General features: G+C 41.7%; 2 protein-coding genes and 1 long non-coding RNA gene across 8 annotated transcripts; 2 read left to right on the plus strand and 1 right to left on the minus strand.

Annotated features, from left to right (window-relative positions):
* Positions 1 to 8,895: 8,895 nt before the first annotated feature.
* On the plus strand, positions 8,896 to 49,600 carry POU2AF2 (POU class 2 homeobox associating factor 2). Of its 2 annotated transcripts, none has more exons than XM_063710817.1 (5): positions 8,896 to 9,035; positions 19,175 to 19,284; positions 44,588 to 44,630; positions 47,274 to 47,575; positions 48,852 to 49,600. In XM_063710817.1, exons 1-5 carry the CDS (start codon positions 9,026 to 9,028, stop codon positions 49,251 to 49,253), a joined length of 867 nt encoding a protein of 288 aa, XP_063566887.1. In that variant the 5' UTR covers positions 8,896 to 9,025; the 3' UTR covers positions 49,254 to 49,600. The 2 variants fall into 2 exon arrangements, with proteins under 2 accessions (XP_063566887.1, XP_055211459.1); XM_055355484.2 differs by lacking the exon at positions 8,896 to 9,035 and adding an exon at positions 41,771 to 41,869 and having other exon boundaries at positions 19,108 to 19,284; positions 48,852 to 49,591.
* A 6,173-nt stretch (positions 49,601 to 55,773) lies between these two features.
* Positions 55,774 to 63,156, minus strand: LOC115936294 (uncharacterized). The gene is made up of 3 exons (XR_010129193.1): positions 62,732 to 63,156; positions 61,584 to 61,804; positions 55,774 to 59,190 (listed from the first exon to the last, which is right to left on the minus strand). It is a non-coding gene; the product is annotated as an uncharacterized lncRNA (long non-coding RNA).
* Positions 61,683 to 71,866, plus strand: POU2AF3 (POU class 2 homeobox associating factor 3). Of its 5 annotated transcripts, none has more exons than XM_055355486.2 (5): positions 61,683 to 61,726; positions 63,664 to 63,758; positions 68,070 to 68,124; positions 69,530 to 69,759; positions 71,201 to 71,866. In XM_055355486.2, exons 1-5 carry the CDS (start codon positions 61,720 to 61,722, stop codon positions 71,567 to 71,569), a joined length of 756 nt encoding a protein of 251 aa, XP_055211461.1. In that variant the 5' UTR covers positions 61,683 to 61,719; the 3' UTR covers positions 71,570 to 71,866. The 5 variants fall into 5 exon arrangements, with proteins under 5 accessions (XP_055211461.1, XP_055211462.1, XP_030872304.1 ...); XM_055355487.2 differs by having other exon boundaries at positions 61,705 to 61,726; positions 68,073 to 68,124; XM_031016444.3 differs by lacking the exon at positions 61,683 to 61,726 and adding an exon at positions 62,067 to 62,196 and having other exon boundaries at positions 68,073 to 68,124.
* The last annotated feature ends 26 nt before the right edge of the window (positions 71,867 to 71,892 follow it).

Below are 71,892 nucleotides of genomic sequence, written 5' to 3' on the forward strand. Positions count from 1 at the left end.
TCCCTTCTTCAATCTTCAAAGGCAGCAGCATTTCTCCTCTCTCTGTCTTTCTTCTATTATCACATCTTCCTGTGATTGACTCCTCTGCTGCCTCCCTCTTCCACATTGAAGGACGCTTGTGATTACACTGGGCCCATCTGGATAACGCAGAAAAAAGTCCTATCTTAAAGTCAGCTGATGATCAAACTTAATTCCTCTTTGCTGTGTTACCTAACATATTCACAGGTTCCAGGGGTTAGGATTTGGACATCTTTGGGGGCCACTGTTCTCCCTATCATGCATACTGTCAGTGAGGCTGTGGGAAACAGACACTCTCATCATTCCTAGCGGGAGGGAAAAACTCCTACAAGGACTATGTAGGGTAATTTGGCAATACCTATCAAGATTTAAAATCCACATAACCTTTGATCCAACATTCCATCCTGAGAATCTAGTCTACAGATACACTTACTTGCACTAGATGAAATGATGAATGTCCAAGATTATTTACTATAGCAATGTTTGCAATAGCAGAATAGTGTAGTAATGTTTGTAATAGCAATTTGAGTTGCAATAAACAACTCAAATGTTTATAAATAGGAAACCGATAAGATTAATGATCGTGCATCCATACAAAAGAATGCTATGCAGAAATTTAGAAGAATATTCTCCAAGGTAATTAAGTTAGGAAGAATAAAAGGAAGGGGGAAGAGAATAGTGTATAGTGTGCTAACTTGTTTGCAGAAGCTGGGAACCAGATAAGAATTTATATTTGTATTTACTAGTAAGTACGTAAAGAAACCCTTGAAAAAATACACAAGAAACTAATAATAATGACCATCTATGGCAGAAAGAATGAGTACGTAGGAGACTTTTAATTATATCTCAAAACGCGGGTGCACACATGTATGCACACGTATACACGCATCTTGCAAGACTCAGCTGAAATGCCAACTCCTCTAAAAGAACTTCCTCCTTTCTGAACCCCTTTTCTAGGCCATTTATAACTCCCTGGACATTTGTGCCATATTAGGGCTCCTGCACTCTTTGTATTGCCTTAATTTGTGCAGAACTAGAACAGTGATTTGAAGAAGGACAAAGAGAAGGAGGACAAGAAAACATGAAGAGGAAGAAGCCACTTTCTGAATCTTTAGGAGGAGGGGATTTTAATGTTTATCAAAAAGAAACATGAATTTTTAAATGATTGAGAAATACTACACTGATATAAACACTTAGGGGGCTGGGATAATAGTCTCCAAATGGCACTTCTCACACTGCATTCTAATCATTCATTTATGCCTGTCTTCCCCACTAAATCATCTGCCCCTTAAGAGAATGGATTTTGCAATTTCCTCACACACTGTAGGTGATCCATTTGAAAGACTGAATGAGAATTAACTTCTATTCCTTACTAGAGGAAAGGGATGGCAGCTTGAGAAAAATGAACACTCAGGCACATCAATTTTGGAAAAGTTCTTCCTTATCCTATGGACTGGAATATACCTATGTTTTTACATAGGTATCTTTTACTACATTCAGTGTCTCTGAAATGGAGTTGTACCCATAGTCGCTGTTGTTCAAGCAATGGTTGTGGTGCAGTTGTGACCGCCCACATCATGACAACTTAGACATAGCTGTTTATGCTGTCACCTCCATTGAGGTATGTGCAAGACGACCACATAATTTTATCCTCCAAAGCCACACTCTTTTGAGAATGAAAAGGGACACTAACCAGATGGGACGCCATGACAAGAGCAAACCTAGACTGTCGCAGGCAAATGTGGACAGATGAGGTGCCTTGTTAGTACTGCCTACGATGGATTTAAATGTCATTCCAAATGTCTTCAAAAAGAGTGCACTATGATAAGCATTTAAATTAGAAATGACCACATCCACAAAAAGCACAGAAACAGCTGTGAACATAAATTTGGGAATGGTAAAACAAATATTCATTTTTGGAGGAATGGTCACAATTCTGTGTTTTCTTACAAAACAAACACCTAGTATTCATGGAACCTTAAGTAAATACTTACAGGTATACAAAGGTGTGTTACATCATTTTGATAGGAAATATGCAAAAGGGTTGCCTTTTAAATGCCAGACAAGGCAACTGAAAGCAGGAGAAATTGCCAAGTCCCTCAAAATTGATTTACAAAAAAAAAAAACAAAAAACTCCAAAGTAAGGAGAGGCTCTGTGACTAATCTATGTTTCAGGGGTATTGCTAGGCATTATGGCATAGTCTAAAGCAGCTTTTTCCTTCATTCTCAGTGATACATAAAGTCACGGTGTGTCTAACAATCAGTGGCACCTTAACCTTCAATGAGATACCATATTTTGTCTAGATCAATGAGAAAGAACCCTTCTCATCAATGCATACCCGGCTGTATCTGGATAAAGACTATTTCTGAAGGTGGTTTTATCACATCCCCTCGGTTCTTCCTGGAGATGTGCTCAAGCCAGGCTTCAAGCCAAGCCTCCAGCCAGAAAGCAAGAATCCCTGAATGGACTTGGCTAGCTCTTTTACCCAGATATGTTTGCTAAAACTCTAGCAGAATTAAAAGATTGTAAAAGCTGTCTTTAGCAAGTCGTAACATCTGAATCTAACATCTGGACCTGGGTACTATTTCATGTTACACCACCAGTACCATTGTCCATAGGTTACATAATAATGACACCTACAAACACAGTCACTCTGCAATTATGGAGTTATGAGAAGTCTGTGGACACAAGGGGTCAGCTATTTACAATGTCACAATGTTGCAGAGTGGGTGAGAACAACACATCTAGCCAGGGCCTCCTACCCTTTGGCCAGCTGGCTGCCTTGCACCTCATAAATGTGAAAGAAACTCCCTACTTTGTTTTGTTGTTGTCATTGTTGTTGTTTTGTTGTTGTTGTTGTTTTTGCGACACAGTCTTGCTCTGTCACCCAGGCTGGAGTGCAGTGGTGTGATCTTGGCTCACTGCAACCTCCACCTCCTCAGTTCAAGCTATTCTCCTGCCTCAGCCTCCCAAGTAGCTGGGACTACAGGTGTGTGCCACCACGCCCAGCTAATTTTTGTATTTTTAGTAGAGACAGGGTTTCACCATGTTGGTCAGGCTGGTCTCAACTCCTGGCTCAAGTGACCCGCCCGTCTCGGCCTCTCAAAGTGCTGGGATTACAGGCATGAGCTACCATGCCCAGCCCAAAATCTCTATTTCAATAAAATTACTTAAATCTGTTTCTTGACTTACATAGTCAAAATCTTCAACTGTCATATTAAGTTATACATACATACACATATACATACATATACACATATACGTATGTGTATGTATGTATAATATACATATTATACATAGCTACACATATATACACATACACATATATACACATGTTATATACACATATATACACATGTTATACATATATACACATGTTATACATACATATATACCCATACACATATGTATATACACATTCCTGAATATATATATAGGAAACTTATTATTCTAAAATCCTGGCATTTTTGATAATCCAGGACTAACTCATAGTGGGGAAGAGGGTTTATTTATGTCCCTAGCATCTCTGCTTCTTTCCCTCATGACACCATAGTTAAAGGGTCCAGAGGCAGACTCTTTACCAAAGGAAGAAGTATTAGAGTCGACATAGAAATGAGCAGGCAGGCATTCACCTTCAAGACCACCAGCCCAGCTCACTCAGCTTTTTTACCAATCTCTAAAACTCCTTCTCTCCTGAATTCTGGGAATGGGCTTGGGAAACTGACTGATTTCTCTAAGTGTGAGGCTGATGGACCAAGGCCCTACACACTGCTTAGAAATAAATCCAGCCATCTTCCCTGCCCCAAAGAAATACTTTCAGCACTCTCATTGCTTTCTGGAGGGCACATTGGGTGTCACAAAATGGTGTACCCTAAGAAGTAAAATAACTGCATCCCAAAGGCTTCCCCAGCCCATTTCATCCATCCTCTCCCGTGGTTACGGGCCAGCCACTCCCTGGAGCATGTCTTACCACCAAAGCCATACCCTTCAGGTGGGGCCTCTAGACCCCCAAATGTCTGTAGCTCCAATGTAACCAAACAAAATGCCAGGGTCAATTTAACCATTTCCCCAGTGCTGGTGATTTACTCTGATCCAGCAGACCTAGGACTGGGTTTTCTCCCATGTAAACCAAGGAATGTAAGCTGTCGGATCTCAAGTGCCCCTCCCGGTGGAAACAGTCTCTCATCCACATTTTATTCTCCAACTGAGCTTCCATATGCCCAGATGCCATGGTATTTGCAAGACAGCTGTTTTCAGATTCAAGGGAAAGCTGGTGGCCACAAAACTGACCACATGTAGAAAGATCCAGACAGTAAGTGCCCAGCTCATCCCATTCCAAATCCCAGGGCAGGTCTCTTTAAGTAACAGTTTAGTTGGCCTGGAGTAGCCTCTCTGGTACCTTTCCTGCCCTTTGCTGTACCGCGGGTCAGCCACTGGCTCTGTTCTCAAGCCATCTTCACTTTTGCATGGAAACTGTGGTGGATAAGCCTCTTCCTTCTGCTCATCCTTCATCAGAGGTCACTGTGCACCCCTCAAAGAAGCATGTGGTCAACGGAGCAGACCCAGAAACTTGAGTCTGTGTCACTGGAGAAGACACAGCAACCTTTTCAGGGGTTCCTGAGTCAAACAGCTCTTCACATCTCTCCGGTGTAGGGAGGAGAGAAACTTGCATCTGCATGTGAGGATATACCATAGGCATATATGTATAAGAAAAAACATGGTGCATATGGGGTTTCGTACCATCTACGGCTTCAGGAATCCACTGGGGGTCTTGGAACATATCCCCTGTGGATAAAGTGGGACTACTGTACTCATGGTCATGTTTCTTTACCATGAAAAATAATGGACTCCCCCTTGATATACTTTATCATTTATATATTGCTGCTTGTTCATGCCCATTCTGTTCTCCATTTGAGGGCATCTCTTGTGTCACCAGCACATTTCTCCTCTGCCTCCTCATGGATCCTCTCTCACCTGCTCCTAGGCCCCCATGTACTGTGCCAATGGAGCATAGCGTCAGCCCACACCACTGAGCAGCCGTACCTACTCCTTCCACTGCCCATATAGATAGGCCTGGGAAATAGCAAAGCCTTAGAACAAAGGCAGGATAAGGGAAACAGAAGGTGCCTTAGTTCCCACCCTAGTGTGCCTGCTTCAGGGTCCCTCACACCTGCCCTCCACACCTTTACCTTCATTGTATCTACCTTTTAGCAAACTTGTCGACAAAACCCCTGCCAAGTCATCAGGAGCTACCCAACCCGAAGAGCAGGTGCCCAGTCCTGGAATGAATAAGGAGGCTGATATAAAAACGTTGTGGTTTGGAGTATCTGAGGGGTGTTCCCAATACCAGATAAAGGAAAAACTACCAATCATTTCTCTGCTCTATAGATGTGTGTTTATTCTACCCAAACTTACCCTTGTTTTCCCTCCTTGTTAACAGGGTGCCCCAGACCACCATCAGACCTTGCTATGACCCAGCAACCTGCCTGATAACACAGGTACCAGGTTTTTGAATCCCTCAGCAACTGAAGCAAACAGCCAAAGCCACATGCATCCAGCAGAAACCATCCCCCCAGTTCCATGGAAGACTTGTGTCCTTGGTATAAGAAAACAATCTTTTCTGAGATTTTAAGAAATATATTTAATCATGTGTAATCAATTTGGAGTAAGTAATTGCATCTAAGCAAATGCAGCACATGTACTAGAGGGTATTTTGAAGAACAGGCAAGTGTTTATTGCAAATCAGTTTCTCAGTTTCAAAGCACTTCAGCTCTTCCAATGACATCTCATATCTCAAATGCTTCTACAGGGCACTAAATATGTCTACATCAAACTTCATTACATCTTTGAATTTCAGACATAGTCCAGCCCACAGGGAGATGGGTAGAAACTCTTCGGTGCTCTGTTTGGTTTGTGGAAAGACAAATATTATGCAGTAATTCCCCCTTATCCACAGTTTGGCTTTCCAAGATTTCAGTTACCCATAGTCAACTGCAATCCAAAAATATTATATTTTGAAAGAGAGATGGAGACCACATTCACATAACTTTTATTACAGTACATTGCTATAATGAGTTATTATTGTTAATCTCTTACTGTGCCTAATTTGTCAATTCAACTTCACTATAGGCATATATGTATAAGAAAAAGCATAGCGTATATGGGGTTTGGTACCATCTATGGTTTCAGGAATCCACTGGGGGTCTTGGAACATATCCCCTGTGGATAAGCTGGGACTACAGTACTCACAGTCATGTTTCTTTACCATGAAAAATAATGGACTCCTCCTTGACATACCTTATCATTGATATATTGCTACTTACCCAGAAGCCATCATCTCTGATGCATTCGGCGGAGGGTTCAGCATGGCTGGCCCTCACTGGGGCCCTACTGTGTGCACAGCACCATAAACACAGTGCAGTGCTGTGGGACTATAGAGAAGAAAAGAGAGAAAGAGACAATACAGTTGGAGCTGGGGGATGGATATGCAAACCACTGACAAGAATGGAAAGCAGCATGAAATCAGTTCTATTACAGATTCATGCAAGGAGCACCATGAAATGGGCTATTAACTCAATCTTGGTGAATATACAAGCAAATTACAATCTACCTGGAGAAGGTAGCATTTGTGCTGAATCTTGAAAGATTTGTAGTACTTTACTCTTGCCACTAATCTGGCTTGCTTCAGACACAGGTTATCTGGCATGATAACCAGATATTCTGATTCAGTCAATCTGGGGTAAACTGAATTTTATAAGCATTGCAGGTGATTCTGAGGCAGGTGGCCCAAGACCACACTATGAAAAACCTACACCAGGGCACAGGCTGCCTGGAAGGAAGCAAGCACAGATGAGGTAGAAAGGTAGGATGGGACCAGGTCACGGGGAGCCTTAGGTGCCATGCTGTGAGGGTTCATCTTTATTCTATCAGCAATGGGGAGTCACGTCTGTTTTTAAATGGTTCCCTTTTCTGCTTGAAAGGTTTAAAAAGTTCTAGCCTCTTTTAAAAGCACAGTATTTAGAAGAATCCACATGCTTCTCAGGTATCTACAAAGAAATTGTGACTAGTTCACTTAATAATGTTATGTTTCATTTGAATATAGAGCTTTTGGTATGAAGAGTTAGCAAGAACAGATTGGGATGACTCCTAGGGCTCCCCTGCTTGGAAAAAAATACAAATCTTGGTGGCTGCCGGGTCAGCGTGACTATACTTTCCTTGTCTTCTCATTTGCCTAAAGGAGTGAAGGAAACGGTACAGGAAGCTGGGAAATTGAGTCAAATGTATTTTGGTATTCTTGTATAAATGTGGAAAGCACAAGTGCAAACACCTTCAGATTTGTGCATTAGAAAGAGAAGTGCAGACACCTTCAGATTTGTGCATTAGAATGCCCTAGAAGCTCATTTAAACTACAGATGTCCTTCTTGAGAAGCAGTTCCCAAACATTCCCGTTTCAGGACTCCTTTATTCTCCTATAAATTATTGAGGACCCCAAGAGCTTTTTTACTTAATATGAGTTATAGCCATATTATGTTAAAAATCAAAACTAAGAATTTTAAAACGATTCATTTAAAAACAATAATAAATCATTACGTTAACATAAACTCTTATTTAAAAAATATATTTCCCAAACCAAAACAAAAATTGAATGAGAAGAGTGGAACAGCTTTGCATTTTTGCAAACTTTCTTAATGACTAACTTCATAGAAAACAGCTGGATTTTCATATCTGCTTCTCCAATATCAGATATCACAATCTGTTGTGATATCACTGAGTTTTCTCTAGAAAACTGCCCTGTACCTTCGTGAGAGAATGGGAGAGTAGAAGGCAAATGACTGACTAGTTTTATTGTGAAAATAGTTTGGACTTTTGCAAAACCCCTCAACCAGTCTCCAGGACTCCAGAGTCTCTAGAACATATTTTGATTCTAGATTCCATTGGTCTGACATCGGGCAAGAGTACCAGAGGCACAGCTAAGCTTGAGAACCACTAGATGATACCCACTGGAAGTCCTGAAATGCCACGTGTTGTACAAATCTAGAATGCCTAGGAAGATGTCCATGAACTCTAACTCTGTTTAGAACTGGGAGGTAGAACCAAAATTAGGTTAAGCAGCAATCGTGAGTAGTTGAAGATGAATCAGAGGAATGTCAGAAAGTACCTAAAAATTGGTTTTTAAAAATTTTTTGCTCTAGAAGAGTTGACAACACTATGTATAAAAAGACTCTTTTTTAAAAAAATGAGAAAGCTTGTTTTAAAACATAACTATTCAGGCCCTACTTCAAAAGATTCTGAATTCCACAGCAGTGGGAGCTGGACAAAGATATTTTTAACCAGCTTCACAATTGATTCTGATGTACTAATAGGATTAGGGACCTCAGCTATACATAATATATTTATGTTTTAGACATAATAAAATGGCAAACCAATTGTATTAAAGTGACATTAATTGTGATTCCTATTCCTAATTGAAAACATTTTCTTAGAATTTTCATCTCCACCTGCAAGACGCCCATCTCTTAAAAATCATGTACCCATAACCTAAGTACTATAGGCATAGTACCTACTGGCAAATATGGGCTTTTGCATGCATACATATATACATACTTTTTTAAAATATAACTCTAAATTAAAGAGGATGGAAAATTCCACTGTTATTCATAAAAGAAATAAGAGATTCCTTGTTTTCATAATAAAGTTTTAAGAGAGTTTGTTCCTAATGGAAATTCATTCATGGGGAATAAAAGTCTTCATGGGGAGGGAAAAAGTACCTTCATATATCATCTACATTGAGGATGCAAATTGTAGAGAAACACACACCAAAGGATTTGCATTTAATCAAATCTAGAGCAAGTCATTTCAGAAGCATCACTACCGTGTGCAGAAGGCTTTCCCACCAGGGTCAGGCTGAGCTTTCTAGCAGACCAGGACCCCTTACCAAGGAGTGAACACCATTCACAAGAAATTCTGCACTGCTGTTAAGAAGGAACTCCACCAGAAACATCCAGAATGGAAAGTGGTAAGTCAACATCAATTACTATAATCTAAAAAAACTTTAATCCTAATTTTTATTTTGATAACACAAAGTCATAACATAAAACAAAGGTTAAGGAGAAATCTCCTAACTCTGGCATAGAACATATAAAAATATAAAACACAGATCAAGGACTAGCTACTTAGAACTCTTGGTAACATTTTCCTAATTCTAGTTACATTTAATTACTAATTGTTTGATTTTGTTTTGCTTCATAGAGTTTACAGAGATATTCTGAAAGATCAACTCAGTTGAACATTATTTTCATAAAATAAGGACTTGAATGTCAAAGCCTTCTTTTCCAATATATAGTGAAATTTTATTTTAACAATTTTCAGTAAGCTCTCAACTATAGAGAAAGTGCAGAAGAAGAATTCACATTCATATAGAACCTGAAACATCTTTTATTCATGCATCTTGCTTTAGGCTTTTAAGGCTAAGAAGTAAGGTCATTCTATTTACATATGATAAGGAAGAGTCTTGGCTGTTATTTCATGAATCTAACTAAATATAGATCTTTCCCCGGATGTTCATCCTGAGATACAAATGTGAATAGTCAACAGAGAGCAAAGCCCACCTGTTCGCGAACAAATTTAAGATTGAAAAAGTCAGCACTTTAAATGTTAACAAATGATGACAGAGGGAGCATTTCAAAAATACCTCGTAAAGTACCTTAAAAGAAAAATTAATATTTTTTAAATGCTACAATTCTTCAAAGTCTGATCTCAAAAGGTAAGAAGATAGAAAGAGCTCTAAGAGCATCTATCTTCTGTAGCATAAAATTGGTTATTAGCTGTGACAATTTTTAAAAAATAATAAATTGTATTGTGTATACTTGAGATTCACAGCATGTTATTATATAGATACAGATAGTAAAGATGGTTACTATAGTGAAACAGATTAATATATCTATCATGTCACTTCGTTACTTTTTTGTGACAAGAGCAGCTAAAATCTACTTATTTAACAAAAATCCCTAAAGCACTGCAATGTTATTAACTGTAGTCCTTATGTTGTACATTATATCTCTAGAGTTTCATCCTACACATTGGCTACTTTGTATTTTCTGATCTACATCTCATTTCCTCCCCCACCTCAATCCTACCTATGGTGACCAGTTTTATTCTTTATATACTTGACCTTTTTTTTTCCCTAGATTCCACATTCAAGTGAGATCATGCAATATTTTTCTTTCCATGTCTGGCTTGTTTCACTTAGCATAATGTCCTCCACTTCCAGCCAAGTTGTGACACATGGCAGGATCTCCTTCTTTTTAAGTCTGAATTTTATATATTCATACACACACACACAGACACACACACACACACACACACACAGAGATACCATATTTCTTTATTCATCCATCAACAGATGGCTGTTTAGGTTGTCTCTGTATCTTGGCTATTGTGAACAATGCTGCAATGAACATGGGAGTGCAGCTATTTTTACAAGGTGTTAATTACAGCTTCTTTGGGTATTGGATTCAGCTATGAAGGTACATTGGGAGGAGTTTGTGGATACCTACAGTGTGGGCAAATCAAACTTCAACAAAATCCTAATATGTTAACTGATTTGACCTAGCATCTTTAAAAGTTAGTCTTTATTTCAAGTTTAAGATTTCATAAATAGGCTGAGTGCGGTGGTTCATGCCTGTAATCCCAGCACTTTGGGAGGCTGAGGTGGGCGGATCATGAGGTCAAGAGATCGAAACCATCCTGGCCAACATGGTGAAACCCCATCTCTACTAAAAATTCAAAAATTAGCTTGGCGTGGTGGCGGGTGCCTATAGTCCCAGCTACTCGGGAGGCTGAGGCAGGAGAATCACTTGAACCCAGGAGGTGGAGGTTGCAGTGAGCTGAGATCGTGCCACTGCACTCCAGCCCGGTGATAGAGCAAGACTCCATCTAAAGAAAAAAAAAGATTTCATCGTGTGTAGTATTTTCTGCTTAATAATTAATATTTTGAATATTTCAAGATTAGTTTATGAGCTTGGAGACTATATGTGGCCTTTTTTTTTTTTTTTTTTTTTTTTTTTTTTAGACGGAGTCTCACTTTGTCGCTCAGGCTGGAGTGCAGTGGTGTGGCGCGATCTCCGCTCACTGCAAGCTCCGCCTCCCGAATTCACGCCATTCTCCTGCCTCAGCCTCCCGAGTAGTTGGGTCTACAGGCGCCCGCCACCACGCCCAGCTGATTTTTTTGTATTTTTTTAGTGGAGACAGGGTTTCACCGTGTTAGCCAGGATGGTCTTGATCTCCTGACCTCGTGATCCGTGTGGCCTTTTTCTTGTATTCTCCTGGAGGTTTTCCACAATATAACTAACATATCATCTCCCCAGATTAGAAGTGAAACCACTAACCCTAAGTTCCTAGTGGGCGTAAGGCTTACTATTCATTCCTAATGGGTATCTGCCTTCCCTTCTGTGAGAGGAGTCTGATCCTCAGTAATGTGGACTGAGCTGGGATAGTGGGGTGAGGGGAGGGATGCCCACAGCACCAGAGCTGGTACCTGAGCCAGACGCTGACCCAACACACTATATTGCCATTGCACTGTCCAGGACCTGATTCTTGGCATCTCCCTGACAGGCAGAGAATGGACCAAATATAGATCCATCCACCAATGACCCATTCTGGATTTTAATTCTACTCTGTCTTGAGTGACAGTGTAGCTACATTCTAGTGTCAAGAGGGACTGTAATTCGGAGAGACATTCTCTACCATCTTAATTGTGTCATTGTCCATCACATAACTCAGAATATAAATTCTTTATTTCTAAAGTTATGGGATGATTTTGCTTTTTCTTTCTTTTTCTTTGTTTGAACTATCTCTTTATTCCCTTACGTAAAGTCACAAAAACCTGCTTAAAAACATTAAATAATTTAAAAGCAGTAACAGGTACCTCAGAGAATGTCATCAAAAATAGTAAAAATAAGAAGGTGCTTTACGTGCCGTAAGTGTATTTGATATTTAATAACTAAAACAGTTTAAAAATCACCTGCATTTTAAATGACAAATTGATTTCAGAATACGTGTTTGATTTGATGGAGAAAACGTTTAATTTTGAAAAACAATCTTAAGGTAACATCACCATTAAGTCTACTATAGACTAAATTCTTCATCATTAAAGTAAATGAGAAGGAGATGACGTGACTGAGACAATTTGTTGCATGGACACAAACACAGTCCTACAGTGCAAAAAAACATCTTTTTCCAAATTCTAAAGGATGAGTCGATTCCTATTAAATTTGCTTGTGCTTTCTTTCCGGAAGCACATGTCTTTGTTTTCTCAACAACTGATCTGAATGCAAGTTTGTATCTAGAGTATTTGAATAAAAACTCTTAAGCTCTCCTGGTGTATGCAGGTGTGGATTCTTTAAATAGACACAATGCACAGGGGAAAAAATGTTTCGGAGTAGGAATCCTGGTAAAATTTTTAAACTCTAAATATCATTCCTCTCCAAAAAAAAGAAGGTGGGAGGTAGGATAGGTTACGAAACTTTCAGAATTCTTAAAAACATGAAGAATACTCAGCATGATATTTTAAAGAATTTGTACCAGTTTCCATTGCTTTGTTCAAATTTACTTTAATTCACCTTTTGTGCTGTTGCAAAATGTAAGCGTTCACTTACCTGTACCCCTGCTTCAGAGCTTGGTTATCCCATTAGTCCTGGTTTGTCACCACCCAAACTCCCATGAAACCCCAGAGAAAGATTTCACCCTCACATCTTAGGAAACTGCTCTTTCCCATTTTCTAAAGACTTCCACCTTTCCAAACTCGACTGTCTTTCTTACCTTCGTTTTCCTCAATTTCTCTAAGGCATTTCATTTATTTCATAAGCATTTATTGAGCAACTGCTAAATACCAGATACTTGACAACACTGATTGTTCCTTTTTCTCTCTAACCCTCTTTCTTTCATTTTCCTGATGCTACTACTCTGGTGTATTCCTACATTTCTGGCCTCTCCTCCGTGCACCCCTCCCTCTTGAAGTCCTTCTCCAGCCCCTCTCTTCCCCTGCGCATCAGAATGGTAGCATTTCCCAAGACTTCAGGCTTGAATTTCTACTCTTCTCTTGCTACAAAGTCTTCCTTGGAGAACTTTACTTTCTTAGCTTCAATTACCATAATTCTAAAGATGCTTCTTAGATGTACAGTTTTTACCAGGTCCAGGTTCTCATATCTCCAGAATATTTTTATTTTTTATTTTATCATGTCACCACAACCTCAAAGTCAACATATTAAAAACTGCATTCTTCTTCCCCATCAAAACCGACTCTTTCCCGACCTTCTTGACTTCTCTTATTAATCATAGCACTGTTTTAGGGGGGTGGGGGTGTGTGTGTGTCTTTTCCCTTGAAAGGTCTCTTAAATATGTCCTTTCCTTGTCATTTCCAGTATTTCTGGCTAGCCTCTGTTTTACCATTTCCCATCCTCTCAGTTTCCTCATCCCCAACCCATTCTAGAATCTATCCTCAGACTGAACTTCCACAAAATATAAGAGTCATAATACTCTTCTGTCCAAAAAATTTAGTGGTTTCCATACCTTACAACATAAACTGTAAATTTTTGCAGCCAAGTTTTTAAGACCTTTAACGTGTCCATTATTTTCAACCAAAAACAAATTGTTTTCAACAAATATTTACTGAAAGCTTCCTGTGTTCCAGGCACTAGCACTTGGGATGCATGCATGAGTAAAAACAGGCAAAGCCCCCACTTCGTGGAGCTTACATTCTAGCAAGAAGCAGACAGACAATAAACAATAAATGTACTCCATAAGGAAACGATATAGGACATAATAGAGTGGCAAGTGCTACACAGACAGAAAAACTAGAATAGAGAGTAAGGGGATCAGGAGTATTTTCTGGGGAGGGTGCAACTTGAAATATGTTCTCCTTGAGAAGACGACATTTGAGCCAAGACTTGAAGTAGACAAAATCATTTAGCCATGTGGATAACGGGGAAAAGAGTACTCCAGACAGCAGAGACAGCCAGCGCAAAAGTCTTAAGGCAGAAGTATGCTTGGGGCACTTCAGAAACGCTGGGGTACAGTAAGCAAGGAGATGAGTCTTAGGAGATGAAACCCTGTTTCAGGGAACAGGGTCATGTAAAGCCATTATGAGGACTTTGGTTCTTCCTGTGAGTGTCATGGTGGACCATTGTAGGGTTTAGAGCAGATCAGGGACACAATTGAACTTGCGTTTTCAAAGGATCATCCTGTCTACTGTGTTGAAAGTAGACTAGGGCAGGGTGGATGTGGAAGCAGGAAAAACAGTTGGAAGGCTGCCGCAGTAATCTACATTACTGTAGAAATTGCCCTGGATGGAGCCTGGATATTATCAGAAGAGTAAAGAAAAGTCAGCAGACTCTGGATGTATTTTGTAGGTAGCTCCATCAGGAATTGCTAAAGAATAGGCTGTGAAAGATGAGAGAGAGGAGCCTAGAATTACTCTACAGCTTCGGGACTCAGTCACTACAAAGACAGGCTGCCATCAACTGAGATAGGAAAAGTTTCAGATAAAACAAATGTGGAAAGGAAGAATGGAGTTCATATTTGGATGTGTGGAGTTTGAGATGTCTACTAGACATCCAATCATAAACGGATATCCAAGACTGAAGTCCACGTCTGGGCTGGAGATACCCATTTGAAACTCAATTACATCTATATGGCATTTAAATCTAGTATCTCCAATTGTACTCATTCCTTACCACTGCACACGTCTTTTCTGCTTCCTGTCTCTTTGTTCTTGCTCACAGATGCCTGCTGTCTACAAGGTCATTCTCCTTCCTCCTAACCTGTCCACATGCTTCTCATTCCAGCTTAAGTCCCATCCCTTCCCACAAAGCTTTCATCAACAATCCAAAGTGTACTCTTCCCCCTCCCCTGCTCTTTCACATGTGAATGTCTGATTTCTCTCACTAAAATAAGATCTCTTTGAGGACATCTGCTATATGTTCTAAAGTTATTTTGCATCCCCTGTGGCATATAGCCCCATGCTTTGCACTAAGTCGGTGCCAACTGGTACATAAGACTGATTGTTTTATGACAAAACTTCAGAAGTTTTGATCTGGATATTTGCCATCTCATGAACTTTATTCCTCTATTAATCACCATGTGGTTATTTGTCAAACTTATTTAGAATAGGTGTATTTCCCCTAGGCTTTTTGGCATACACATAAAGTATAGATTGCTAATTCAGATAAAAATCATCAATTAAAAAGCACTTTAAAAAGCAAAGTAGAGACAGTCTGCAAATATACAAAGGATCCAGCCTGGACCTCCTCAATTCCCAGGCCCTCCTCCTTCCCAGAGTTGTTTAAGTCCACATCGACCTCAGTCAGTCAGATACTCCCCCTCTTGCTCAGCCAGGACTGCACAGATTAGAGTTGACCACCCCACCTCCACAGGAACCTTCTAAAGTCCTTACTCATATGTATATCTGTGGTTCTCCAACGTCAGAGAGCATCAGAATCACCTGGAAGGCTAGGCCCCACCCTAGGGTTTCTGATTCGGTACATTTGGAGTAGGGTCTGAGAATTTGCATTTCTAGCAAGTTCCTAGACAATGCTGATGCTGCTGGTCCAGGGATCACATTTGAGAATCGCCGACGTATATTCTTTGACTTGTCTGTCTGGCTTTGACCGCTGCCTGGTTGTGCCCAGTTTTGAATTGGCCTCCTACGCCAGCCTGCTTGATGTGCACTAGAGCGGTCATAGTCACTGGCCATACCACCACCCCACCCACACCCTGACTTTCTGTATTTCAGTCTCAGAAGTTGAGGGTCAATTTGTGCCCTTGACCTTAATTTCTTTCTGCCTTTTCAAGACCTCTTTCCATCATTCTGTCCCTCTCTTCTAAGCCATTAGTCTTCCCTCTGTCCTCTTCAAATATTTTCAACTCTTTCCCACTCATAAATGCATAAATAGATATAAGAACATAAGCAAACCTCTCCTTGACACCATAATTCTAATTATCACTCAATCTCTTGTTTCCCTTTCTCATTCAAACTTCAAGAAGAAATAGTCTCCCCTTCCTGTGTCTACCTCCTCCATTGACATTATTGTCTGGCTTCCAGCCACCCCACACTTCTGAGTTATTCTTGGTAAGCTCAATGCCAACCACTGAATTGAAAGTAAGAGATGTTTTTCTGTCCTTATCTTCCTGAACTACTCTGTTGCCTCTGATTTTTTTTAATTTCTTTCTTGAAATCTCTTCCCCAGAATTCTAGGATGCTTTATTCCCCTGGTTTTTCCTGTTTCTTCTCCAATTAGTCTTCCCTTATCTTCTTCATAGGGTTCTCCTCTCCTCCTCTGACAACCATTCAAATGTCACTGTTCCCCAGGCTTCCATCTTTAATCATTTAGTCCACAGCTTCCAAACCTGTGTGTCAGAAATCAGTGTTATAGGCATTCCAAAGATACTGATCCTCTCAGCTCTTGGAAGTAGCCTGACCTGTTTACCCCAGTATGCCAGGTGCTCATTATTCTTTTCTATGTGTGCCACCATGTGACTTTATCTTTCAATCACTCCCCCAAGGGATTTCATCCTCTTTCTTGGTTTCATTACCATCCACATCACGATGGTTCTGAAACTTATGTACTGAGAGCAATTCCATGGTGGAAACTTGAGATTCACCCTTGAATCTTCTTCTCTCTCATGTTTAAATAATGTTCAAACCTGTCTGATCCTTGCCCTCCCATCCACCACTACTCAGTCCCCATCAGCTCTTGCCTGGATTATTCTAGAACCCTCCTGACTGATCTTCCCGCAGCTTTGTGATTCTCAAAACCACCTTCCTCTCAGCTGCCAGAAAAGTCTATATAAAATGCAAATCAAACCAACATCACTGTCTTTCTTAAAAGCCCCCAATGGCGTATGGCCTAGAGGATGCATTCCAAACTCTTCCCTATACCAGAAACATCATGATTGACCCCTACTCATTTCCCCAGCCTCACTTCCTGCCACTTCCTCTTTCTGTCCTTGCCTCCAGGACTTTGCCCGTGCTGTCTTCCTACCTATTTTGCCATCACCACACACACCCTACCTTGCTTTAAGCCCCAACTCAGGTATCATCTTGCCTTCCCTGAGTCTCTCTCTCCGCTACAAGGAAGTGATGCGTTCTGGGTTTCTCTGACTATCCTAGGTGTATTTCTGTTCTTGCACTTAGCACGTTTGCATCACAATTATTTTATTTTAAAGTATTTCTCTCCCCACTAGATAGCCATGTTCTTTTGTATCACCAGTTCTGACACACAGAAAACACTCAATCAATAATCGATAAATCAGTGTGGCCTTAGGCTTTTCCAAAAGTAGAGCATCACACACAATTCTAGAAGCAACATTTAGATTCCTTTGGAACAATCATAAGGTCAGTAAGCTTTAAATTTGAGGCTGATTTCAAAGAAGTATTTCAAGCTTCTTTAATTATAGCATATATGGACCAAATCCTGTCAAAATTAGACACAAATGATGATTCAAATAACTTTGTTTTGCTGAAATAAGGCTGCATGTGGCTTTACTTGAATTAAATAATACATTGTCTTGGAACCTGGATTTGTTTTTCTTCTACATTTTGTATTGGTATTTTGTATGAAGCTTGTTAGCTTTCAAGGAATTTTCACATGTATATCCTATTTTTGCCTTCTAATCCTCTGAAGACAGCTAAGAAGAGGTGATTATACCCATTTTACACATGAGGAAAATGGAACTGAGAGATTATTATTGTTCCAAGCCAGTGACTAATGTGTAACTGTGATTACCAGCAACCTCTTTTCTCCAATGCACCATACTACCTCTGGTTGTAGCTTTAATTTCTTCCTTTCTTCCTTCCTTTCATTCTTTTTACAATCCAATTTGACTCACAAATGAAATAAATTCTGGACTATCTACAAATTCAACCAGATTAGAGAATAATTTTGGTTAAGTTCCTCATACATACATTTGTTTTTATATTCTGCCATACACACTGATGCTGAATTCTGTACCAGCTGAATTTGCTGGTAAGCCAGCAACACCTCAACTATAATGTATTTAATTTTAATTAAATGGAAGTTGTCTAACCTACTACAGAACAACAATTATAACAATTATAGAGTTAGAAAACATCTTAGAATTCCTCTAGTGGAACCACTAATACAGTGTATAAATGCTTTCTAGAATAGGCCAAACAAAAGGTTCTCTTATTATTTCTTCACCATCCTCAGTAATAAGGTTCTCACTATCCCTAGAAGCAATGCTGTCAATTTTAGAACCCTGGGGAAACATTTTTCTCTATAGTCTGTTATCTCTCTGTAATTCCCTCATGGTGAAAACAGCATATTTTTCTGGTTGTTGATACTACAAACTGACCTAAGTCTGGATTCCAGCTCTATTGCTTATAAGCAGCTGCGAGACCTTGCAAATAATTTAGTCCCAGACCTCAGTTTCCTCATCTGTAAAACAGATCAAATGAAGCAATACATGTAAATTGCCAAGCACTACAACATCTTCAGTAAGTGAATATAGTAAGTGCTCAATAAATATTTGTTAAATGAATGAATGATTCCTTATTTATCCTCGGCCTTATTTCGAAGCAGTAACTCCTCATGTTGAATCACCGATTTTCAAAAACAAAACATTTATTTAGTGCAGTAAACCAGTAACAAACAACTTTCTTCTTAGGAACGTAATCTTCTTAAAACTCCTGCTGACCTGCTCACTCCCATCAGGTATAATAGGGCAGGAAAACTGTTATGCTGTAACCTGAATCATACAAATCTAACTTCTACTTCATGTATTTAGAAGCATCATTTCAAGTTGCATCCAATCCTTGGACTTGTGATTAAAGCATAATTTGTAAACCTTGCCAGAGTAAATCTTGACAAGTCAGAGTACAAGGAAGGGACTTTGAAGAGCTGTTCTGTAGATGATGGAACAGTGTTTCTGTCACTTAGTAGAGCTTAGATGAGTCTCTATCAAAGATCAGGAGACACGGCTCTATTGAAGCTACTCTATCAAAGCCACTTCAAATCCAGGAATTCTATCATTCTATCAAGAAAATGACATCACAATGATCAGCCCCTAAACATGTCCTTTGGGAGCTTAACCTAATGATTCCATCCACATTCGTTGTGACTATTCCATTTGCTTAAGTCCCAGGAGACTACAGCAAACGAGTGTATCAAGGAGTGAGAGTGAAGCATACAGTCAAAGATCTCCTGGCAGAAAAACGATCCGGGCAGACAAGTAACTCAAGACTTACTGTAAGTCCCAATTTAATATATTCTGAGGTGCTTGCAGGTTCTCTCTCCTCTCCCTTTATCCACACACCAATCCCCCACTTCCTGGGTCTGATATTCTCAAAACAAAGCCTTCCTTTAACTGGCATGCAGTATAGAATTATTCTGTGACAGACAATCTTTCTCTCACTTAGTGGTGCCAGCATTTACACCTTAACTTATACTCCCTCTACTTCAATCTCATCCTAGTCTATTTAATGCTGGTTTTCATGCCCTTTTTGAAAGAGTTTTCATGTCTTTGTTCATCTGCTATTGACTATATGCCCTTGGAAACAGAATTCCTATTCCCTCATAACTGGATGTCACGTAAATCACATAAATCACAGTCAATAAATGCTGGTGCTCCTCCTGACTGAGGAGCCTGGTGGAGTGGAGGAACACCAGTAGAGAGGGGCCCTGGCCCTTGCCAGGAACCAGTCATGTGGCCCTGGGAAAGTCATTTTACTCTTCTGGACCCAATATGAAATGAGTTAGGCAAAATGACCTCCGGGGTCCCTTCCAGCTATAAATATCTCTAATCATGGCACATCTGTTAGCAGCCAGCCGGCGCGCCAGGAGCTCTGTGATCTTACTGGCTGGCTACTGTAGTTCATGGCAATTAAAAGATGGTATGTCCTGACTTTTTCATTTCCCCAAGCCATGGATTACCAAGGGCTTGGTTGGTGGGAATAATACTCACCTTCATCCACATAATTGTTACTCTAAACCCAACAGAGATAACTTAAAAAAAACTTCTCTGTAACATGCAAAATCAGATTTTAAAATCCTAGTAGGAGACGTTCTGAGTCTAAAATCTTTATCTGCCATCCATGTCTTTATAAATAGTTCTACTGTATACCCCAAATGTTTAAGTAGTTGCACCAGATCTCCAGAAATGATTCTAAAATGGCAATATCATTTGGTTACCAAGATCAACATATATAAACACCTATTCTATCAAGTAAAATATAATCACATGAATGTCAGGCATCTGTTGGCACCTGCTGGGTGCAGAGCATGAGAGCAGATGACCAGAAATAAATGAGACAACCATGTCCAGTACCTAGTGCAGGGGCTGATACACAGCAGTTACTGGTTCTTCCAGCATGTATGCTGAGAATGTTGGCACCATGTTCAACTCTGCTCCAAAATCAAACTCCTGAGACATATTTCAAATGAACGTTCAATTTCCTCCCACCCAAGAACACCTTTAATTGCATGTTTTATGTTACCTTTTTTTTTTTTTTTTTTTTGAGACGGAGTCTCGCACTGTTGCCCAGGCTGGTGTGCAGTGGCGCGATCTCGGCTCACTGCAACTGCTGCCTCCCAGGTTCAAGCAATTCAAGCGCTTCTCCTGTCTCAGCCTCCCAAGTAGCTGGGATTACAGGCGCCTGCCACCACGCCCCACTAATTTTGTTTTTTTGTATTTTTAGTAGAGAAGGGGTTTCACTATGTTGGCCAGGCTGGTGTCAAACTCCTGACCTCATGATCCACCCGCCTCGGCCTCTCAGAGTGCTGGGATTACAGGCGTGACCCACCGCGCCCAGCCGTTATCCTTTCTTTTAAACCACCACCTCTCTTCTAGTTAAACAAATGGAGCTTATCTGCTACAGAGAAGTCTGAATAATTGGCTCCTTGTCTGCTCCTAGTTCAGTGCTTCTCACAGTGCCTGCTCAGAATCACCTGGGGTGTGTGATAAAAATTTCAATACAGCAGGGCACAGTATCTCATGCCTGTAATCCTAGCACTTTGGGAGACTGAGGCAGGCAGATCACTTGAGGGCAGGAGTTCCAGACCAGCCTGGCCAACATGGTGAAACCACATCTCTACTAAAAATACAGAAATTAGCCGGGTGTAGTGGCTCGTGCCTGTAATGTCAGCTACTCAGGAGGCTGAAGTGGGAGGATCATTTGAACCTGGGAGGCAGAGGTTGCAGTGAGCTGAGTTCGTGACACTGCACTCCAGCCTGGGCAACACAGTGAGACTCTGTCTCAAAAAATAGTAATAATAATAAAAATAAAATATCAATCCAAATCTAGTCTCTTGAGAGAGAGAGAGAGAGAGAAGGAATTCAGAATCTACTTAAAATGAACCACAGCTTCAAGTGGAAGTCACATGGGTTGCTTGACCACAGTAACTGCAACTAACATGAGACAGCAACTAAATTATGAATGTTGATGAAAGTTTCAGGCAAACTATCAATTGGAAAGGCAAGAGTTGCACATAAGGGTAATATCCATCGTCAGGGAATAAACATGGTGTCAGCCCAGGGTGAATGAGTGTGTAACTCACACCTTGTATCATTATCAATGCCTATATACAAATGATAAGGCACTAAACCAGAGTTATAGAAAAAGAAAAGTTACATTAAAGGGCATGAAGGCATATATCCAAATGGCGGACATACTTTTTTCTTTAAAATTTACCTAATATGACTTCTTGCTCAAGATCTGTGACTATCAAGTCACGGATTTTGTTTCTTTTCTTTATTTTTTGGTGAGTTTTTACTTTTTATAAAATGAGACAATGTAGACATAATTAATAATAAGCCATATTATTTTATTTCATTTTAAAATACAGATCCCTGGACCTGTCCCATGTCTGCTATTATTGGGTTGGAGCCAAGGCATGGTCATTGTGTCATTTTTTTAACAAGCTCCTTGGATGGTGCCTTTGCACATCATTGTTTGAGAACTTTGCCATAGAATAAAGAGCAAGTGTCTAAGCCTCACATGTCACAGCCAAGGTTTTTATCTCTCTTCAGATAAGAACTTGCTGAGCTCTTGCTATTGACCCAGTGACAGTGGGTCGCTTATGGAGAAAGTGGATGCAAGAAACACATGTAATATATAGTTTGTGCCATTGAACACCAAATAACCTGGTGAAAAGAAAAAATACTTACACATTTGAAAAATACAAGAACTTAGCAACCAAGCCCTAGACTGAATGCTGAAGACAAAAGACCAGGCAGCATAGTCATGTAATATGAAGACTATAATAACATTTATGTAAGGACAGTTTAAAGGGCACTTTCTCATGTGTTGTTTCATTTGATAGACACACTAACCCTGAGATTGATATTTACAGTTTCCCAGTTTACAGATGGGTGCATTGAGAACAAGAGAAGGGAAGTAATTGTTTCAAAGCTGCACAGTTTACAAGTAGCAGATGACTCCTAATTCCACATTCTTTTTTTTTTTTTTTTTTTGTCTGAGACAGAATCTGGTTCTGTCGGCCAGGCTGGAGTGCAGTGGCACAATCTCGGCTCACTGCAACCTCTGCCTCCCGGGCTCAAGTAATTCTCCTGCCTCGGCCTCCCGATTAGCTGGGATTACAGGTGTGTGCAACCATGCTTGGCTAATTTTTGTATTTTTAGTAGAGACGGGGTTTCACCATGTTGGCCAGGCTGGTCTTGAACTCCTGACCTCAGGTAATCCACCCACCTCGGCCCCCCAAAGTGCTGGGATTACAGGCGTGAGCCACCGTGCCCAGCCCACATTCCATATTTAAAGGGAATGGCCAAAGGGGACTAGAATAGAATAATCTCTGATACATGCAAACGAAGGGGTTTTTTAAAAAGAAATATACCACGTAGAGATAACTTCTAGAACAAAAAAAGTATGCACCGGTTCTAACCATGGTACCTATTCTCAGGCATCAAGTGCATAGATGATATGAACTCATCTTTAACTTCCTGTCCCCATCATATTACCCAGCATCTCAACACTAGTATCTTATGCTCATCCTCACTTCACTGACTTTTTGAATTCAGATAATTAAATGCATAAAGTCCCAAAATGCAGTTATTTGGACTTTAGACATTTGCATGAATTGCCGTTACTGTCCACCTACTGATGTTTCATCCTCCAACCACTACTCTAGAATATCTGTAAATCTCAAGGATATCATATGCATTAGTCATTGACTCTTGAGGACCTATTTCTGTCCCTGTTGCAAATGCAACCCAATAAGAAAGAATCGTGGACCATCATGTTATGGGAGACACCGTGGGGCTCTGATTTGATGGCTCATACTGAGACCACCTCCCCTTTTTCATACCAATGCACTAGGACACAATGATTCTCATATATCGAGTAAGTTCAGTTAGAGAAGTCATTCATTAGACATGCTCAACATTTGCAGCTGACAGCATGAGTAATGACCAGTCAGAGGCCCTACCATGTGGTTTACCATAAATGAATTGTAATAGGTTAAAAAAAAATGGAGCCCCAAAGATCCCATGCCAAATCCCTGGGACCGGTGAGTTCTGCTTTATACGGCAGAATTTGTGGTTAAGTGAAGTATCTTTAGAAGAGGCCCTTACCTGGCATTATTTAGGTGAGTTCTCAGTATAATCACATGTATCCACAAGTATCCTCCCTCACAAGGGGGAGTTTTGAGAGAGAAACACACACACCGGGGAGAAGATACACAAAAGAGGAGGAGGCAATGTGACCACTTAAGCAGAGATTGGAGTGATGAGGCCACAGTCAAGGAATATCTACCAGTAGCCACCAGAAGCTTGAAAAAGCAAAGGCAAATTCGCCCCTAGAGTCTGGAGGGCACACAGCCCTGCCAACACCTTGATTTTGGACTTCTGGCCTCCAGAATTATGAGAGAATCAATGTTGCTAGTTTTAACCACACTGTTTGTGGTAATTTGTTACAGCCATCCTAGAAAACTAATACTCACATATTCTGCATATTCTGAAAACTATGTCCCCCCGCTGGATAGGCATACTTCAGGAAGTATCTATTGGATGCCCAAATTGCTGCTCTTTTATTTGTGACGACACTGATAAATTTACACAAGACTCTGTTGATCCATCTTTACCGCAGCTTCCCTCATGAACATCTGTTTTTGATACCATGAAATGTTTTTCACATCTTTGCAGCAGGAACAAGAAAAAAATATCCCTTGCATCAAAAGAGACTTTTACCAAAGACTAGAAATTAAAACCACTTCTATACATTTTAGCTACAATTCTGTGGTTTCACAACTATTGCTATGTATGTCTATTTTTAAATAATGGTTTTTCTTTTTTCTTTCTTGAATTTTTCTGTTATTCTTTACCACACTACTAGATCTTCTACCAAGATATATAAATGTGAGCCATTCACCACCATCTGGTACCAAATACACACACACACACACACACACACACATAATTAAGTTCTGATTGCTGCATTTTTTCAACTACACTATTTCAATTGAGTTCTATAAAAGCTAAACATCGAATTATTTTCAAATAACATCATAAAATTCAATAACCTCTTTATTATATGTAGGAAAAAAAGCAATAAACCTAATAGTCACAATTTTTCAGTTTTGTTTTGAAAGTTGGTGAGTGATTTTTCAGACCATTGTTCCTTTTAATCAAGTTTTTCTTAAGCTATCTTATGGATTTATTTAAAATTGTTGAATATACATCAGCTGACATGAGGGGGAAAAAATGTAAAACTTGCTGTGTAGGAAAAGGAAATCAGCTTGGAATTGAAACTGTTGGGGAGATGGGGAAGTGTCGTGTAGTGTAGGGGAGGCTAAGATTGAGCCTAGGAATCAGGGTTTGATGTTCAATTTATTTGTTGATTTATGAACAAAGTAACAGCTCTTTTGCTCGGCTCATTCATCAAAATGCTATAGCCAGGAACAGTAAGAAAATAGACATGAAAATTCCTTCAAGTTAATATCCTACATAAACCTAAGGAAAAATAAATGAAGATTTCTGGCTCTGTTTTTAGAAGGTCTGAATTGAGTAAAATGTTAAAGAGAAATATCCCAAGTGAGAAATATATTTAGATAATAACAGCCTTGATTTTTACATGCTCTACATATAGAGACCAAAAGTGAACTATTTCCACACAGCGTGATTCTTGCATGCCAATCTCAAGTGTTTGCTTTTCAAATCAGTATTACTTACAGTTATTTTCTTTCTGTACATTATCCTAAATTCTTACATTTAAATTATTTCGCTGCTAAAATCTCTACATCAAGGGCATACAGGATAAGGCAATATTGTCAGCTGGGTTTCTTGGTTAATAATCTTTCCTAATTATTTTGGAGGGTTAATATTACAAGCAACGGATAGAAGTATGACAATAGTACGTATTTGATGGGAAATTTGGGGGGAACAGAAGGTGAATGGGCACCATTTGGTGTGTTTATGACATAGAGCAATTGCCATAAAGTTGGGCAGACTTTAACTGTAGAACAGATGTGCATTGTCTATCTTAGTCCCTAAAACCGCCTGTCCTTCCAGCAGGACTGCTAGTTGGACGTTTGTTTAGTTACACATTCAGCTGCTGCTTTGCTATACCAATCGTGCACAATTCAGTTACCACAAGTGTAAACATTGTGACGTCTAGATCTGTAATTTGCATTTGGATTTCTTGTGAAGTATTAGGAGGAAAAAATACATGCAATTGGAAGCCGTATATTCTATCATCTCAAAGTTTCTTTGATTTCCCTGAAACTTTGGGTAACACACATCTCTCCTCCACCAAAAGAGAAGCTGCTCCTTCTTTCGTCTGTTTGAACCCCTCCTTCTGGCTACAAATGGTCTTGGGTAATTCCCTTCTCTTCTCTGAGCCTCAGTGTCGCTGTCCATAAAAGCAGAGAGTTGGGCCATGCGTCTAAGATTTCTCTAGTTTCTGTGTTTATTTTTTTCAGATAAATTTTACTGTGTATAACTGATGTTTGCAACATGACCTTGTGGGATACATATATATGGTAAAATTTCCACTATAGTGAAACAAATTAATATATCCCCTATCTCATCAGCCTTGATTTATATATACTGTACAAGTACAGACCAAAATTTAACTATTCCAAGTGGTCTGTTTTTTTCCATTTCAACCTCAAGTGTTTGCTTTTCAAATCATTATTACTTACTGATACTTAGTTACTTTTTGTGGCAAAAGCTGCTAAAATCTACTTATTTAACAAAAATCCCTAACACAATTCAACCTTATTAACTATAGCCCTCATGTTGTATGTTGTATGTCTAGACTTGTTCATCCTACATATCAGCTACTTTGTAGATTCTGAGCTACATCCCAGTATTCACTTTTAAGACTTAAATTTTTTAATGTTTATTCCATTTATTTATCTTTGTTATTTTCATTATTTATACTTCAAATATTTCCATTTCTTTAAGTATTTAAATCCTAATCTCATTGTTTAGGATTTAAAATAGACCTGAGTCTCAGACAACTAGCTCTTACCCAATTTGAAGCACCACTGAGCTGATGTTTCAGATTACTCTGTTGTCTGGGAACCTACAACACTCAGGTTTACTGAAGTTCTCTCTTTTTTTTTTTTTTTTTTTTTTTTGAGACGGAGTCTTACTCTGTCATCCAGGCTGGAGTGCAGTGGCATGACCTTTGTTCACTGCAACCTCCACCTCCTGGGTTCAAGTGATTCTTCTGCCTCAGCCTCCTGAGTAGCTGGGAATACAGGCGAGTGCCACCATGCCCAGCTAATTTTTGTATTTTTAGTAGAGACAGGGTTTCACCATATTGGCCAGGCTGGTCTCGAACTCCTGACCTCGTGATCTGCCCACCTCGGCCTCCCAAAGTGCTGGGATTACAGGCGTGAGCCACTGTGCCCAGCCTGAAGTTCATATTCTAAGACATAGAAAACACAGCATAGTGAAGAGTTTGGGCTCTAGATCCAGATGACCTGAATTCAAATCCCAGCTCTGCCATTTGCCAACTGTGTGGTAACAGTAAAGTTACTTAACCTTGCTGCTAAAGGAAGATAATAACATCTACCTTGCAAGGTTATCATAAGGATTACATTTAATATTTGCCAAGGGCTTGGCACATGGTAGGTGCTCAATCAATGCCATTGCTATTAAACACTCAACTGCATGTGAGGAGTGATGTTTGTTAGAATTCAAAACAATATAAGAAATTCATTGCCCTTAAGAAATGTACTGCTCAGTTGTGGGGTAAGAAATTATAAGTGATTAAAAATTAAAAGATGGCTTTGCTCCAAGTGCCAAAAGAGTTGAGTGTGACCATCAGTAAACATGAGGGAGGTTCAGAGGAGGGAAAGCAAAGCATGAAGCAGGTAGGTAGAAAAAGACTTCTTGGGCCGGGTACAGTGGCTCACGTCTGTAATCCCAGCACTTTGGGAAGCCAAGGTGGGCAGATCTCTTGAGGTCAGGAGTTTGACACCAGCCTGGCCAACGTGGTGAAACCCCATCTCTACCAAAAATACAAAAAGTAGCCGGGCATGGTGGTGTGCACCTGTAATCCCAGCTACTCAGGAGGCTGAGGCACAAGAATCGCTTGCACCCGGGAGGCGGAGGTTGCAGTGAGGCGAGATTGCACCACTGCACTGCAGACTGGGTGACAGAGCAAGACTAAGAAAGAAAGAAAGAAAGAAAGAAAGAAAGAAAGAAAGAAAGAAAGAAAGAAAGAAAGAAAGAAAGAAAGAAAGAAAGAAAGGGAGAAAGGAAAGAAAGGAAGGAAGGAAGGAAGGAAGGAAGAAAGAAAGAAAGAAAGAAAGAAAGAAAGAAAGAAAGAAAGAAAGAAAGAAAGAAAGAAAGAAAGAAAAGAAAGGAAGAAAGAAAGGAAGGGAGAAAGAAAGAAGAAAGAAAGAGACGAAAGAAAGAGACCAAAGAAAGAAAGAGAAGAAAGAAAGAGAAAGAAAGAAAAAGAAAGAAAGAAAGAGGGAGGAAGGAAGGAGAGAGAAAGACAGAGAAAGAAAGAAGAAGAAGAGAAAGAAAGAAGAAGAGAAAGAAAGAGAAAGAAAGGAAGGAGGGAGGGAAGAGAGAAAGGAAGGAAGGGAGGGAAGGGAAAGAGAGAAAAAAAGGGAAAGAGAGGAAGGAAGGAAGGAAAAGAAAGAGAAAGAAAGAAGAAAGAAAGAGGGAGGGAGGGAGAGGAAGGAAGGAAGGAAGGAAGGAAGGAAGGAAGGAAGGAAGGAAGGAAGGAAGGAAGGAAGGAAGGAAGGGAGGGAAGGAAAGAGAAAAAGACTTCTTGGAGGAAAGCTTGCCACGAGCTAAGCTTTGAAGGAAGAAGATGACCCAGGTGAGCAGTGAGCAGGAGTAGAACCCAAGCAGAACACACGAAAGGGGCAAAGGCACAGGGGAAAGGAAGCAATTCCCTGTGACGTGCAGCGGATGAACCAATTTTGTCTGCAGCATAGAGAAGTGAAAGAGAAGGTTGGGAGGCCTGCACAGTCCTTCAAAATTCAGTTCTCATCTTGCCTGTTAAGGTTTCCCAGACACTCCCCTCTGCTCCCAAAGCCTCCAGCATATTTTTCTGCTAAAATATTCTTACATTGCACTGTCACTTCTTGTTTTCTTAAATCTGTCCCTCAACTGGCTAACATCTTGCTATTTCTGTTTGTTCCTTTCGGAGCCTCCAGCCCAGGAAGAATAACAGTGTGGTAAAGTGATTAAGTGCCTGAATATCAGAGTCAGACAGACCAAGGTTCTGACTCTTGTGTGTGAAATTGATCTCACTTCTCTGGGCCTCAGTTTCCTCCTATGTAAATGGGAATGGTGATAGCTACCATGGAAGGTGTTGTGAAAGTGAAATTTGATAATGTCTACAAAGCACCTGGTATAGCATATGGCATGCTGTAAATGCTCAGCAAATGGCAGCTTTTATGGTTTTTACAATATCTGGTACATAGCGGTACTTGATAAATGTCTCAGCAAAGGTGTGCCACACTAAGGTAGATAGGCACTGGATTATAGGGAGCTCTGGATAGCAGCCTTGAAAGTTAGATCCTCCTGTCATCACTACTATTAATTTTAATATAATATACATAAGTGAAACCATTAGAAAGGCTACTGGGTAACTTTTGTAGGTTTGAAAACTTTATTCCTAGGAATAAATTAAAAAAAAAAAAAAAACAGTGGAAGCTGTAGTTACCCACATGCTGATTGAGCTATACCACTGTCCTCCATTCTTCCAGTCGAGATGGCTAGAGTTGAAACTCCAACCTGGTGCATTTCATTAAGATAATTTCAACTGCTCCCCTTCTGTAGTACTAAATATCCAAAAACTCAATCAGTTTAGGATAACAAACCTATAATTATACTTATCCATCACGAACTGCCAATTTAAAAAAAAAAACAGCTTCAAATTACAAGAAGAAAGAAATAAAAGTCTGAATATTTTGATCAGGATTTGCCACCAATTTGCTGACCTAACAAGTGATGTGACTTTCTGAAGCCTGCATTTCCTGAATTTAAAAAATCTTCTGAGTGGTGCAGATGGGAGAGGGTCAGCATTCAGTGTTCTCCGTGTGTTTCCCCCGCTGGGTGCAGCTGTTTCTCCTCCTGACTCAGTAGATTTTCCCAGAGCTAAGAACGTGTCCCACCCACTGGCACCCCTACCCCCAACATCCAAGGCCAAGCTGAACCCCCTCTGTAATCTGAAAAAGATAAATTCCTTTTTATCTGGTTCAACTAGAGTTTTGCAATCTAAGTTAGCCAGGAATATAGGGAATAGAAAAGACACATAAAGCAGAAGAATGATTATGTAGCCTCCAAAAGTTCTGATGCTAACGTTAATATTGGGTCAAAGATGGGCATGGGGGTACAATTGAGTTGACGTTTAGACCTGAGTCCCCTTCCCACCTGTTCACTTCTCTCTGGGATAAATAGTAATGAATAATAACAATAATTATCACTTACCACTGGGCTCTGAAATAGGAAATTTACAAATAATTTCATTTATCTATTTTAAAATATATTTCATTTATCAATACAAGCACGACAGCTTTCAGAGGGTGGTACCCATATCTGTTTTTGAGATCAGAAAAATAAGAATCAGGTTGAAAGTAGTGAGGCTTAGATTTGGAACTAGGTTTGTGGGACTCCAGGTCTTCACTTCACCCACCCTATTGCCCTCTTACATTATGATTCCAGCCCAAGGATGGGTGAGCTTTGGAGTGGTCACTCTGCTTCAGGCCCTCCTGCTCAGCTCTCATGTCACTCTCCAGATTTCGTGTGTGATGGGTGGCCCCAATTATGACTTTTGCTCCCTCTTGGGAACACATTTGTCTCCCCAGTCAGCCCCACAGTGTGCCTGCAGACTGTTCAAGAGATGATGCCACACCCAGCCCAAACCAGTACCAGGACCTTCCTTTCCTATGATACTCAGACATCTTAGAAGACACTGGACCCAAGAAGTTTTCAATTTCCTTATAGAATTTATCTCCAGTTCTATCCCAGAACCTGCTTTCTATCCCAGAAACAGCTGCATCCAGTGGGGGGAATATATGGAGAACACTCAATAGAGTCCCTATTGGTCATTCTCCACCACTCCTGGACCCCCTGGCCTCGTGGGGCTCTATGTGGCACCTGGCCCTCTCTGTATGAGAGGAAATCACTTCCTGAACCGGAGTCAGAGTGTGCCATCCTGACCTTGCAGAAGCCTCTTTTCTGTTCTCTAGAGACCTCTGGGGCCTACTCACATGACCCATTTCTCTCTGAGCTTTTCTTCTTACCTGAAGCTTACTCCCCTGGCATGTCTTTGGATTTCTTTTCTGAATATTGGCAAGTTATTTGAGAGGCTGGCATCCATGGCTCACTCATGGGACTGGATGCAGAATGCCACTTCTTCCACTTTAGAAGGCAGAGGCAATATCAGCCCCCTTCTGAGGGCTGGAAGAGATTCCTGAGCCCAGTGAAACATAGAGTTTACCAGACCAATTGACCTGCTGTCTCTGGTGACCCACCCCTTCAATGCTCTCCCAGCCCCCGTGGTGTCTGGAATTCTCTCATAGTTGTACACACTATGGAGCCTTACATATATTCTCAATAAATATAACAGCTGATAAGGAAAGGGGAGAATACTTTCCTTAAGGCTTTACCTTCTTATGAAATATGAGAAAACCTGGGGAGAGGAATACCACCAATGCCCTCATCTCCTAGATACTAAGGCAATTTTTAGTATTCCATGCTAGAAACAGATAGAACCCTTTACTAATGTAGAAATCTAATACCATACTACTGTTCTTTGGCATTCTAATGGTGGTGCTAAACAACAATGAAAATGCCAAAAGAAGAAGAGGTCGAATACAAGTAAGAGCAAAAACTGGTACACAGGCCTTAAAATTAAGGAGTTGGTCATACATAAATCCAAGGAAGAAATCACAGCCTCCGCAACCATCAGCATATTGTCACACCTGAGAACATAACATGTGGATAGTATATTGAATCTGTGGTTGGAAAAAGGGTAAGCTTTGGACCGAGGCATCCCGAGCTTTGCAGGCATGAGGGCCAAACAGTTGGCACCACTGCAATTACAGGAAATACTCACGGTCTTCTCTGATTTCTTAAAATTTACTGTAAAAATTATTTTTCACCTCTTCAACTCATAACCTGAACCTACCCTACAACATGTTTTGATTTTAGTAAGATTGTTGTGTTTCCCTGGGCACAGCAAATGGGCATCAGGTGGCCCAGTGTGTGTTTTCTTGGTTATTGCTACATTTTTCTTTTTTTATTTTATTTTATTTTATTTTATTTTATTTTATTTTATTTTATTTTATTTTATTTTGAGATGGAGTCTCGCTCTGTTGCCCAGGCTGAAGTGCAATGGCATGATCTCGGCCCACTGCAACCTCTACCTCCTGGGTTCAAGTAATTCTCCTGTCTCAGGATCCCAAGTAGCTGGGACTACAGGCACACGCCACCACGCCTGGCTATGTTTATTTGTTTGTTTGTTGTATTTTTAGTAGAGACGGGGTTTCACGGTATTGGTCAGGCTGGTCTTGAACTCCTGACCTCAGGTGATCCACCTGCCTCAGCCTCCCGAAGTGCCGGGATTACAGGCATGAGCCACCGCACCCAGCCTCTTTATTTTTCTTATTTTCTCTTAGCTTTTTCTTTCCATATTATCTTTATTTTTCTTAAATTTTTAGAAATCCCTGTTGTTCTCTTTGTGTTTGACTGCTAAGGCTCTTAAGAAACCTGCAATTTTCCGTTAATAAATATATCTTATTTATCCTTGCTACTTTTTCATGAATGCCAGCAGAAGAATCTACTTCTCATTTGAAATTTTGCAAGGTTATTGATAAAGGGAATCAGTATTCACCCTGGGAACATCTCCCTATACCTTTTGCTCCATCTCATAGCACAGTGCTTTGCATATTGCTTGTTAACATGGCCAGCTAACCCCCTCCACGAGCCTACAAAGAATTTAAAAAGAAAAAAAAACATTTTCTGAGCAGGCAGTGTCTAGTAAACTCAAAACACCAATGTTTGAATACAGAGGTACACACTATATTCTTGGCATTCATTTGAATGAATGCTTTACTAAGGCTTTCTAAATGGCCTATTGTCTGACTTTAATTAGCCCACTGTCCTGCCCTGTTTAGAGATCTGAACCACATTCCCAGTGCTTTCCATGTTCCCCACCCAACCACCTGCTCCCTCACAATCACAGAAATTTTAAAAATAATAATAAAGGCAAACCTTTTGCAAGCAACTTATTTTTTCAGCTGCTCTATTGGTTCTGCAGGGTTTTTTTAATGTCATAAAATTTAAAATAATTCCTGGTGGTGAATTCTTTCATGCAGCTTGCAAAAATAATCAGTTTTTGCAGTGGAACAGCCGTGGCAAGTCCATCTGGCAGGGCTGTAGTTCTGCAGATTCTGTTCTGACCAAAGTGCATCTCAGTGACTCCTGTTGTTCTAACTTAGCTACATAAATACAAATAGCATTCCAAAGGCATGCCAAGATCCAGGGGTAAAAAATGTGTTTCATTTTGTAACTTAGGCAACAGAAATCACTTTCTCACAGAGACAGCCTGAACATTATTTTGTGCCAAGCAGGAGAGTTTTAACAGTAAAATTTTAAGAAATTATCTGAAAATGGGAATTCTGCAACCATCTGAGCTTTCCAAATGACATAAAATAGTTTATATCCCAGCAAGTGAAGACAGTTGACATCACAGTTTTCAAAAGGTTTGAGATTTGCAATAAATATATGACCTAAAGTCTATTTATTAATTTTTGTTAGTCGCTTTAATTACAAAAGAAATTCAGTGTAAAATTTCAGACAGAACAAGAGTTAAAGTGAAAAGCGAAGCTCACTAAAGTCTTCCCTGTCCCCAGTTCTCTTGTCCTACATCCCAAAGGCCACCCCAGTGAGTTTCATGTAAATTCTCCCAGAAAATTTGCTGTGGCATTTTATTAAAGAGAAATTAAGTTGTTGCACCAACAAGTTAATGAATATCAAAATGTGTTAGATAATTACATGCACTATTACAAAAATGCATAAATTAATGTTTTTGTGGCAAAATCCCTTCCTGAGAGAGAATTTAAACATGGCTCTTAGTTTTCATTTTACCCCTACACATTTGAAAGCCTTGAGCAAATCACTTAATCTTTTTATGTCAATAACATAGCCCTTACTGTCACCTAAGGCTGGTGATAATGAGACAGGGTGCACAAAACCAGATGAACTCTTTCTTTGTGAGATAAATCCCCTATAACCTAGGCTTTGTAGACACAGGTAAATGCTTTTGAGGATATATGTTTCAATATTCCCTCCTCAGTCAAAAATTCTTCTTGGCCTTAGAATTGGGCCTATACCATGCCCCATTAAATTAAGTCATATAAAAAGTAGGGTTTTTTTATTTGTAAATATGTCAGTATGAGGAAGACCTGCCAGCCGCCTCTCATACAGGTATCAGCAGTAAGGTTGGTGATAACAAAGAAAAGAGGAAGAGAGCCCTGGAAATTATACAGCATCCAGGACAGGTGGCCAGCAGTCCTCAGCACCTATGGGAGAGTATCAGCCCTTGTTGATAATCCTCTAAAAGGAGGCCAAATAGAAGTGAGTAGAAATGGCACCTGCTGGCCTTCTGAAATCCCAGCCCTACTGAGGGCCATCAGACCCTCATCACTGGGCTCTATTCACCTATAATAACCCATACACTCACCCCACCAGTCATTTCCAACCTGTTATTTTAGCACCAGATTAAATTTCCTCGAGCAATATTTTCACCATGTCTACACTGCTAAGAAAGTTCTGGGCGGGGTGCAGTGGCTCATGCCTGTAATCTCAGCACTTTGGGAGACCGAGGTGGGTGGATCACCTGAAGTCAGGAGTTTGAGACCAGCCTGGCCAACATGGTGAAACCCCGTCTCTACTAAAAATATGAAAATTAGCTGGATGTGGTGGCAGATGCCTGTAATTCGGGAGGCTAAGGCAGGAGAATCGCTTGAACCCAGGAGGCAGAGGTTGCAGTGAGCCGGGATCATGTCGCTGCACTGCAGCCTGGGTGACAAGAGCAAAACTCCATCTCAAAAAAAAAAAAGAAAGAGAGTTCTGAAGGATCACTGCCTGCTACCAAAGTCTAAGTTCCTTAGCATGGCTCAAAAAAACTCTTTTTTATTTCTTTTTTTTTTTCTTTTTTTTCTGAGACAAGCTCTCACTCTGTTACCCAGGCTGGAGTGCAGTGGCATGAATTTGGCTCACTGCAGCCTTGACCTTCTGGGCTTGGGAGATCTTCCTGCCTCAGCCTCCCAAGTAGCTGGGACTTCAGGCATGTGCCACCATGCTCAGTTAATTTATTTTATTTTTTGTGGAGATGGGGGTCTCACTGTCTTGCCCAGGCTAGTCTCAAACTGTTGAGCTCAAGGGATCCCCCTGCCTCTGCCTCCCAAAATGCTGGGATTACAGGCATAAACCACTGTACCTGGTACAAAAAAGGCTAGGCATGGTGGCTCACGCCTGTAATCCCAGCACTTTGGGAGGCCAACGTGGGTGGATCACCTGGGGTCAGGAGTTCGAGACCAGCCTGCCCAAAATGGTGAAACCCCATCTCTACTAAATACAAAAAAAAAATTAGCCGGGCATGGTGAAGGGTGCCTGTAATCCCAGCTACTTGGGAGGCTGAGGCAGGAGAATCACTTGAACCCAGGAGGTGGAGGTTGCAGTGAGCCAAGATTGTGTCATTGCACTCCAGCCTGGGCAACAAGAGTGAAACTCCATCTCAAAAAAAAGAACTTTATAACCTGGTTCCTGCATCTTCCTCCAGCTTCTCTTCAGCTTTCTTGTCTTCACACTTCCTGCCCTCATTTCCAGGTATGTGACATGCAGTTCCTCACATTTTGAGCCTTTGCTTCTCCCTCCAGCAACAATAGCCCTTAAACTGATTTCCTTTTATCTAGCCTTCAGAACCAGACTCAGATATCACCTGTTTTGATGTGCTAAATCACATTCTCCCAAGACAGTAAATCACCTCATCACCCCCCTAAACTTCATCCCTGCCCCCACCCCCATACCTGCACTAAATCACATTTAGAATTCAGGCTATGTCACTTAGCAGCTTTGTGACCTTGGACAAGTCCTTCAGAAGTATCTATTAGCTTTCCCATCAATAAACTAGGGATTATAACAATCTATGTCATTGGTTAATGGTGATGATCTAATGAAATAATGCATGTAAATCATCTCACACTCTACAGAGTACATAAAGAACCCAGACATTAGTTGTCACTAAAAATGATCACACAGACACACTAACATATGTAAAGTGCCAGACACAGAGTCTGGCGGGAAGTGGCACCAGGAAATGCTAGTCTTCTCAACCACAACCCTTATTTCTATTATTGCACCAATTACATATATATTTATGCACCTGTTTTTGCGATGAAACTGTGCGCTGTCGAGAATAGAATCTATGTCTTACTCCTCTTTGTATTTCTGGAAACTACCACAATCCTGGTGCAGAGTAGGCACAGAATACATTTTAATAGAATGAATGAAATGAAACTTCTGCTCTAGACAAGCCAACTTGCTTATTATTCCCTGAAGAAGAGCTGTGCTTTCCCACCTTGTGTTTGGTTCACAAAATTCCTCCTTCCTGGGAGCTTCCTTTCTCCTCTCTGTACCCTCTCAGCCTTCAGCACCCAATTCAAATCCTCCACACATTGACTTGCCCCTTTTCTGATGCATAGTAGATGCTTATAACGGTAGTTTATATTCATTATAAAGTATTTTTCTTATTTACAATCAAATATATAACTCAGATAAGTGGCCTATAAATCAAAACCTGTTTCAAACTTTGCAAAAGTAATAAGATTTATAAGATATGTTTGAGATAGTTTAGCCAACACACCAGATTTCACACCAACCAAAATGCCCCTGGTTCTACTATATGCTTCTCCTGTTAACTAAGGCATGTAAATCTCTATATCCATTTTTTTTTCCTGGGGAGATGCTACAACCTAACATCAGTGACCATTTAAAGACTAACTGTGTTAACATCCAGCATTAACCTTCCTTTAATTCCAAAGTTGGAGGAAAACCACATGACCTATGGTGGATCTAAATGTAGACATTAAAATGTGGTGTCAGATGTTTAATATGGTATCATCAGCTCCACCTGCCTCACAACCATAGAAATGATGACAATGAAAAATTAAAATACTATGAATGTCTCAAAGAGGGATATCACCTATTCACAAGTGGCTATGATTATTATTACTTAAGCATTAGTAGCAATATCTTTAAGTTTGAAGACTTATTTTCTAAACTAAATTTTATCTCAATTTGAATTAAGAAATAAAATTATACAGCAGTATGAAACATGTCATGCTAGTCAGACATCACTTCCTTAGTACATTTCAATATGTCCTTCAACTAGGTTGGCACCTAAAAATATTATTATAGGATAATAAAATGACTATAAATGTACTCAAGGGAAACTCCTAATCTTATCACTTTACTACCTTGGTGACCTATTAGTTCAAATTAACTCATTTTCATGGAGGGGCTTTGGGGGCAGCTGTGAGGCTGCCGTGTTAGCTGCAGGAAGTTGCAGGCTGGCAAATTTCATTCAAATATAAACCTCTAAATTTGGCTAGCTGGCATTGCAGGATCCTGTTGTTTGCAGTATGCAAAATAAAAATTATATACCATCTTGCTTGGTCAAAAGTTATGGGCTCTTCAATGTTAATTTCAATGTTATTTTTTGGAGGATTTGCAGGATAAGAGGCAACTGTGTGAATACAATATATTGAACCAAGAAAGAAATGTAAGATTTCCCTTCACGTAGGAAATGACAATTGAGTGCACATGCTGAAGGACCCTGGTTTAGGCTTTTCTCTCCTGACCCGTGAAATCTGGAAATGGGATGGAGAAGCAAGTGGTGGCTCTGAAATCTTACCAGTGGCATCCTTCCCAGCCCCATGCAGGCCCTTTAGGAGTCTTCTAGGGTCTGTGATACCAACTGAAGAGGTCCATTATCACTGACTTTTGTGTTTATCCATCAAAATATTTCCCAGGTCACCACAGAGGGGGCAGCATTAATTATAGCTATAAACTGACTAGTCTGATGAAAATGTTTTACATCATGATTGTGGTGATAGGTCACAAGTGTTCATCAAATTTTGCCAACATTCATCAAATTGTACCCTTAAATTTTGTGAATTTTATTATATGTAAATTACATCTCAATAAAGCTGAGCCCTTCAAAAGTAGAATGTCACTCAAAGGATTAAGGATGTGTGTGTGTGTGCATGTGTGTGTGTGTGTGTGTAAGAAAGAAAGAGAGAGAAAGAGACAGAGACAGATAGACAGACAGACAGACAGGAAAGCACCCCACCCGATCCTCTTTGTGAGCTTTTATATAATTATATGATCTCTCTGGATGTCCCTAAGTCTCCATTATACTAAATTTTTCAAACTAGGATGCTTTTCTATTTTTAATTGTTGAGTTATTAAAATGCTTCCAAAGCAGACTGGTGCGGTGGTTAAGAAACAGACTCTGATATCAGAAAGGCCCTTGTCTAATTCCACCGATTACCACCATCGCCACAACCAATCCTCTCCTAGAAGGGAAATCAGGTTATTCTCTCTATGCTTAGGTTCCCTCATTGGCAAAACGAGAATAATATTACTTATCTTCTGGGGTGGTCGTGAGAATTAAATGAGATGATACATATAACATAGTTGACCATAGCAATGGCCAACAGTGTGTTTATGAAATTACTATAAGTAAGTGCTTATGAATTACTTCTGTTATAATTTAAATCTCTGCTGGAAATTGTTGGGAGTCATGGAAAAATAAAAGCTTTGTGCTGTGTTAAAACCAGGAAGGTATCTACATCTAGGCTCAATATTTACAGATTCAACTCTGGTACTGGGGGATTGAGAAGAGCTCTCCCACAACAAAACTGGATCTTACATAATACAAATTTTAGTGAGTTGTTGAGCTAGCAGAAAGTAAGGGAAATCTCCAAAGCTGGGGGTAGGGGCAGGAGTTGGCATGGGAGATTGAAAAAGGGTTTGAGCAGAAAGCAAAGCACCAAATGATGAGAAGGTGATCATTCCAAAAAGACAGGTTTCCTGAGGACAGGTGTCCAATTGGCTTTACATGTGAAGACTGGTTCTTGACCTGTTGCCAGGGTTGGGAGGCTGAACCTTGGACTCCAGGATTAATGTGGGGAACCTGGAAGGCAGCTGGCTCCCCATAGATAGAAACATAAATCTTCTAGAGGAAAGCAGCCTCAATTCAGGACCCCAGATCTTCACAGATTAGGCCAACAAGATGTGAGTTTCAATCAAAGATCACCCATGCATAAGAAAACAAACCACTATGAATGAGTCCACATGAACAATAGACAATAAATTTAAATTCCCAGAACTTTCATATATTAGAATTACTGAATACAAAATACATAACACTTAATACATAATGAGCACTCAACAAGAGGCTGTCAAAATTTACCAAATAGATTCTAAAAATCAAATGGAATTTATAGAAATGAAAAAAATATAAAATCATGAATATAAAAATTCAATGTGTGAGTTAAATAACAAATTAACTACAGTTGAATAAAGAATTAGTGAACTGAAAACACATCTGAAGAAATCTATGCCAATCTCTACCAAAATATAGAAGAAAGAATCACAGACACAGAGAAAATAGAGAGGTTAAGGGATTTTGAGGATAATAGTAAAAGTTCTAACATGTATCTAAACAGAGTCCCTGGAGGAGAGAACAGTCATAATAAAGACAAGACAATATTTGAAGAGATGATGGCTGACATTTTTTCAGAATTTATGAACAACATGAATCCCTAGATTCATGAAGCCCATTCTATATCAAGCAAGATAAATAAAAAGAAATCTGCCTCTAGATAAAATGAGGTGAATTTGAAGAACTTCAAAGACCAAGGGAGTATATTGGAAACAGTCAGAAATAAAGAAAAGATTGTCACAGAGAATAACTGGAAGACCAATAGCAGATACTGGCCGGGCGCGGTGGCTCACGCCTGTAATCCCAACACTTTGGGAGGCCAAGGCAGGTGGATCACAAGGTCAAAAGATTGAGACCATCCTGGCCAACATGGTGAAACCTCATCTCTACTAAAAAAAAAAAAAAAAAAAAAATACAAAAATTAGCTGGACATGGTGGCACATGCCTGTAGTCCCAACTACTCGGGAGGCTGAGGGAGGAGAATCGCTTGAATCCGGGAGGCGGAGGTTGCCGTGAGCCGAGATTGTGCCACTGCACTCCAGCCTGGGTGACAGTGTGAGATTCCATCACAAAAAAAAAGAAAAAAAAGATAATGGTATAAAAGACCAATAGCAGACGCCTCAACAGCAATTGTGGAAGCCAAAAGACAGTGGAATGACGTCTTCAAAGTGCTAAGGAAAAAAAAAAAAACTATAAAGTTAAAATGGTGAATCCAGCGGTATTATCTTTCAAATACAAAGTCAAAACAAATAATATTTTCAGATAAATAGAAATTGAAAGAGTTTACTGTCAACACCACTGACACTTAAGGAATTTTCCAAAAAATTACTTCAGAAGAAGGAAATGAACCTAGAAAGAAAGTCTGGGAAAGGAATAAGCAAAGCAAATGGTAGACATTTGAACCTTAATTCAAATTAGTAAATCTAATACAGAATTACTGAGTTAAATGATGATATTGATGTCTAATTTGTGACAGCTTAATAACAAGAAACAAGCTAAAAGAAAAGAGAATAGCACACCCATAAATTAGAAGAGGGACAGTTCTTATCTGTCAATTGCAGGTTTAAGATATTGTTTGTAGGTTTTGTTAAATATACATGGTAAAATTGTAAGGGTAATCATAAAGAATGAAAATAGAGAGTACAATTTCCACAGCAGGTAGAGAACAAAATCACATAGGAGACAAGAGTACAAAAAGCTTCATCAAGTAATAAATAAAATCCACTAGACCTTTAATTGTGAAATCTTTGTAGAGTCTTCTGGTATAAAAATTGGGCTGGGGAGGAGTCGGTACTGTCAGTTCCACAGTAATAATTAAGTCTGGGCAGAAGATGGAGGAGGCATCGTAGAAGATGCTGGAGATTGCTGGCAGTGGAGGAGAAAGACAGAAAAACTTTTAGAGCAGAGATGTCAAAAGGTGAAGGGGCTGTGTCAGCCACAATCACATAGACTGGGCTCTCTCCCTGCCTGGGGCAGAGGCAGGAGACAGAGCCATTCCAGCTGATAAATAAATGGCTAACATGCTGAGGGCAAATAGGGTGCTGATGCTGATGCTCATCAGATTGGGCATGTGTGCTGTGTCTCACAGGGGCCTTGATCCTGGCCCCAGCCTTGGCCAGAGCAGTTTAAGTGAAGCAGGCAGGAAGAGAAGGTGGGAGAAGAACAATGGGACATCTCCCTGGGCAGCACCCAGGACAGCTACCACCCCCTGCCACATCCTACTTAACCTGGAAGGAGGCTGAGGCTGAAGCCAGAAGATATATGTGTTGGCACAGATCTTCAAGGAAAGACCCAGCCACATCACAGAGCTGAAAATGGGAGGGTAACACTGGATAACATGGGTGCCTGCAACATGGGAATATGTGCCCAAATACAAGTGCATCTGTGATTTAATCACTGCCCCTTTCCTTCTCATAGAAATATTAAGGGACCTACTTCTGACCATTACATGCCCAAGAGTTCCCTTCTGCCACTTAAAAGTGTTAAAATATTAAACAAGAAAACCCATAAATCAAAAGGTTTGCAGAAATATACCACAGATTTGAAGGAACCAACAAATGCATAATAGTAATAATAGCTAAGGCACATATGCTGTTTACCATGTGGCAGACACTATTCTAAGTGCTCGATGTAATAATCTCATTTAATCTTCATATACCCAAGATCCCACAGCTAATAAGAGGTAGAGCTGGGATTCAAATGTAGTCACTCTGGTTCCAGAGGCTTTACTCTTAATTATCATGCTGCTTCTGAGTTGTTGGAAGATATTTTGCCTGGAGAAGTTCGAATTCGAGGTTGATATTACAGATTGCAATTGCACGTTTGCATTCCCCTAAAATTCAAATGTTGAGGTGCTAATCCCCCGTGTGATGGCATTTGGAGAAGGGGCCTTTGGGAGGTAATTAGATCTTGCAGATGAATCCCTCTAATGGGATTAGTGTCCTTATAAGAAGAGACACCAGAGAGATGATCTCTCTCTCTGTCTCTCTCTCTCTCTCTCTCTCTCTCAGCCATGTGAACACACAGTGAGAAGCCAGCTTTCTGCAAACCGGAAAGAGGGCCCGCACTAAAAACCACACCTAGATCTCAGACTTCCAGTCTCCTGAACTGTGAGAAATAAATTTTTGTTATTTAAGCCGTGCAGTCTATGGTATTTTTCATAGGCTTGTCTTCAGATATTTGAAGGGCTGTGTATGCAAGAAGTGTTAAACTTATTCTATAAAGACCAAAGGGATTAGAACTAGAAAGTTATTCTTTCCAGCCAACTTTGTAATTGGTAAAAGTTCCTAAAGAAGAAATGGGTTTCCTCAGAGGGTGCTAAGTTCTCTGTGCCTGGATATTAGATGTACCTGGTGTTAGTAATATGGAAAGAATGTAATCATTGAATGAGACTCTATAAAATTTCTTCCAACTCTTGAGAGTCTATAGAATCATTAAAGAAGTCACTGCAAAAGAGCTCGGATTCAATGAACTGGATGTTGAGGATTCTTAACTTCCACAGAAGCTACACCCTCTCCACTTACTCTGCTCCAGGACATCTTGGAGCCATGATTTGCGTATTTTAAGACTCTACACACCTAGATACTCTTCCTTCAGAGGTCAGCTTAGGCACTGCATCCTGCAAGATGTGTCTCCCACCCCATTCTTGACACTAGTTTAGGTGCCCGCATCACCCCATCTTTCCCTGACCCTGCCACTTCTCATACTACACCAAATATTCTGTTTTGTCATCAATCACCCCTGTATTGGTGTCTTACGGCTTCAGTAACAAGTTACCACAAATGGGATGACTTACAGCAACAGAATTGTATCATCTCATAGCTCTGGAGGCTAGAAGTCCAAAATCAAGGTGTCAGCAGGGCCATGCTCCCTCTGGAGCCTCTGGGGAGAATCCTTCCTTGCCTCTTCCTAGCTGGCAGTTGTCGCTGGTGATCCTCGATGTTCCTTGGCTTGAGGTGGTATCACTCAAACTGCTGCCTTTGTCTTCACATGACCTTGTCCCATCTGCATCTGTGTCTTTGTGCGTCCCTCTCCTCTTCCTATTAGGACATCAGTCACATGAGATTTAGGACCCACCGTAATTTAGTATGACCTCATCTTAATTTAAGTAGTTACATCTTTAACAGCCCTATTAGCAAATACCGTCACATTTACAGGTATCAGGGATTAAGATATCAATATATCTTTGGGTGGCTCATGCCTGAAATTCCAGCAATTTGGGAGGCTGAAACAGGTAGATCACCTGAGGTCAGGAGTTCGAGACCAGCCTGGCCAACATAGTGAAACCCATCTCTACTAAAAATGCAAAAAGTAGCCAGGTGTGGTGGTGCGTGCCTGTAATCCCAGCTACTCAGGAGACTGAGGCAGGAGAATCACTTGAATCCGGGAGGTGGAAGTTGCAGTGAGCCGAGATCGTGCCTTTGCACTATAGCCTGGGTGAGAGAGTGAGACTCCATCTCAAAAAAAAAAAAAAAAATATATATATATATATATATATATATATATATATATCTTTTGGAGGGGGCACATAATGCAACCCACCACATTCCCCAACCTCTCCCTGCTCTCTAGCCTGTGGGTTCTTTGAAGATTGTGTCTTCATTCCACATATTTTTCTTATGTCTATTATGAACTACACCCTGTTCTAGGCACTGAGGGCACATCACAGTCGAGGTCCCTACAGTTGGTGGAGCTTCTTCCTCCACATGGATTCAGACAGTAAACATTGAAGTGGCCCTTCAGTGCTGAAGCCAAACACTAAGTGCATGTATGCACATACACACATACAGTAGGTGCCCCTTAGCCATGGTTTCCCTTTCTGAGGTTTCAGCTACTCATGGTTAACTGCAGTCTGAACATGCTAAATGCGAAATTCCAGAAATAAAGAATTTCTAGATCTTAAATGGCATGCCTTTCTCAGTGGTGTGATGAAATTTCATTCAGTCCCACTCTGTGCTGCCCAGGACTTGAATCTTACCTTTGTCCAGCCAATCCACACTGTCTACACCACCTGCCCGTTAGTGTCTCAGTAGCCGACTCGGTGACTGGATCACCTGTCTCTGTATGGCAGTGCTTGTGTTCAAGTCACCCTTATTGTATTTCACAATGGCCCGAAAGCACAAGAGTAGTGACGCTGGCAATTTAGATATGCCAAAGAGAAGTCGGGATGTGCTTCCTTTAAATGAAAAAGTAAACATTCTCAACTTAATAAGGAAAGAAAAAAAATGTATGCTGAGGTCAGACATTGGTATGGTAAGAACAAATCTTTTGTCTGTGAAATTGTGAAGAAGGAGAAAGAAATTCATGCGAGTTTCGCTGTTGCACCTCGAACTGCAAAACTGTGGCCACAGTGCATGATAAATTCTTAGCTAAGATGGAAAAGGCATTGAGTTTGTGGGTGGAGGACATGATGGCAATCAGGTGTGGTGCTATCCTCAGTTTTAGGAACCCACTGGGGAGTCTTGGAACATATCCCTCGTGGGTGAGGGGAGGCTACTGGATATGCGTATATATAGTCACTTAATATATATTGGATGAGGGAATGTTAACTGGAACAGTAGAAAATGAAGGATAAATTACTACATTTCATCCAGCCAGTGCTTTCTGGCATGTTTATCAAAATGTAAAAGTGTGGTTGCTCTCTGTCCCTTGTAAAACTTTGTTCTATGGTACTTGAATTCTTATTCTCAGTTGACCTGAGGGTCAACCCAACTCCCCAGATAATACTTCTGAATATCATAAAACCAAGCTTATAAGGTTTATTCCTAATTTTTATTAAACTCAAACTTACAACTAAAGAACACACTTGCATTCTGTTTACCTTCCAGGGCAGCGTCAGTTCCTGTCAGTCTCCATTTGTGCAGATGCCAGGTGAGTACTTTAATTCAATAAGCAATTATTCCCTTTTGAATTTAAATCAAGCAACTGGGCTTCCATTCTTTCATAACGACCTTACAACACTTCCAAAACTCTGCTCCTTTAAAATAGTTTTGTCTAAAATACAAAATCAGCGAAGGACAGAACTCATGCAGTAATTTCTGAATTTAAAATTCATTTTGTCTTGAAAGCAGCCCTTTTATCCCAAGCTTTTGGGGCAAAGGCAATATAAATTATGCCCTTGATACAGTTTTAAATTGTCTAAAGTTCTGACACCATGATCTGATAGATGAGGCACCTGCTTTCAAACAGAAAGAGGAAAGAGGTCTGCGAGCAGAGGGAGTCAGGCATTTGGTTCAGTATTTTGAATTCATTTCAATGCCTATGTCTCATTAAATACTCCTGTTGGGATGTAAAAGGGGAATTCCTAATAATACTGTTGGACATTCTTGTATAAACACACACCACACAGGCAAAGACAATCTCATTTAGTTCAACTCAGAAGCGGCACATTCCCTAATAGTTTTATCACCTTCAGAGCTGGATAAGGGAAAGGAATAAGAGCAATTGAGGATCCAGAATATTTAAATGTCTGTATGTTGTTTCCCAATCATATATACTGCCATTGAAATTTGGTGGCATCTCCTGCCTTCTACAGAAAAAAAAAAGAAAAATTTCCATAGCTTCTCTTTATCTAGAAATTATCCTTTCTCTTTGTACAGAGAAAATCCATGCTAAGAGAGCAGAGGCTTTTTTCTTCATGGTTGTTTTGATTTGGAAATTGGGAGTATAGATGAGAGCCTGGAAACCTTGTTTTCATATTCTCAACCTTAACCGTTCTCATAAATATAATTTCATTGTATGAAACAGAACCTTATTTATTTATATTAAGGTTCAGCTGCACAGATTTTTTCCCAAGGAAGTATGCTTATAATGAAAACCCTAACTTCAGCTTTCAAATGCATGAGCAAGTTAGAAGTTATAGAATGTAAGATGAAAGTGAAGTGAGTGGAATCGTGCTACAGGTTTTGATGGGGAATTTTGATTTCTTCTTCTGGATGAATAAATTCACATGCCATTCTTGAACACAATGTTATACTACTAGGTTTAAAGAAAATGTATAAGGCATGAGATCTGCCCCCTTGGGCTCGCAGGTTGACTGGAAAGATCATTGTGACTCAGGTGAAAGAGGAATGAGCATAATATAAAGTGCCACATCCTGTGGAACGGGCTGGAATTCTGTGTCTATAGAATCAGAAGCTCAGAAGTGGTCTGCTGCTGTGGTTGGGGTAAGGTAAGGAAGACAGGCACTTATATCTTCTCCCCAGTTCAGCCTTTTTGTGACCTATGACCTAAGGGTGTTGGTGTTAGCATTAGATCACACCCAAGGCCAGCTGGAACAATTAAACCATCAGTTTTATAGACCTCAAGTCTATGCCCTCAAACATGTTCTGAATGATCAGTGTTTTCTGCTACAACTGAGCTACGGGGTCAGAAAGTGTTGAGCAAACACACCTTTTTCCTTGGAAACCATTTCACTGCTGGGCTTACCTTAAATGAAACTCTTATCAGTTTCTGTCCCTCCCTCTCTCCATCCACCAAGGGAAACTTTTTACTTTTTTTTTTTTTTTTTTTTTTGAGACGGACTCTTGCTCTGGGCGAGATCTCAGCTCACTGCAACCTCCACCTCCCGGGTTCAAGTAATTCTCCTGCCTCAGCCTCCTGAGTAACTGGGACTACAGCAGCTGGGATTACAGGCATGGTGGCCCAGCTGATTTTTGTATTGTTTTTAGTAGAGATGGGGTTTCACCATGTTGGCCAGGATGGTCTCAATCTCTTGACCTCGTGATCCGCCAGCCTGGGCCTCCCAAAGTGCTGGGATTACAGGTGTGAGCCACCGAGCCTGCCCCACCAAGGGAAACTTTATGTAGCCGGCACTGTCTTCCTAAACGTGCTGGGCCCTGGTGAGTTGAGTGAAGGATTCCAAGAGGCCACAAGAGGGCAGCAAATAATATAAAACTCATCAAAACCCTAAAACTACAGGCCTCTAAAATTAGCTTCCGTGTAGCCATCTAATCCTAAAGAGTCATTTATTGATGTCTGCCAGGCGTGCGACCCAGTGTAAGATCAATGTGTGAAGAATTAGAAGACAGAGTACAGCCTGCCTCTGATTTGAGGTGGGGTTATATGTGTTACCTTATCCAGACATAGTGATCTCAGATAACAGGCCAGGAGCACCTCTTGTTAACAGTTCTATGTATATGGAGAGGTAGCTCCGATGTTGTGAAAAAGATGCTTCCTTGGTTAAAATATGAATGCCAAGAGATTATTTCATTTATCTCTTCCTAGCACAGCGCCGGTCACCGGGAAGGTACTCAGTAAATGTGAATGAATGAACAGACACGGTACTGTCTAAAATGAGCTCACCCCTAAAGGCGACAATGTTTTCAAACATTAGTTATTTGGGCTAATGCAGGACTATTTCACGCTTTTCAAGACATTTCTCTATTTCCATGTTAGCGTTGGAGTCAGGCACGCGTTAGTAACATCGTTTCCCAGGCAGAGACCCAGCTGCAACCGAGGCCTTGACCGCCCTGGGAGGAATTTTCTGCCCATGTGTTTTTCATTTGGCAACAGGTTCGCCGGTCACGTCAGGTTACTACGGTGTCAGAAGATCTTTCTTATCTGACTCAGACTTCCACAACAGTAAACAGTTTTCAAATGACGTCTACACCTCCAGCGTGGGGAAGCCGTTTCCCTGTGAGTCCTCCGCAGGGCAGAGCCATGCGGCTCTCCTGGAGCCCTACTTCCCCCAGGAGCCCTACGGAGACTACCGGCCTCCGGCGCTGACGCCCAACGCGGGCTCTCTGTTCAGCGCCTCGCCCCTGCCGCCGCTCCTGCCACCGCCCTTCCCCGGAGACCCAGCTCACTTCCTATTTGTGAGTATGCGGAGACCTCGTGTGAGGGAGTAAAAGAGGGGCGAGGCTCGCCCTCTGGCCCAGCCGCTGTGCTTGGCATCCGGGTTGAAGCCAGGTCTGGCTCACCCTGGAGACTCCAGAGGCTGCTTTGCAGCTGCCTGGAGATGCCAGGACACCCTCCGAGGGAGCCTTGTTCAAGGATCCCTGTCAGCCATGACAGCCAGGAGCGTCTACGCAGGGCTTGGAACCGGGAGGAATGTGCAGCAGGATTTATATCCATTTTGTTAATGCTCTACTGATATTGCCTGATATTCCCCCACCCTGTTAGTGCCAGTCGTCATCATTCCTGCAGCCCCTAAGGAAGGAACACTGAAGCTGCATCTCAGACATGCTAGGCAGTAATGAGATGGATCATAATCTCCCAAGGAGGGTACATAGGGCTCCTCTTTCTTTCCAAGTCCCCTGCCTCCCCTTCCCCACATTTTGAGCCTAAAAATCCTTGTTCTCTCTCAATCCTTCCAAACAGGTGAGTTCATAAAGGTCTGAAGGTTGCTAATGCTCATAGAGAATAGTAAAGGCTTCTACCGCAAAGTAATGAATCTCTAAAGACAGGAGTTTAGACAAAAGGGAGAGGATGAGAAATCACATTATTAAGTATACTCTGTGCCAGGAAATGTGATGTGTTCATTCAATACTTGCAACAACTCAGGATATAGTTATGAAAGTCCCATTTTACAGATGAGCAATGTCGGGCTCAGAGTCAGGAGGAGCCATGAATGAATCCAAATCTTTCTAGCTCCAAACTTACAGGATTCCTACCTCTTTCCTCCTGCCTTAATGAGGACAGAGTGGGCTTCTTAGTCCCCTCAAAAATTCACCATGGAGTTGAAGGCCTACTCTGAGGAGTGGGCCAAGCGCTGACCTTCCCCACTGTGTAAATGGCATTCTAGGACCCAGACTAATGGGAGACTCAAAAAGAATCCAAGACAGAGTGCATTGCACACAGTAAAATGTTGCATAGATGTGCATTTTATTAGTCTCACATTTCACTCATTTAATGTTGTCTTCTGGGAAAAGGAATCTCAATATCTATAGCAAATCTAATTCTAGAGTAGGAAGGGAGGAAAACTTTCACTGCTGGTGTCAAAAGCCAGAGAGAAGAGCAGCCTGAGAGCCAGGCTTCAGGCAGCAGAGAGAGGGGACGAAGGCTGCCCTGAAGCCACAGTCTGGCAGCACACAATGTATCATCAGAGTGTCACCTAGTGAATAACCTCCGTGGCCTTTCCATTCTCCTCAGAGGGACTCATGGGAGCAGACGTTGCCCGACGGTCTCAGCCAGCCTGACCCTGTGTCTGCCGATGCCCTGCTGACCTTGCCACCCAGCACGAGTTGCCTCTCCCAGCTTGAGTCCGGGAGCATCGCCCAGCACAGGGGCTCAAGCTGGGGGTCATCCCTGGCTGGGGCTCAGTCCTACTCGCTGCATGCTCTGGAAGATCTGCACCACACTCCGGGGTACCCTACCCCGCCTCCTTACCCCTTCACCCCTTTCATGACGGTGTCAAATGACCTACCGCCCAAGATGGGGCCGCTCTCCCCAGACGAGGAAGCAGACACCGGTTCCCTCCATGACCCTTCCCCTTGGGTGAAAGAAGATGGGAGTATTGCCTGGGGGTCATATGAATGCCGCAGAGCGTATTGAGGGGAGGGCCAAATGACTTCTGGGTTTTTCTTTAACTTGAGGTGTATTCCAAAGATCATTTTAGGAGTGTCAGCTCATTCAGGACTGGATTTTCAGAATAAGCCTCAATGCCACTCTTTGTTAGTGGACAAGGGCATTTATTTGTAATCCTCTCCACTGTAGCCCCACTGAAATAAAACAGAATGTTAATTAAATGTATCAGAGACCGTATTCTAGTAAGATAACCCTACAATGTGGTCTTTTTGGAACTGTTGTAACCCATTACGTTCTGAATCTTCTGTTATCTTTGAAGTATCATTTTTGGCACTGATTTTTCTTAAATTACATTAAAAAGTTTATGCAGATCATAAAAGATACTGATTTTCCTGTCAGATGTTTCTTAGTTTTAAACTATGTGTATTCTGCAGTAAAAGACACTGGATAGGATATAATATAGATATGACCACATAAAACAAAACTCATTTTATAGCATGTGACTTGAAAGAGTGAAGTGTTTCATATACATATATTTATGGCTTATTATAGTGACTTGTAAAACCCCAGTTAAAAAAAAAGATACAATCTATAAATATGTTATTGTCCGTAAAATAGGATGAGATCAGGAAACTATGGCTTTGTACATAACAAAGTTATTTTTTGACTCTATCCTAAAGCCCAGAATGTCCTCAGATTAGTTCAATCCAAAAAAGTCCAAAAATTTTCTTTGATCAGTGATGGCCTTAATTAAACCAGACATTGTATCTCTGATGGAATAAACCTACAGTTATCAGCATGAATGAGTAAAATAGGCATTCTGTAATCAAATGGAAATTTTTTTTTTTTTTGAGACAGGGTCTCACTCTGTCACCCAGGCTGGAGTATAGTGGTGTAATCATGGCTCACTGCAGCCTCAATCTCCTGGGCTCAAGGAATCCTCCTACTTCTGCCTCTCAAGTAGCTGGGACCCAGGTGTATGCCACCATGCCCAGCTAGTGTTTTTATTTTTTACTTTTTTTTTAAAAGTTTTTGTAGAGACAATGTCTTACTATTTGCCCAGGCTGGTCTCGAATTATTGACCTCAATCTATCCATCCACCATGGCCTTCCAAAGTGTTAGGATTACAGGCGTGAGCCACCACACCCAACCAAATTCATACCCTTTAAAGAAAATACAGAAAATAGGACTAAGCTGTTGGCAAGAAACAGACCACAAAACACCAAGAAGCAAAAGGACTTTGGAGAAGGACATATTGCCATGTGTGAGCCGATGGCTTGACAAACAGCACCTCCTATTTGGTGGCTTACTAGTCAGAAAAGTGCAGCTCTTACTATGTGTCAATGAAGATATTGACATCTGAAGTATGAATCTGTCCACATTGGATTGGTGTGGGTTCCTTTGCTAATTGGGTTCCCAGCATAATTCCAGCATGCCTGTCTGCGGCCAAGCTCATCATACATGCCTGGTATACACTGAGACTTTGCAGATGCATGAGTGGAGGCCCCCAGGTTGTACCTGCACCCTTCTTCTTAGCTTCCTACCACCTGTCTTTCTGCACTTCATTCTCACATCATTTCCACCCTCTGGTCCCTCCTGATCCAATGCCATTTCTCTCCACCTTCTAGAGGCCAAGGCCTTCATTTTCCCTCTAGTTGCCCAAAGACCCTCAACACAATCTCCATCACATCGTCTGTGACTGTCCCATACTCTACCTCAGCAAGGTAGAAGCCCAGAAATTCCAATAAGGGGATTAATTCACACTTACAAGCAAATAATTGATATTCCTTTTTTTTCCAGGCCTTCAAGGTATTTTCTGGTTAAGCAAACACACTTCTAGTTTATGGAGTGCCACCAGAAATGCTTGGGTAGTGAGCTTTCCTTCACTTCATCCTTTTGGCTCCCTCCAGGCAGAGCATTCTTCAGGGAGTAGATCAAGAGTGAACACGTGGGGCTCTCTGCTCCTGGGCAGCACTGCCAGGCCCCCTGCCCCACTTCCTCCCCCTCCACCAGCTCCTTTGGCCAGCCTGAACTTTGCTTTGCTTAGTGCTTGCTCTTCAGTGAAAAGTGGCAACGTTCACAGTGCAAGAAAGGAGCTGTTCTTTCCTAAATCCAGCATGACTTGCAACCTCAGTCTTGGTTCCCAATATGGCTGGTAGAACCATCTGTCATTCAGCAGTTACTCATACCTGAAGAGCAGGCCTGTGCATCAGAAAGAAGAGATCTGGCCCTCTCTGCAGATATAGAGGTCTTCACAAGGGTCTCAGGGTCATTTTCCTAGATTGGTGTTGTAAAGTTTGAAATGATTTGTCCTCTACTGCTTACCATTTTACTGGGTATCAATAACACAGTAGTGGCTGTGTAAATCATAAATATGTGTCCACGTAACTTTAACTTTCATGTCATTATGACTCTGAATTTTTGTTTGTTTGTTTTTTGTTTTTTTAATTATTATTATACTTTAAGTTCTAGGGTACATGTGCACAACGTGCAGGTTTGTTACATATGTATACATGCGCCATGTTGGTGTGCTGCACCCATTAACTCGTCATTTACATTAGGTATATCTCCTAATGCTATCCCTCCCCCTCCTACCCCATGACAGGCCCCGGTGTGTTATGTCCCCCTTCCTGTGTCCAAGTGTTCGCATTGTTCAATTCCCACCTATGAGTGAGAACATGCGGTGTTTGGTTTTTTGTCCTTGCAATAGTTTGCTGAGAAAGATGGTGTCCAGCTTCATCCACGTCCCTATAAAGGACATGAACTCATCCTTTTTTATGGCTGCATAGTATTCCATGGTGCATATGTGCCACATTTTCTTAATCCAGTCTATCGTTGTTGGACATTTGGGTTGGTTCCAAGTCTTTGCTATTGTGAGTAGTGCCACAATAAACATACTTGTGCATGTGTCTTTATAGCAGCATGATTTATAATCCTTTGGGTGTATACCCAGTAATGGGATGGCTGGGTCAAATGGTATTTCTAGTTCTAGATCCTTGAGGAATCGCCACACTGTCTTCTACAATGGTTGAACCAGTTTACAGTCCCACCAATAGTGTAAAAGTGTTCCTATTTCTCCACATCCTCTCCAGCACCTGTTGTTTCCTGAATTTTAATGATCGGCATTCTAACTGGTGTGAGATGGTATCCCATTGTGGTTTTGATTTGCATTTCTCTGATGGCCAGTGATGATGAGCATTTTTTCATGTGTCTGTTGGCTGCATAAATGTCTCCTTTTGAGAGGTGACACTGAGTATTATGCATGTTCACGCGTTCCTTCATCTCCTAACAACTTGAAGATGCACTGGCTCTCAGACAAAGAGAGCTCAACAACCAGACCTTGGAACAGAGGTAAATACAGGGAGCACGACAATGTTTACATTCTTCTTAAAGCATCCAATCCCTTTCATAGCATTTGACTAAATTAACTTATAAAAAAGAGACACACTCAGGCCCACATATGCCTGCTAGTGTCCACTTCAGTTATCTAGTCTAAAAGGGGTTTGGGGAGTAGGGCTGGTGCTAATAATTCCAAATAATAAGTGATCTTCAAGAATTCTGTTTAGTTTGGGCCGGGCGCAGTGGCTCATGCTTGTAATCCTAGCACTTTGGGAGGCTGAGGAGGGTGGATCACAAGGTCAGGAGATCGAGACCATCCTGGCTAACATGGTGAAACCCCGTCTCTACTAAAAAATACAAAAAATTAGCTGGGCATGGTGGCAGGCGCCTGTAGTCCCAGCTACTCGGGAGGCTGAGGCAGAAGAATTGCTTGAACCTGGGAGGCGGAGGTTGCAGTGACCGAGATCGCGCCACTGCACTCCAGCCTAGCGACAGAGCGAAACTCTGTCTCAAAAAAAAAAAAAAAGAATTCTGTTTAGTTTGACAATGTGTCTCTGTTTTACATATATTTTAATTTGATTCTGTTTTATTGTTCAGGGAATACTTTGTTAAAAGGTGAAATCAAACTACAAAATTATGACAGGAAAATTAATTCTATTTCCTTATCCAATCCCATTTTTCTTTCAAGTACTCTCTGTTTTCTTTCCTTTCTTTTTTTTTTTTTTTTTTTTTTGAGACAGTCACCCAGGCTGGAGGGTGGAGGGCAGTGACACAATCTCGGCTCACTGCAACCTCCGCCTCCCAGGTCCAAGCAATTCTCCTTCTTCAGCCACCTGAATAGCTGGGATTACAGGCATGGACGACCACACCCAGCTAATTTTTGTATTTTTAGTAGAGATGGGGTTTCGCCACGTTGGCCAGGCTGGTCTGGAACTCCTGGCCTCAAGTGATCCACCTATGTTGGCCTCCCAAAGTGCTGGGATTACAGGCGTGAGCCACCGCGCCCAGCCAATTTTCTACAACACGTGGGGACTAATCGCACCTTTTCATAACAATGTACCATGCCAACATACAAAAATAGGTGCATTCTTCTCTCCCTCATCTTCCTTAAACCTGCTATTCACTGACTTACAACTTTCCCGAGAAAGTCAGAGAAAATTAAAGAGCTCCGTTTCAACACTCCATCTCTTTCAGGTCTTGTAAGGACACAGGATATATTTAAGACTTAAAGTAATCAGAGATGGTATGTCAAGTTCAAGCCACTAAAGAAAGCTGACTAGATGATAATGCCAAAAAGAAATTGAGCACAATTTGCCCATGCAAAAGCTGCAATATAGACAATCATTCCATGAAACACATGCAGTATGTAGTTGAAGGCATTTTCATTCCTCTTACAATATTACACAAACCCCCAAAAAAGGAGAGAAGAAAACTACATCTTTACCTCATTTATTTAATAAATGATTTCAAATGATCATTATGACTTGCTATAGCTCAGTTAATAATACAATTTCATGGTACTATTGGGTAGGAGGAGAAGACAGAAGCACTCTAAAAGAAATTGCATAAAGGGAAAATAATTACTAATGCCAATAGTAAAACATACATTGACATACATACATACATATATACATATGTACACACATATATAAAAGTATTATAGTATCTTTGTGATCAGTTTTTCGATATTTAATGTAAATATCTAAATAGTGTAGTCACAAGGAATAAAACATCAGTTATATTTAAAGTACCAAAATAATGATTGATGTCTAAGGTTTAAGTCACATTACATTATAGTGATTCTACCAACCACACACCAAAATTATACTCTTTACTTAAGGCTCCATCATTGGGTTCTGTCTACAGTATCCTGTCTATGCAAAACAATATTACACTGTTCATCTCACACACCATAGACTCTAGAGATTTTAAGTGCAAAATCACACACTCTAGACAAAGTGGTTCTCCAGCTAAAGAGACTCATGGGGAGGACTCATGAATGGCTCACCTCTGTGTCCCAGCACCTGGCTCAAGGCCCAGAATATTGTAGATGCTCAGTAAATTTTTGTTAGATTGAAGTAAAATTATAAGATAAAGATGAGTAACTTTTTAGCCCTTGGTCCTATGGGTGACAGCTCTCTGAAACCAGTATCTGAGAGGATTCTCACCATGTTTAGTATCTAACATCAGCCATACTCTCTCCAAATTCAGACAGTTGGTGGATATTGGGCTTTAGTGGTAATATATTTAAGATGACTGGTTTAGTCTTTTTAGATACCTTTATGAAATAAAATTACTGAACCTTTGAAATAGCACAGAAAAATGTTGATATATTCATTTAGTATGCACATGTACTATGATCTGTTGCTAAGAAATCTTATAAATAAAAGTTATTTAATGTTTGATCGTTATCTCTGGTGTGACTAAAACAAGTATGATAAATAAATCGGGAACAAGAATCCTCAAAGGTCAAGCTAAATAAACATTAAAATATTCTATAGTTATTTGCAAATGATGACATTATATTATATTTGATTTTTGATATGGAAGTATGCTCTGACCAGGTGTGGCAGTTCACGACGCCTGTAATCCCAGCACTTTGGGAGGCCGAAGCGGGAGGACTGCTCAAGCCCAGGAGGTCAAGGCTGCAGTGAACCATCATTGCACCACTGCACTCCAGCCTGGGAGACAGAATGAGACCCTGTCTCAAAAAAGAAAAAAAAAGTATCCTCTAATTATAATCTCTGATAAATAACATACGCGCATTTGTAATATGCAATGTCATTGTTAGTACAATTAAAAAAAAGAACAGTAAAAAATGTTAGAAGTTCCAAGAGGAATGAAATGTGGACCAAACATACAGTATCTAGGAATTAGCTCTTTTGGATTAGGAAAATTGGTAGATATACCTGCTAAACTTCCCCCTAAGAAAATATCTTAACAGGAATAAGCATGGGCAAGGACTTCATGTCTAAAACACCAAAAGCAATGGCAACAAAAGCCAAAATTGACAAATGGGATCTAATTAAACTAAACAGCTTCTGCACAGCAAAAGAAACTACCATCAGAGTGAACAGGCAACCTACAGAATGGGAGAACATTTTTGCAATCTACTCATCTGACAAAGGGATAATATCCAGAATCTACAAAGAACTCAAACAAATTTACAAGAAAAAAAACAAAACAACCCCATCAACAAGTGGGCAAAGGATATGAACAGACACTTCTCAAAAGAAGACATTTATGCAGCCAACAGACACATGAAAAAATGCTCATCATCACTGGCCGTCAGAGAAATGCAAATCAAAACCACAACAAGATACCATCTCACACCAGTTAGAATGCCGATCATTAAAAAGTCAGGAAACAACAGGTGCTGGAGAGGATGTGGAGAAATAGGAACACTTTTACACTGTTAGTGGGACTGTAAACTAGTTCAACCATTGTGGAAGACAGTGTGGCGATTCCTCAGGGATCTAGAACTAGAAATACCATTTGACCCAGCCATCCCATTACTGGGTATATACCCAAGGATTATAAATCATGCTGCTATAAAGACACATGCACATATATGTTTATTGAGGCACTATTCACAATAGCAAAGACTTGGAACCAACCCAAATGTCCAACAATGATAGACTGGATTAAGAAAATGTGGCACATATACACCATGGAATACTATGCAGCCATAAAAAGGATGAGTTCATGTCCTTTGCAGGGACATGGATGAAGCTGGACACCATCTTTCTCAGCAAACTATTGCAAGGACAAAAAACCAAACACCGCATGTTCTCACTCATAGGTGGGAATTGAACAATGAGAACACTTGGACACAGAGTGGGGAACATCACACACCGGGACCTGTCATGGGGTGGGGGGAGGGGGGAGGGATAGCATTAGGAGATATACCTAATGTAAATGACGAGTTAATGGGTGCAGCACACCAACATGGTGCATGTATACATATGTAACAAACCTGCACATTGTGCACATGTACCCAAGAACTTAAAGCATAATAATAAAAAAAGAAAATATCTTAACAGGAATAATCCAAAAGTTTTAATGGTTTTAATAAGTTAATTTAGTCATAAATGAGAGATCACTCAACTGTTTTATTTCTTAAGCTTGGTAATACAGTCATAGATTTTCATCATGGTATTCTTTATATGTTTTTGTATGCCTCAAATGTTGCACAATAAAAACGTTTTAAGTAATAGAAGAGGAACTCTTCAAGCAGTGTACGGTGGTGTTTTTCTTAGTTAAAGGATGAATTATCAAATGCTTGCTCCCCATGGAAGCCTCTTAAGGAAAAGTTAAAACTTTGAATATGTCTTATGGGAAGAGACTGACGTAGCACAAATCGTTAAAAAACCTTCACCTAATTGTCTTCCTGGTCATTTTCATATGGACCAAATGTTCACTCTAGGGCCCAAAAAACATTTGTTTCCTGCATGTATTCAATCTTCTGGAACTTGATATTTCCCACAAGGTTTGGTAACAGTGTCCCAAAGTCAAGGTGACAAAAGAACTTTGCATTAATAAAGACAATTTTGAGCTGTAGTCAAATTTGGAGGGAATAAACTACCCCTTTTCCTTATACTGAAAGTCTTTTAATATGCCTGTGCCTAAGTTGAATAAAATCTCCTACGTGGGGGGGAGAAAACAATGCTCTGCAGTGTCATTTGCATACAAGACTGCCAAAATTTTTCAGTCAAAATATTCAGTTTAAAACTTTAAAAAGAAATCTATTCCATTTCCATCACTTTGGGTACGGACTGGGTATAAGAAGGTTAAGGTCAAATACAGGATTTCTGAGGTCAATGGCAAGGATAGCCAGAGATCTGAAAAACAGTGATATATGAAGAACTAGAGAAACTGGATGAGGAGTCTCAAAAGGAGAAGGCTTGGGGTGAAGATGGGATGGGCATAACTTCTTTAGAGTTAGTACTGGACCTGGTCACAGTAGCTAATCAGTATATGATTATTGAATGAATGAATGAACCAATTAATGAACTAAACAAACTCACAATAGAAAAGCAGTAGTACAGAAGTAGGAGAAGAGAGTAATTGATAGCAGAAATCAAGGTTTACTTATTTTTGTACTCCTGGTACTTGATACCATGCCTAGTGCATAGTTGGTGCCCAATTAATACATGATTGGATTATAGCATAATCACTGATCACTACATTTAAAGCAGTCCAATAGTGGAACAGGCTGCCTCACAAATAGTGAGCTCTCGTTTCCTCTACACAGATTCTACTATGGGCCAGGATCTCAGCCAAGCAGTGGAGCCAGAGGCTGGACAGACACAAGCAGAGATTTTGGAAAAAGACTGAGTCCCTCTCAGCACTTCAAAGATCCCTTCCAACACCCAAACATCAAAAGCCATGTTATATTGCCAAGCAAGGGTGCCTATGAACGCCTGTTGAAACCCCACAACAATTTTTTCAGCCATTTATTAAAACCCCAAAGAGACTATCAGGACTTCAGGGCAAACATCCTAGAGGTAGCAATGCCCCCAGCAAGAAGAAAAGAGTTCTCAGTCTGAGAGGCACAAACTGTAATCAGCGTAATTAACAGCTCACCCTCACCTCTAGCCAGGCATTTCTTCAAGGTTCTAGTGTTTCCAGTCCTTACAGAACATTCTCAAGTCAGCAGGCTACACTGTCTTAGTGTCCTTGTACAAACTGATGGTAAAACAGATAGCACCCCAAAATATTTCCACATGCACAAACAACCTTGAAACGTGTGTTTGCATATCTTACAAGCAGGTATTTTTCCAGTGCCACTCACAGCCTATTAGTGGGTCATTAAATTAGTGACTCCCAACCAACATATATTTCCCATAAATAGAATGAAATGGAAAAGGTGGACTAGAATAGAAAATACCAGAGTGCCTGACATACGTAGGTATATGTTGTTTCATGAAAAGTTTGTTTTAGAAATATAAATGTTGTTATAGATACATGTGAACATGTAAAACGGATTTCTTATTGTAGGTTAAAGTCCAAAAAGTTTAAAAGCTTCTTGTAGAAAAGATCAGGAAGACAACATCAGTAGTTAAGAGCAAAGGCCGGGCATGATGGCTCATGCCTATAATCCCAGTACTTTGGGAGGCCGAGGCAGGCAGATCACAAGGTCAAGAGATCGAGACCATCCTGGCCAACACGGCGAAACCTCCTCTCTACTAAAAATACAAAAATTAGCTGGGCGTGGTGGTGCATGCCTGTAGTCCCAGCTACTCAGGAGGCTAAGGCAGGGGAATCACTTGAACCCAGGAGGCAGAGGTTGCAGTGAGCTGAGATCATGCCACTGCACTCCAGCCTGGTGACAGAGTAAGATTCCATCTCAAAAAAAAAAAAGGCAGGGCTTTGGAGTTAGGCCTATCAAAGTCTGAATCCTAATTCTGCTACTGATATACTCAATGATCTTGGTATGCCACTTATTCCTCTGAGCCTGTTTCCTCACCTGTGGAATGTGAATGCTATACAATATAGCACCTGATGTCCAGTAAACAATAATGAGTCTCCTATGAAGTCTTCTCTGAGTCTCCTATGAAGAACAGCCAATGCTGTGGGTACCTGGGGTCTCAGGGTTGCTCTGGGCCTGATCATCCACTCAGATCTGTAAGGAGGATTTGCAGGATCCATTTAGAAAGATTCTCCCTTACTTCCACAAGCATAGCCTTTTGCTCTTAAATACCTATGCTGGGGTTTTGTAATTATAGAAACAACAGGAACCAAAACTCATTAATGTCGGGCTACAAACCAGAGGGAAGCTTCTTTCTCAAAACAGGGCTCAGGCCTAGACAAATCTAGTTTTCTGAAATCGCTAGCCAGCAACAGCACTGAGATGGCCATCCCAGAAACAAGGCCAACACAGAAGCACCCACAAAGGCTGCTGGAGGTTGGGACAAAGAGATCCTTGCTGTCCTTACAGACCCCCTGAATTCCAAGGAGCTCCCCTCTCACCCAGCCTGGCCTGCCTTCTCCACAGGGTAGCTGATCGTCAGCATCATCTTCAATGGTGTTGCCAAGAGCACTCAATACTCCTGCCATCCCTGTCCATCTCCACGTGAAAGGAGAGGTTAGGAAGGAGATGAAGCCTGAAAGCATTGGGAGGACACCCCAGCACAGGGGAACACAGAGACACGTGAATCCAGGGAGAAAACCAGTAGTGCAGATAAGAAATGGAAGAAAGCAATGACAGGAAGAGAGACAAAGAAACACTGAAAGAAATAAACAAAAATGCAACAAAGAAGGTTTTTAAAAGCAAATCAAAAAATAAGAGTATAACAAAAAGGAGGAGAGCAGCGAAGAAAAGAAGTAATGGAAGACGCTATGAGGACAAGAGACCATCCCTAGATTCCAAGCTGCTTGGTTCACTGTTCCTTCAGAGGGGGCAAGGCCTAGGCACAGCGGGGAAGAAGGTATGCAGGGAGGGGAGGTGCTATCTCCACTCCCATTGTCCTTCCCCTCCTCAGGTCTGGTCCATCAGGGAAACCTAGGACACAGGCTCAGGGGCATTTGTAGAAAGAAGCTCCAGAAGCTGTCAGATTTCAATACATCCATCCTGCCCTCCACTTCCAGGTGCCACCTCAGGTGTTCCCAGGCCTGCTCCTCTCCCCCAGAGATGTGGCTTCAGCTGCCAAGCAATTCCTATCAGTGTTGTCATTCTCAGTTGCCCTTTCCCTAAGATCTGTGTGTTTCCGTCTGTATTTGACACATTTGGGGGCACCCCAATCTTTTTCTTGAGGCCTCTGGGGCTAAACTACACTTTTTGCATTTCTGAGAACTCAGAGAATAAAGAGCAGAGGCCTAAAACCATGGCCTGGTCTTGAATCCTGGAAATATCTTGGTTATTTGCAAAAGGAACTTCACCATGCCTCTCTCTTCTCTTGCTGTCCCCTTCTGTGGAGGGGGTGGGTGGCTATGAGAGGACTTGGCCTGGCACTCTCTCCCTCTGTGGACCATTCCTGTCTCCTCACCTTCCAAATCACATGGAAGAGGCACAGTAAGTACTCACAGAAGATGACCCAGTAGAATCCCAAGTTATTAGTGAGGGGCTTGGGCCTGGACCAAGGGGGAAGCCTGATCCCAAGTCCCTCCCCCTTCTCACCCCAATGGGAGAAGGCTTGAACCTAAGTCCACATCCTTTCAGTTAAAATGAGCAGGAGCCAAACTTGTCATTGTTTCCTAACATGTGCTCCTACAGCAAAAAGGCAGGGGTGGCTCTAGAGGGCGAAAAAGCAAAGAGGGCACTTCGCAGTGCAGTGGTGAAACCCAGAGTCAGAAAGTCTCCAGAGGATGAGGCTCCTGGCATCCCCAGCTCTGTGGGGAGGAGCAAAGGGTCTTAATGGGCAGTCATTCTGAGCAGAAACCCCAGTGTCGGGCCCAGGAAGAGCGGGATGAAAGGGGGAGGGAAGCCCGCTGGTAGCCAGGCGGAGCCAGAAAAATAGGAGGTGCAGAGCGAAGGCCTCTGCTAGGCCGCTGGCCTGCCACCTGGGCTCAGAGCGACTTCTTGCTGTGCCACACCCACTAGCTGCCATGTTCATTCCTCAAAACCTGAGATTTCCCCTCAAAACACAGATGGGGGATGCGGGAATGGTCTGGCCAGCCAGTCTGGCTCCGGTGTTCATGGCCAGGGCAGCCTAAGTCACTCATGGCTTCTTAGCTGCCCTGAAGGCTGAAATACAGAGCATCTTTGAGGACATCTGCTCTATCTGTGGGAAGGAGGACAAAATGCTCAAAATATAACAAAAGCAAGGGCCAGGACCCAAAGGGGTCTCACTCCCTGTTTCTCTGGACTCTCTGTGGGGTGCCTGTGTGCAGGATTTCTGCAGAAGATAGTCCATTTTGTTAAGCCTTTGAATATTCAAATTGAAAGTATCGCGCAATCATTGATTGTCAAATCATGGGTTTCTAGAGGTTTTAAATACTTGGCATGAGGGGGAAAAAACTCAAACCTATACCCGAAGGTATAAAACATTAATTCTGTTTGTCTCCTGTTCCAGGGACCTGGGTGCAGCCGGATGCTTTGTGAAACTTTAAAAATGTTGCATCTCTGCTTCTCTCCCTGCCCCAGGAGCCCTCCCAGGCGCTGAGTCCCTGCAGCTGCAGCATCCAGCCACCGACCCAGCTCCTGCTGACCACGATGTCGGGTAACTCGGCTGCTTCTCCTAGGGTCGGGTCAGGCGGGCCAGGGGCATTTCAATCCGGGTGTGTTTCCACGGCTTTTCCTGCATAGAACAGAGAGGCACAAAGTCAAGGCATGCGAGTAAGGGCCGGGGATCCGGAGAGGACGCGGGCCACGCTGTGGCCGCTCCCACTCAGCGCCTGTCCCGGAGGGCAGAGGCCCAGAGGCCGAGTTGGCCGCTCCGGACGTCCGCGTACCCCAGGCCCCCGCCCGCCCTCCCACGTATCCACTGTTGTGTCCTGGGACACGCGGCGCGGACCCTGCGCGCCCAGAAGCTGCGACGGGGGGAGCTAGAGGCTCACAGTGAGCCTGGGACGGGGGCAGAGCGCACCGACTGCACTGAGCCGAGCTGTGGCGGTCCCTGCGCGGACCCCGAGGGGCGCCCGCTGCCCGCGGAGTCCGGAGCCGATCGAGGAACGGGGTGGTGGGGCTGCGGTAGGCTGGAGCGCGGAGAGGGCGCGGCGCCTGGGCCCTGCGGGCGGGGCACGGGATTCCCTGGGTCCGGGCTAGGAAGAGCGCAATCTTCTTTCCTGGGGAGACCCTAACTCCTGGAACCCGGCTTGAGGGGGATCCCTGCTGTCCAGCTGCGGTCCCCGCAGTGACCAGGCGAGGCGCTGGCATCCTGGCACTATCGCCAGGCGCCCAGGCTGAACGCGCGGTCACCCTCGGCCGCCGCACCCAGCGCGCTTCCCCGCGCGATTCCTGGACGCTCACTGCAGGGTAGTGGTCAGGGCCGGAGCCGCCCCGGACTCCTGCGGCCACCTCCACCTTGAAAGCTCGCCCGGCTCGGCTTGGCCTAACAGCCAGTCCCCAACCTACTCACTGCGGCTCTTCGGGGCCCGGGGCTGAGGCTGCCCCTGCTCCCAGCGCTCAGGGGTCCCTCCCAGCGAAACCCTCTTGCGCGCGCCCGCCACCTCCCGCGAGCCGGGGCAGTCCGACCGGGCCCCGCCAGCCCCGGGGCGGCCCCTACCGAAGGGCGGCCTCCCGGCGGAGTGCAGGGTCATCGGGAGCCCCGGACGGCTTTCCCCAGCTCGCGCTGCGCGGACTCGCCCCGGAGCCTCAGTGCGCCTCGGAGAAACGCCTGCCCCAGAAAGGGAGGGGGTGGGGAGAGAGGGAAAGAAGGGGAGAGTAGGAGCGGGGGCGAAGGAGGGAGGAGGGCAAGATGGAGCGCGGAAAAGGCGGAGAAAAGGGGCGAGGGAGAGCGGGCAGAAGGCAAAGACAGAAGGGAGCGAGGGAGGGAGTTCCTCGGGCCTGGCCCCTTTACTAGGGTCAGTCTGGCAGGTCCCTCGCCGGCCCAGGACTGGGCTGGCCAAACCTCACCGCTTGCTCCCGGGCTGGCTTCCAGACCAAGGGCACGCAGAGGTCGGAGCCTGCCCAGAAGCCACACCTGGCCAGGTGGAGAAGGAAGGGACTCGGGACTTCCATGCTAGTGGGAACATCACAGTGGGGTGGGCTACGTCAGCCGCCATAATCAGAGAAAGCCCCCTGCCCCAGGCCTGGCCCCTCCCCAGGTCCATAATACCCTCTCTCGGCTGTCTGGGTCTGAAAGCCAAGGTTCCCCCGACCTAATCAGAGTGGTGGGCTCCACTGCACTGGTCTCCATATTCCAGAGCAGAAAAACCCGTTTGCTATTGGCCTAGGACTGTGGCCCAGCCAGGGGTGGATGGCCCCACAAATTTCCACGGATTCTTTTCCTACTGGGGCCCTGAAACCTGCTCAGCCACTCTTCATTCTTTCAAGTTTGAAATGTTTGGGTTTTTACCATCCTTTGACATTTTTTGTGTGTGTTCTCCGAACTTAGAAACTTGGCTTTGGGTGCCATAGCCTATAAAAGGGGCCCCCACTCTGCACCCTGGCACCCAGACCTTGGACTCGACCACTGACTCAGTTGCCTTTCTCCAGAAAAACCGAAGGTGTATCAAGGTGTCCGAGTGAAGATCACAGTGAAGGAGCTGCTGCAGCAAAGACGGGCACACCAGGCGGCCTCCGGGGGAACCGTAAGCATAAGCCCTTCCCTCATTCCCCAGCCCATGCCAGGCCTCTTTCAACCCTGTGTCTGCAAGGTGTGGAGGCCACTCAAGGCCCCACGCACTCACCATTCCCAGACCTGGCCTTCCTCTGCTGTTCCTATGACTTCTGTACCCAGCTGCATCCCAATCGGGAAGCTACAGAGGACAGCTGGGGCATGTTGTGGGGCTCAGGATTTGGGGGAGCCCATCCATCCCCCATGGGTGAAAGTAAAGTATAAAAAGTGCGTTGGTCCTCTGCAGGGGGAGGAGCGGCCAGCAGGTGAGTAGACATCGTTTTGTTAGGAAGACAGTGTATGTATGTACAGCCCTTGCAGACCCATAGAAAATCTCTCCCAGAAATTCACCTCATTTTAGGGGCCCCTTCCAGGATAGCATCTGTGTGTGGAACATCCTCCCTTCCCTCCTCATTCTTCTGGAACTCACCCTCTGAGATCATTTATCTGTAAATCATCAGTTACCTAAAGTATCTAGCAGAAAAGGGCCCTGTCTCTGCAGAAGAGACAGCTGCAGTACAGGACCACTTCCCTAAAATGAATCAACACCTTAAGCAGTTTCAGGTTATTACAAAATTGAACTGAGCAGTCATAAGGGTATACCCTGACACTTTATACACCTTCCTACGGTAAGTACTGCCAAAGGCACTCAGGGCAGCAACAGAACCAAATAAACTAGGTGGGGTTATTGCCCAAGAGAGGGCAGCTCATCCCTAAAAAGCCTCAATCATACAATTGCTTGGGGGTTGGTTTGGGTGTGAACATAGGATCTGACAGCTGGGGCTCATATTGCCTCTGTTAGGATTGGTCCTTCTCCAGCCCATTGGCATCTGCCCCCCAACAGTTTTTGTGCCTGATGCTGTTCATGTGCAATGTGTGACTTAATGAAATAGGCCTTTGACAGCGGGACTTCTTGAAATGGGAGGGGGCAAATGATGTACGGGAGGTAAACACAGGTTCCAGAACCAGATGGACTGGGCTCAGGTCTCAGTTCCTCCATGGTGTGTATCCTCAAGCAAATCACCCAATTTCTCTTGCCTCTGTTTATTCGTCTTCAAATTGGGGATGATAGGATTTTGTGAGGGTTAATCGAGTTATTGCATACAAAGCCGTTAGAAGAATGCTTTCCACATAGTGAGTGCTTGATAAATGTTAGTTGTCATTATTTGAGAAATAATAGTATTATTTGGGGAAAGCAACTAATATTCCAACCAAGGATTGAAAGCCAGCTATTTGGTAATGTTTGTTCACACCCTTTGCTCAGAGTTTAGAGTTCAGATGTGAGCCAGCTGCAATTTGGCATGTACAGCACATGCAGCTGGAAAAGTAAGGACCTCCATGTGCAGAATTTCAGGTAACACATTAACACTCCCTTACATTTCTAGAGGACTTCACAGTGGTTCTTCTTTTAAAGCACTTTTGCACAGCCACTATTTCATTTAGTTTTTATAACAACCAGCAGAGGTAAGTAGATCAGAGATCTGTACCTCGATTACAGGCAAAATTCAAAACCTTGAAGTTGCTCATGGCAACGCTAAAAGTAGGACTAAGGTCTTTTTCTTAGTGTAATATAAAAACCCTTCCGTTGGCTCTTTATGCTCTAAATTCATCATTCTGCAGATCTGACGATACTAAGCAGGAGTCTGATAGCCTCAACCCCTTCAGTTCAGAGATGGTTATATAATTAACAAAACCAGGTACAAGGGAACTGGAAAATGCTTCTGGAGAAAAACATCATCAAGACTTTCATAATAAAATGTAACGTTTCCTTAAGGAGCTTTGGTACTTGCTACAGTTCTGCTCAGCTGCACCTGGAGAGCACTATGTGAGTGCGGCACTTCTGTTGCTGCTGGGCCCTTACAGATGGGTCTGGCCACTGTTCCCTTCTTAGCTCGCTACAGGAGCTAATGTGAGGGTAAGACACTTCACTTGTGTATCTGACCAGTTTCTGTTCCCCGGAGTAGTTTGACTTATTTAAATTTTTCTGAATTCCCTCCTGAGAAATAAAGCAGGACTTCTGAACCAGTGTCTTATAGGAACAGGCAGAGTAAAGCCTGCTCTACTTTGCTTCCCAGAAGACTGCATCAGTCTATGCCCTCGCAAGCAAGCAGGTGTAACACGCATATAATTTAATTACAAGAGCCAGACGTAAAATCCCTCACTGGAAGCCATCAGATGGATCTGGGATTCTAAAGAAGCTGTGAGAGCGTACTTAGTAGGCAAGGGTAGCAGACACCAGGGGATGATGTTGCCTGCTTCTTAGTGTAGACCTTTCTGGTATAACAGAGATGATCCCCAGTTTGTTCATTTGTTGAAGGATGCCTCTGGGAAACTTTAAGCCAAGGAGAGGGTTAATTATATCAAATACTACAAAGTGGCAAGAAATCTATCTTAATTTGTTATAAAGTCGGAGTAGTATCCACAATTTGAAATTTTAAGAAGGCAATCACGAATGGAAGTTATAGGTTGAGACAGACATTCAGTAAAGAATTCAAATATTCTTCAAGCAGTGCCAGAAGAAACTGTGTGTATGCCGGATTGGAACACTCGATTTTAAAAAACTTATTTCAGCCAGATCAATTTGCGAACATGCGCATGCACGCACACACACAGACACACACACACTTGCCTTTGGGGTAAAAGGAAACTTGAGTTAGTCGTTATCAAAAGATATCATTTACCTTTCTTTTTTAAAATCATTAATTTTTTAAACAGCCTTGATGTGTTTTTATAAATTGTAGACTGTGAATTTTTGTGCTGTTTGAAATCTAAGAGAGAGTTGCCTTTCTTTGTATTCTTGGAGCAAAGTAGAAAGTGAACCCATGACTAGAAAGATAATATCAAGTAGGATATTGTAAACACACCTCAGGGAGATAACATGGGGTGGAGGCAGACAAACAGGCCAATCCGGGGGAGGAATGGAGTTAAGGAAAGCTCTACAATGAGGCAGATTTTTTAATACCCACTCCTTCCAAGTCCTTCAGCTCAAGCTGCAGCCAAATATTTGCATAAAGAGCTGGTAAAGGATTCCAGCTTCCTGGTTCATGACATTACAGCATGGATCGTTTTCAAAATTAATACTGCCTCCTGTTTCAGCAGTGGCTGCCTGCACAGCTCTCCCTGTGGCTCAGAGTATGGGAGTGAGTATGCCCTGTAACCCAAAAGAGGTGTGGTGAGCTCGGCTTCCCAGCACAGAATCACAGAGCAATACAGGTACCTTTAAACTTTAAAGCCACCACCTGAAATTAAAAAAAAAAAAAAAAAATCCTAAATTACTCAGTATAATTATTAATTCAACTGAAAAATGCAGGCTGCTTTACTTTGAATAGTTAAAAAGAGCAGTCTCATAAACTTTTAAGTATTTAAATACAGTAGTTTAAATAAAAGCAACTTTTATAGATAGTAGTACAAAACATACAAAGTACTGGAATAATTCCCGACCATTAACTAGAATGAAAGTAGGTTCCAACTCACCAACCACAGCTTTAAGAAAATATTTTCTATTTTAATATTTCATGTATACTAAGAACATGTGAATATTTTTAGCTACTCAGAATTAACAAAATTAAGAATTGTGTTCTTTGGGGAAACGACTCCCTAAGGCTAAGTAGCCAGATGGCATATGAAATTTTTGAGAAAAATAATTGACTAAGCCATAGATAGTTGAGATTAAATAAATGTTAGTCCTTAATAATTTTAAATCGAATAGTTTAATAGGAAGCCTTTTGCTGCATTTTCTCAAACTGTTACATTTTTGCCACATAAAATTATTTACATTAATTTTTTACTCAAAATTAATCACTTTTAAAATTTAAGTAGAAGAATCTGATATTAGGAAAAAAACTCCCCAAGCAAGCAAACATAAATATTGGATCTAGATAAAACATAATATTGGTTGTATTTAAGAAGTCTGTTTTATGATTTGATTTCAGGTTTTCATTATTCCAATGCAATTTTCCAGATTGAGTCTTAAAAGGATTATAAACCTCAAAAGGCATTTTAAATTCTACACGGACTTAATACACCTACCGCAATTCTATGCATCTGTCTTTCAAATTCTATAAAATATTTGTTGACACTTTCCCTTTCACTTGTTTTTTACAATATATTTTGTACAAAAATTTGTCAAACATTGAAAAAAAAAAAAGAAAGCAACTTTTTCTGAGAAGGAAGAATCTGGCTTACCTTATAGCAGAAAGAAACATAGTCCTCATCAAAATGTCTTAGCTTTCCCTTCAGAGCTTTTCTTTCAGCCTGCTTCACGGTGATATTCTTGCTTTGACAGCAGTCCAGAGGCAGCAGTGTCCACCTTTCAGACCCAGTTGCACCATCTTCTGCAGGTCAGTACAGCCAGCATTAACAGTTCCCTCAAACACTCTTTCAAAAGTCCATCTCGAAAGTCTTTCAGTCTTGATTCGGGGGTTAAGATAGGCACCACCATTTAATTGGAATCCAACCAATCAGAAGGTGAAAAAGGCATAGTCACTCCACATGCAAGCCCAGCAAGAAAACAAGTGTAAATGTTGTCTTCATTTCTGAACTCTCTACTCTCTGCTATATTGTCCCAAGAGTTTGTTCTTCACATTTATTCCAGTTCCTCATCGCCAAGTGACTAAACTGAACTACAAAATCAGAATTGTTCTCAGGAACTTATCTTTTTTTAGTGCACTGTTAGATGGAATACAGAACATCCCAAGACACTCAAATAATGCCTTTGCTCTGTTCCTTTACTTTCCAGCCGACAGGGGCTTCCCTCCCCTTCTCTCTTCCCAGAAAGCAGTTCAAACAAGTGTAGGTTTTCTCAGCCCAATAAGAATAACTCGATTACATAAACACTCCTACCTCTGCTACTCAACAGCTAAGAGTTTAAGGAGGTCGTATATAAGGAAACCTCTGCCTATGGCCGCTCCCCACTAAATGTGTCACCGTAGCTTCACCTTAAAGGAACTTGAGACCTCAAGAAGAACCCAGTGTCCTTTAGTCCCTTTGATGAGCATACTCTAATCCTCTCTTCTTCCAGCATTTACAGATAATTATCACAAATTGGGCCTATTAATAATAAAATGGAAAAGGAGTAATGTTTGCTGATTGTTTGATGTTTAACAACTTACTTTGATCACATCATGATGTTAACATGTTCACTGAGAAAACGTTTTTGCTTTTTGTACTTCCGAGCCAATAGTGCTAATTGGTACTCTGTGTTCCTGGTTTCCATGATTATCATTTGCATTCTCATTTAAATCACTTCTCAAAATTCTCTCCTCCAAACTTAAGTTACTGAGTAAGAGTGAAAAGTTCAAAAAAGCAATCACCATAAGTCAAGAGAATTATTTCCCATAGCATCAGAAGTTTTCTCAAAGCCTCAACAACTTTGTCAGTTACTTCTGAGAGGTTTACGTGAACTGCTGGCAGGGGCTGGATGTCCATGGTTTTACAGCCCAAGAAAGGGGAAGCTTGAGCCATTATTTGACTGTGACACTTGGACACAAATTGGGTCACCATCCTTTTATTTTTGCCCTAACCAGTTTTACAGCCAGTTTCCACATTATTAACCACGTTCATTTCCCTGGAGCTTGAATTAGCTAGGACAACTAAAGAGTCAAAATTGCATTCCCGTTTACTTTTCTGGATTTGTTAAGCCCCTTTTCCCCCTAGACATAGTAAATATTCAGAGTATAGATCTCCATTCAAATCTGTGTTTTGCAATTTTTATGCAAAAACCTGCCTTTTTCCTTTCTCCTCTAGGACTATATTTTGAGCCTGAACCAATTCCTTCCACACCCAATTATTTTCAACGGGGAGAATTTTCCAGTTGTGTTTCATGTGAAGAAAACTCAAGCTGCCTCGACCAGATCTTTGATTCCTACCTTCAGACAGAGATGCACCCGGAGCCTTTGCTCAATTCCACACAAAGTGCTCCACACCATTTCCCAGACAGCTTCCAGGCCACCCCTTTCTGCTTTAACCAGAGCCTGGTAATTTTTCTCAGTTCTTTATATACCTGATTGTGTCTAACTATGGGGTAATAGTGCTTTGTGAGTTTGCACCATCCCGTGGGAAATCATACAAAAACTATCAGCAAGGAAATCATCCAAGGAAACAAGCAGAGAAGAATTTAAAAGTCAATGTATAGAAGTAGCCACACACTGCAGGGCATAAACCTTTGGATACACATGTAATTTAGATTTCCCAAGATTTAGATTTTTCGGCCACCAAGTAAGTTGGTGGGTAGCAATAAAAAGAGGTTCCTGGCAATATTCATTTAATGTTTATTAAACTGTAAAGTCAAGAGACCTACTAATTGTAAGTCAGTGGTTTAAACAATGGCTCTTGGATTTTTTTATGGAATTTTGAGTTCTTGGAAATGGAATTAAGGCTGTGTATATATGGTAACAAACTTCATTTCATTAGGGGGAGGTTTTGCTTTGTTTTGTCATTGAACTGGCTCTACTAACTGATAGTTTTAGTCTGCTATAAGCACAATGACTCATTTGGGTCTGAGATGGTTAGTAAAAATGAAGCCGTAATCTTTGAAAAAAATTAAATTGGTTGTTCTCGGTGGATCTCAAATGTTTGAAAATGTGTTATCCTTCAAAATGAAGTAAGGTTTCTATTAGTGGAAACTAGTTATTTCAGTTGTCTTTTAGAGACTCACAGGTTTGTTTTGTAAACCTTAAATTGTAAGGTTTTCTTTTTTAAGGAATGTAAATACTTTTTGCCTTTGGATTGTCAAAAGTCTGTGTGGGCATCATACTAAATTTTAGAGGGGATAGGAAATTAACTCTGCAGAATATGCACATTGTCACTGGGAAAATATGGGGCCCCAGTGACCCAGTTCCTTCCCAGCCTCCAAGTTAGGTTTTCTCAGTAACAATTGTAGACTTAAGAGAAAACAGACAGTAGCTCTCACTCCAGGGAACAAGACGTTAGTGGCGAGACAGGTAGTGACTCATCTTGGCATATGCCAGGGATACTCCAAGATCCTTGAGGAGCCAAGTTATGCCTTTGCATGATTACCTGATTCTTCATGGTGAGGGTGTGGAGAAACATCCAGGGTGCCACCTACAGCTTAGATTGTGGCATACAGCAGGATTTGATATGCAGGCGACTTGAAGCACAATGGGATTTTGTGGTTTCAAAACAAGCACCCTCTAAAGTAGGATTATAACAAAGGAAGCCAGTGAAGCAAGGCAATTTATTGTTTGGAAAGAAATAGGTAATTATAGATTGTGGTGTCATGAAATCATGTAGTCAGCAAATAAAATTACTTCTGCAGACTTGGGTTGGGTGTTGTTTCGTTTGATTTGGTTTTTTACCCCTCATTTTCTCACTCTGCATTGGTAAACCCGCACTGTTCAGTTCTTTGATCCTGTCTAAGTTATTAAGCTCTTTGTTTCTTGGTTGTCATTTCTCTAGATCCCAGGATCACCTTCAAATTCCTCCATTCTCTCTGGCTCCTTAGACTACAGTTACTCACCAGTGCAGCTGCCTTCATATGCTCCAGAGAATTACAATTCCCCTGCTTCTCTGGACACCAGAACCTGTGGCTACCCCCCAGAAGACCATTCCTACCATCACTTGTCCTCACACGCCCAGTACAGCTGCTTCTCCTCGGCCACCACCTCCATCTGCTACTGCGCATCGTGTGAGGCAGAGGACTTGGATGCTCTCCAGGAGGCAGAGTACTTCTACCCGAGCACAGACTGTGTGGACTTTGCCCCCTCAGCAGCCGCCACCAGTGATTTCTATAAGAGGGAAACAAACTGTGACATCTGCTATAGTTAATAGAAATTACAGTAATTCAGAACATGGCATGGGTATATCTATTTTTCTACCACGTCTAGATGACACTGCAAAATACGCAACTTGGTAACACAATATCCCAAGCACAGTTTACATGTCACTATTTCCAATTTTCTGATGCTAAGCATTCATATGAAGTCCTCAGACCCGGTCACAGTGCCACTCCTACTTTGTATGCTCGTAGTTTAAATTTTTGTAGGAAACTTTCCATTGTTTTACTTTTTGTATAACGAACAAATGCTCTCTCCTTTTTTACTAATAAATAATTTTGTATTACTAGCTGTTGGATTTTTTTTAATTTCCAG

Source organism: Gorilla gorilla, chromosome 9, assembly GCF_029281585.2.
Source record: "Gorilla gorilla gorilla isolate KB3781 chromosome 9, NHGRI_mGorGor1-v2.1_pri, whole genome shotgun sequence".
NCBI lineage: Eukaryota > Metazoa > Chordata > Mammalia > Primates > Hominidae > Gorilla > Gorilla gorilla.

Excerpts from the sequence above, each read along its gene's own strand:
- POU2AF3 (XM_055355486.2), top strand. Across the intron at positions 63,759-68,069 it reads AGGCGGCCTCCGGGGGAACC|CAGTCCAGAGGCAGCAGTGT; the intron begins GTAAGCATAAGC and ends TTGCTTTGACAG. Across the intron at positions 69,760-71,200 it reads TCTGCTTTAACCAGAGCCTG|ATCCCAGGATCACCTTCAAA; the intron begins GTAATTTTTCTC and ends TCATTTCTCTAG.
- POU2AF2 (XM_063710817.1), top strand. Across the intron at positions 19,285-44,587 it reads CAAGTAACTCAAGACTTACT|GGCAGCGTCAGTTCCTGTCA; the intron begins GTAAGTCCCAAT and ends TTTACCTTCCAG. Across the intron at positions 47,576-48,851 it reads ACCCAGCTCACTTCCTATTT|AGGGACTCATGGGAGCAGAC; the intron begins GTGAGTATGCGG and ends CATTCTCCTCAG.